Source organism: Rana temporaria, chromosome 1, assembly GCF_905171775.1.
Source record: "Rana temporaria chromosome 1, aRanTem1.1, whole genome shotgun sequence".
In the NCBI taxonomy this organism is placed as follows: Eukaryota; Metazoa; Chordata; class Amphibia; order Anura; family Ranidae; genus Rana; species Rana temporaria.
Window position 1 is genome coordinate 625,496,171 of NC_053489.1, and position 72,089 is coordinate 625,568,259.

At 43.6% G+C, this 72,089-nt stretch overlaps 4 long non-coding RNA genes across 4 annotated transcripts; all 4 read right to left on the bottom strand.

Moving 5' to 3' along the window:
- Positions 1–16,498: 16,498 nt before the first annotated feature.
- LOC120925041 lies at positions 16,499–16,983 on the bottom strand. Its single transcript, XR_005746528.1, has 3 exons — positions 16,893–16,983; positions 16,625–16,799; positions 16,499–16,540 (listed from the first exon to the last, which is right to left on the bottom strand). It is a non-coding gene; the product is annotated as an uncharacterized LOC120925041 (long non-coding RNA).
- Positions 16,984–17,972: 989 nt separating this feature from the next.
- Positions 17,973–18,457, bottom strand: LOC120925042. Its single transcript, XR_005746529.1, has 3 exons — positions 18,367–18,457; positions 18,099–18,273; positions 17,973–18,014 (listed from the first exon to the last, which is right to left on the bottom strand). It is a non-coding gene; the product is annotated as an uncharacterized LOC120925042 (long non-coding RNA).
- A 2,469-nt stretch (positions 18,458–20,926) lies between these two features.
- LOC120925043 lies at positions 20,927–21,411 on the bottom strand. Its single transcript, XR_005746530.1, has 3 exons — positions 21,321–21,411; positions 21,053–21,227; positions 20,927–20,968 (listed from the first exon to the last, which is right to left on the bottom strand). It is a non-coding gene; the product is annotated as an uncharacterized LOC120925043 (long non-coding RNA).
- Positions 21,412–22,415: 1,004 nt separating this feature from the next.
- On the bottom strand, positions 22,416–22,900 carry LOC120924407. Its single transcript, XR_005746367.1, has 3 exons — positions 22,810–22,900; positions 22,542–22,716; positions 22,416–22,457 (listed from the first exon to the last, which is right to left on the bottom strand). It is a non-coding gene; the product is annotated as an uncharacterized LOC120924407 (long non-coding RNA).
- Positions 22,901–72,089: the final 49,189 nt, after the last annotated feature.

A 72,089-nucleotide genomic window follows, 5' to 3' on the forward strand; every position in this document is an offset into this window, starting at 1 on the left:
CTCTAGCAAAGCGCGGTGACGTACAACACATACGACGAGACTAAAAAGGGGAAGTTCCATGCGGATGACGCCACCCTTGGGGCTGCTTTAGCTGATTTTGTGTTAGTAAAAGACGATTCACGATTTTCTGTCTGTTACAGCGTGATGAATGTGTTTACTCCATTATGAATGCTAGTTTTACCAGAACGAGCGCTCCCGTCTCATAACCTGCTTCTGAGCATGCACAGATTTTTCACGTCGTTAAAGCCCACACAACCAGATAGAACACCTTTGGGATAAATCAGAGCACAGACTACTAGCAAGGCCTTTTCCTCCAACATACATGCCTAACCTCACAAATGCACTTCTGGAAGAATGGTCAAACATTCCCATAGACACACTCCTAAGTCCTGACCTCAACCCGATGGAACACCTTTGGGATGAATTAGAGCGGAGACTGAGAGCCAGGCCTTCTAGTCCACACCGATGACTAACCTCACAAATGCGTTTCTGGAAGAATGGTCAAACATTCCCATAGACACTCCTAAACCTTATGGACAACCTTCCTAGAAGAGTCAACGAGAAAATAGATGCAGGTTCTCTATTTTCCTATCGGGATTCCCAGCTGTTTTCCTGACGGGAAAACTGCTAGGGAGCATACACACGGCCGGGATTCCCAGCCAAATGCTCTCCTGGCAGTTTTCCTGCCGGCAAAACCGGTCGTGTGTACAAGGCTTTAAACTTTGAACATGGGGAGAGGGAGAATTTAATTCCTTGGACGGTCAATCAGCTTTAAAGATACATTTTGTTACCAATTTATAGTTCATCGTTAGGTTTGCAAAGAGAGCATCCATGTTCTATAGATGGTGCGTCAGGAGGAAATAACATAAAAGTTGTTTCCTGAAATATAAATTTCTAGCCTAGAACTACTACAAGCCCGGGAGCACATGGGGCTCTCTATATACATCACAGTGGGCATCTTGCTCTGTTTACAGTGGATTGTTTACTTGCCGGTGGGGGACTCAGTAACCAGCCACTTTATAGTGCAGTAAAAGGAATTGCTTGGAATTACAGGTACACCGCTGGAGCCAAGAAATTTAATGAAAGCTAAGAAAGGACAATGACTCATCAGATCAGTAAAAATGTATCAACACTGTATATTTGGAGAAAAGGCCAAAGCTTTCTTCTAAAGCCCAAAGTATATACAGATCTCTATTATGTCATCTGTTATTATCTATAATATTATTTTATAAATTAATTCAATGAACTGTAAAACCTGTTCAGAACACTTTGCCATTATGCTTACCAATCCGTAACTGCTGCTCCTCTCTGCCAATCCCTTCACTGGCTTCCCTTACCCCACAGTGCAAAATTCAAATTTCTAACCACAATATACAAGGCCATTCACAACATCGCCCCCATCTACATCACCAACCTGATCTGCAGATATTGCCCAAATCGTCCCCTTCCCTGCTCCCAGGACCTCCTGCTCTCTAGCTCCCTTGTTACCTCCTCACATGCTCACCTTCAGGACTTCTCTAGAGCCTCTTCCATCCTCTGGAACTCCCTGTCCCAGTCTGTCCGATCAGCCCCTACCTTGTCCACCTTTAAGGCCCCATACACACAGTCGTTCCAAACCGGTGAGAATGGTGCGACGGACCGTTTTCATCGGTTCACCGCTGAAGTGGCCTGATGGTCTGATGTGCGTACACACCATCGTTCCAAAAACCGATCGGGTCAGAACGCGGTGACGTCAAACACACGACGTGCTGTATAAAACGAAGTTCAATGCTTCCAAGCATGCGTCGACTTGATTCTGAGCATGCGTGGGTTTTGAACCAATGCTTTTCTGTACTAACCATCGGTTTGGACCGATCGGGCAGCTGTCCATCGGTTCGGTTTTGAAGCATGTTTTAAAATTTTGGACCGAAGGAAAACAGACCGATGGGCTCTACACACGGTCGGTTTGGACCGATGAAACTTAACCTCGGTCCATTCTCATCGGTTTTGTCCGACCGTGTGTACGGGGCCTAAGGCCCCGTCAGACAAAACCGATGAGAATGGACCGAGGTTCAGTTTCATCGGTCCAAACCGACCGTGTGTATAGCCCATCGGTCTGTTTTCCTTCGGTCCAAAATTTTAAAACTTGCTTCAAAACCGAACCGATGGACCACTGCCCGATCGGTCCAAACCGATGGTTAGTACAGAAAAGCATCGGTTCAAAACCCGCGCATGCTCAGAATCAAGTCGACGCATGCTTGGAAGCATTGAACTTCGTTTTATTCAGCACTTCGTGTGTTTTACGTCACCGCGTTCTGACCCGATCGGTTTTTGGAACGATGGTGTGTACGCACATCAGACCATCAGGCCACTTCAGCGGTGAACCGATGAAAATGGTCCGTCGAACCATTCTCATCGGTTTGGAACGACCGTGTGTACAGGGCCTCAGAGATCCCTGACAACTCACTTATTCAGGGAAGCCTATCCCACATCCACAACAACTGTCCCCAAGCCATCCCATCAAATCATTCTCTGCATCTATTACCTTTTGTTCCACCCCCCCTCCCTTTAGAATGTAAGTTCTATGAGCAGGGCCCTCCTGTCCCTTCTGTATTGAACAGTACTGTAATTGTGCTTTCCTCCCTCTACATTGTAAAGTAATGCGTAAACTGTTGGCGCTATATAAATCATGTATAATAATAATTGTAGCACTACCCCCAGAGGAGCTGCTGGTTTGTTTTGGGTGGCATGTTACCTCTGTGACTCCGCCATCTAGGGTAGTTGATGAGAGCCGTAGTAATGGAATGTCCACACAGCAGGTGTCTTTTTCTTGTGCTTTTATTCACCCAACAAGGTAAAACAGTTGAACTTGGTGAAGAATAAAAGAATAGCAGAGATGACACTCGAACTTGGGGTTAAGTCTCTGCCACAGACCCTTCCAATGGTTGCAGAAAACAGTGGTCTGAAGTCCTCTTGACTGGACTTAGTTTAGTTTAGGTTACCGACTGATAGGCGACCAACGTCCAGCCTCTCAGTGTCCGGTTCCCTTGGTCCCCAATGGATAGTCAGGCCCCTATTGGGACAACAGCCTCTCTTGGCACTCCTCAGGCGGACTCTCCACCGAACAGCTTCCTCCAACAGGACAGACAGCCCAGGACCTCTTTAGGTGGGAACCTAGTCGATTACTGAGTCCCAAGCGGCGGATCAAATGCTCCGGGCCAACGTGGTCCCGAAGCCAGGATCTCTGCGTAGCACGTGCACCCCGGCCTGGAAGGCCATTTGCCAGGGCGCTGTGGAATGGCTACCCTGAAGGTGGGCACCACACGAGGAGAAGAAGACTCAGGAAAATGGCATCTGCCCCATAAATACCCCTCCCAGCATGCACAGCGAGGAAGCCTCCTCCTGATAGGCTGCCGGGGAAAAGTATCCAGACCTCGACCCTGCTGCTGCCACCTGCCGACCTGGGGTGAAACTGCACCCCAGGAACAACAGCATGAGCCCACAGCACAGCCAAGCTGGGACAGAAGCTCCGAATTTGAACTAATTAACATGGTCACTTAACTCTCTGACCCCCCTCTAAATTTCAATAGCACCGGTTCTGAAAAGTAACCAAGCGCTACACAATAATAATATGCTAAAGTAAGTAAATCTACTATGCTTAGCACTGTTATTTTGAGTTTTTAGTGATCCCTTCCACCAAGATTGAGAAGGATTTTCACACTGCTTCTGGATGGCAGCTGCCTGTCAATCAGTCAATGCTGCACAACCTCCTTCAATTCCATTAGGTTAAATCTTTTTGAATGTGGTTCTGGTTGACCTACAGTATGTAAATAATAAGAGAAATAGGGGGCACTAGACTCGGTATACTAAAATCCATAAATGACAGTGCTTCTATGGTTGTAAATGTGTTAAAACATCAAAAAACTCAACACAATAACAAAGCAGTTAAAGCGATGCAGTACCGAATCGCAAAAGGGGGCCTGGCCATTTACCTGCATTTTGGTCCGGGGCTTAAGTGGTTAAAGTATACCAAACATTAGTACTTTTGACTTTGTGTTCCCTAAATGTATGACTAGTATGTCAATCAGTAGACTACGGTTATATTATGTGACTTCATTATAATTTTGAATGTTATGTTGTTTTTTTTGTAAAACAATAAAAAATTTATTGAGAAAAGTCAACTCTGGCGGCTACCGTCTTCCATCCAGCACTGTGTTGCCTTTAACTCCACACTAATGTACAGTCAGTGTAAGGTAGGACAGGGCTACCTACACACAGTTGTGTGTTGTGAGGGGGGAAAATGTTCACTACTTGTGGGGATAGAGAACACTTCTTTGGGGTGAGGGGTAGAGGAAACAGCTGTGGGGAGGGGGGGCAGAGGAGACTACTGTGGGGGGATGCAGGGAACATTGCTATGGGGGCAGAGGACACTACTGTTGGGGGAGGAGGTGGCAGAGGACACTGCTATGAGGGGCATAGAGCATTACAGTGGGGGCGGACAGGTCACTATTATGGGGAGGCTGAGGACCCTACCGTAAATTACTGGGGGGGGGCGAATGACACAAAAGGGACAGAGGACACCACTATGGGGGGGCAAAGGATACTGCTGTGGGGGGGAGTGATTTGAGGCAGAGCAAAAGACACTACTGTGAAATGCTATGTGCTCTTCATGTCATCTTTTATTGGGGCTTGATTTTTTTTTTAAAGGGCAATGGTGACGACACACCAGCCCCCCCCCCCCCCCCACCCCAAGGATCTTTGATTTTCTCCATGTTGTCCAGGTTGATCTCACTCAATCTCTGAAAGATTACCTACCCCTGGTCTAAGGGACATGCTACAGCCACTGATCGGTGAAGTCTGACAGCACTGGGTGCCACTGTCAGAATAAAATTTCCTGGGGTGAGGTAGGGGCGGATAAACATATGTAGCTGTGTTTGATGGGCACAGTGAGGCTGCAATTGTTTTTTTGTTTTCGTTTGTTTGCGCCCCCCCCCCCCCCCCCAAAAAAAAATGTTGAGCACCAGCTGCCACTGCATACACTGGGGATCGAAAGTTTGGGCACCCCTGGTAAAAATTTGTGTTATTGTGCATAACGAAGCCAAAGAAAGATGGAAAAATCTCCAAAAGGCATCAAATTACAGATTAGACATTCTCAAAATATGTAAAAAAAAGTTAGATTTTATTTCCATCGTTTACACTTTCAAAATTTCAGAAAACAAAAAAATGGCGTCTGCAAAAGTTTGGGCACCCTGCAGAGTTAATATCTTGTACTCCCCCTTTGGCAAGTATCACAGCTTGTAAACGCTTTTTGTAGCCAGCCAAGAGTCTTTCAATTCTTGTTTGAGGTATCTTTGCCCATTCTTCCTTACAAAAGTCTTCCAGTTCTTTGAGATTTCTGGGCTGTCTGTCACGCACTGCTCTTTTAAGGTCTATCCATAGATTTTCAATTATGTTGAGGTCAGGAGATTGTGAAGGCCATGGCAAAACTTTCAGTTTACGCCTCTTGATGTAATCCCCCGTGGATTTTGAGGTGTGTTTAGGATCATTATCCATTTGTAGAAGCCATCCTCTCTTTAACTTCAGCTTTTTCACAGATGGCATCAAGTTACCATCCAAAATTTGCTGAAATTTTATTGAATCCATTTTTTCTTCTACTCGTGAAATGTTCCCTGTGCCACTGGCTGCAATACAACCCCAAAGCATGATTGATCCACCCCCATGCTTAACAGTTGGACAGAGGTTCTTTTCATTAAATTCTGTGCCCTTTCTTCTCCAAACTTACCTTTGCTCATTCCGGCCAAAAAGTTCTATTTTAACCTCATCGGTCCACAGAACTTGTTTCCAAAATGCATCAGGCTTGTCTATATGTTCATTTGCAAAGTTCAAACGATGATTTTTGTGGTGAGGACGTAGAAGAGGTTTTCTTCTGATGACTCTTCCATGAAGACCATATTTGTACAAGTATCTCTTTATAGTGGAATAGTGTACCACAACTCCAGTGTCTGCCAGATCTTTCTGGAGGGATCGTGCAGTCAAACGTGGGTTTTGAATTGCTTTTCTCACAATCCTGCAAGCTGTTCTGTCTGATATTTTTCTTGGTCTTCCAGATCTTGCTTTAACTTCCACTGTTCCTGATGACTGCCATTTCTTAATTACATTCCGAACAGAGGATATTGACATCTGAAAACGCTTTGCTATCTTCTTATAGCCTTCTCCAGCTTTGTGAGCGTCAACTATTTTCAGTTTCAGTTTTCTAGACCACTGCTTAGAAGAACCCATGGTGCTGATTGTTGGGGCAAGTTCAGATGAGTCTGGGCATTTAAAACCTTTGAGATTGACATCACCTGGTCTTCCCAGACGATGATTGAGAACAATCCATGACACTGGCAGGTCTCAGCTTTGCAAAGTGCATGCTATAAATTCTGCAGGGTGCCCAAACTTTTGCAGACGCCATTTTTTTGTTTTCTGTAATTTTGAAAGTGTAAATGATGGAAATAAAATCTAACTTTTTTTGACATATTATAAGAATGTCTAATCTGTAATTTAATGCCTTTTGGAGATTTTTCCATCTTTCCTTGGCTTCGTTATGCACATTAATACAAATTTTTACCTGGGATGCCCAAACTTTCGATCCCCACTGTATACTGACCACTATACTGACCTACCTGATTCCTGCACTACCTACACCCCCCCTACATGAACAGTGTAGATCAGTTGATTTTGCTCACCTCTCCATGGTCTCTATTATAATCCATAGGAGTGGGGCTCCCCCCAGCACCAAGTACTGTTCCCGACACCCAGCCGCTCCTCAGTATCCCCTGCCAAGAGCTTCTTCAATAGCTTTTGTACGCTCTGCACCACCCCTCCTCTCCACCGTTCTCACACACACATGGGCCACACATGGGACATGTAGCAGAATACATTTGGACCTAAATTTATGAAGAAATTTGATTTTGAATTCTTTTTTTTTATTGGATATGTTTTATGACAGAGCACTTTTTGCGATTCGGCACTGCGTCAGTTTAACTGACAATTGCGCGGTCGTGCGACGTGGCTCCCAAACAAAATTGACGTCTTTTTTTCCCCCCACAAATAGAGCTTTCTTTTGGTGGTATTTGATCAACTTTTTTTTTTTTATTTTTTTTTTACTTTTTGCTATAATGTATAATTGCTCCCAAAAAATCTATAAAAAACTTTTTTTTCCCTCAGTTTAGGCAATACGTATTCTTCTACATATTTTTGGTAAAAAAAAAACGCAATAAGCGTTTATTGATTGGTTTACGCAAAAGTTATAGCATCTACAAAATAGGGGATCGTTTTATTGTATTCTTATTTTTTTTCAAGTAATGGCGGCGATCTGCAATTTTTATTGTGACCGTGACATTGCGACGGACATATGGGACACTTTTGACACATTTTTGGGACTATTCATATTTATACAACGATTAGTGCTATAAAACTGCACTGATTACTGTATAAATGTGACTGGCAGGGAAGGGGTTAACACTTGGGGGCACTGAAGGGGTTAATATGTTCCTAGTGTGTGATTCTAACTGTTAGGGGGAGGGGACTCACAAGGGGAGGAGACCGATGTGTGTTCCTCTGTACTGAGAACACACATCTGTCTCCTCACCGCTGACAGAGATCCACGGTCCTCCCGTGATTGCGGGCAATCGCGGGTGCCCGGCGGACATTGCGGCCGCTGGGCACGTGCACCGGGTCCTGCGCGATGCCCCCTAGACATACACAACATAAACAAAAAAAGACTGAACATTTAACCACTTCCCTAAAGCCCAGGACGTCATATGACGTCCACCCAGGATGGGAGACCCCCTCTGTGGACGTCATATGACAATGGGCGGTAGGGAAGTGGTTAAATGTTCAGCCTTTTTTTGTTTATGTTGCAAAAAAAAAAAAAAAACAGTGGTGATCAAATACCACCGAAAGAAAGCTCTATTTGTGTGAAAAAAATATACATTTTGTTTGGGTACAGCGTTGCATGACCACGCAGTTACTAGTTAAAAGAGCGCAGTGATAAATAGCAAAAAATAAATAAAAAATGGCCTGGTCATGAAGGGAGTAAAACCTTCCAGAACTCAAGTTGTTAATTTTTAGAGTTGACTTTCAATCCCAGGAGCCAATGGGCATTTCTGGAATTTTGTTGACATAGTTACCAGAGCTTCTTTTACACAATGATGGGCATTTGGGGGAGGGGCTGGATAATCTCATCTCTGATTACATACAGAGCCCAGGGAAAGGACAGACACACCATTACTAATCATTTATAACAGAGGACTATGAGGGGGCAATGGGATGGAGCAGTTTTAATGGGGCAGTTTTCATAGTGCAGTTTCTCCCAGGGCTGCAAAGCATCGCACCATTTGCTGCAGAGCATCACGCCTTTCCCTGCAGAACATTGCTCCTTTCACCCAAGGCTGCAGAGCATTGCGCCTTTTGCTGCAGAGCATCACACCTTTCCCTGCAGAACATCGCTCCTTTCACCCAGGGCTGCAGAGCATCGCACCTTTCGCTGCAGAGCATCGTATCTTACCTGCAGAGCATCACGCCTTTCTCCCAGGGCTGCAGAGCATCGTGCCTTTCGCTGCAGAGCATTGTACCTTACCTGTAGAGCATCACGCCTTTCTCCCAGGGCTGCAAAGCATCTCACCATTCGCTGCGGAGCATCGCGCCTTTCCCTGCAGAACATCACACCTTTCTCCCAGGGCTGCAGAGCATTGCGCTTTTCTCTGCAGAGCATCGCACCTTTCTCCCAGGGCTGCAGAAAATTGTGCCTTTTCTTGCAGAGCATCACACCTTTCGCTATAGAGCATTGCACCTTTTGCTGCAGAGCATTGCGCCTTTCGCTGCAGAGCATCGTGCCTTTCCCTGCAGAACATCACTCCTTTCTCCCAGAGCTGCAGAGAATTGTGCCTTTTCTTGCAGAGAATCACACCTTTCACTATAGAGCATCACACCTTTCACTGCAGAGCATTCCGCCTTTCGCTGCACAGCATCGCTCTTTTCACCCAGGGCTGCAGAGCATCGTGCCTTTCGCTGCAGAGCATCGTACCTTATCTGCAGAGAATCCCGCCTTTCTCCCAGGGCTGTAGAACATTGCCCCTTTTTTTCCCCGATTGCCTCAGTCGCGTAAATACAATTACACTTAAAAGCATTTTCTTTTGTCTTTTGAAAAAAAAATAACATTTAACCCCCTGAGCGGTATTCCCGAGTGTGGCTCGGGTGAGATTTTTTTGCTGCGATCGGTAACCCCCGAGCCACACTCGGGTTTGCCTCGCTGGATGCAGGAAGAAGACACTTACCTTTTCCCTGCGATCCAGCGATGTATTTCCCCAGTGCACGGCGGCCGGATGTTCGCCCGAAGCACTGTGTTCCTCTGATTCCCTTCCCTGCGAGCGTCGTGACGCAGGGGGGCGGAACGGGGGGGGCACGGCGCAAAATTTAAACAGTATAAAGTGAAAACAATGTAAAACACACTGATACAATTGGTTTACAATTAAAAATAATATACAGTGACCTTTGATTGCCCCCCAGTGTCCCCCCAGTGCTTTCTCCAGTGCCCTTGTCTGCAGATTTACTGTACCTGTGTCTGTAAACTGCACAGCGACCTGCGACCTGCTTAAAAACAGCGGCAGCGATACGGAATCACTTGCGGAGGAATTGAGTGACAGCGACATGTGGGAAAGTTCGTCATCAGATGCAGAAAGTGATTTGAGCGATGATCCTGCGCCTGTGCCCAGCGATGTGCGGACTTGGTGCGCAATTGATTGCGGTACGGAGCACGTAGCGCCCCCAAGATTTCCATTTACAGGAGCACCTGGGATAAAAGTGGACGTTGAGGATGACAATCCCTTGGAATACCTCCAACTTTTTTTGACCGCTGAAGTGATCACCAAAATAGTTTTGGAGACAAATCGATTCCAGGAACAACAAGCTGCTACCCATCAGCGATTTTCAAGGCGCAGAAAATGGGAGCCTGTAACCAGCGACAACATCTGGAAGTTTCTTGGCCTCATCATTTTACAGGGAGGGGTGGGGAAACCCCTGCAAAAATGGTATTGGACAACCAATAAATTATTGGCCACACCTTTTTTTGGAACCGTCATGTCGGAGTACAGATCTTCATTGATCATGAAATATTTGCACTTTGAAAATAATCAGGACTTTGATGAGAGTTCTCATCCAGCTCCAAATCTGAAAAAAATTTGGGAGGTTTACCAGATTATTTTGCAGAATTTCCAGCGGACCTATATTCCTGAGCGAGACATTACTATTGATGAAAGTCTCATGGCCTACAAAGGTAGGCTCAGCTGGATACAGTTCATCGCATCAAAGCGCGCTCGCTTTGGCATAAAATAATGTATGCTGTGTGAATCCAGGCTGGATATATCTGGAACTCAGTCCTGTACACAGGGAAAGGGACCAAATTCTGCCAGCGATTCAGCGGTTATGGAATGGCAACCGCTTCGGTTCTTTCCTTGATAGAGCCCTTGCTGAACCAGAGCTACTGTATCACCACAGACAATTTTTATACCTCCCCAGAACTGTACGAGTTCCTTATCCTAAATGAGACGGACGCTTATGGGACCATAAGGCCTAACCGGCTTGACATGCCGTCAGCATTTTCCAACAAAAAGCTTGGGAAAGAAGTTTCCCTTATGAGCACAGTCCATAACACCTCGACCGTCATGGTACATACCAAAGGGACATATTTTGGAACAATGCCTCTGGAATTCCTTCACCCTGATGAAAAAAAAAAGTGACAGGTCTATGGTCCATGCGGACTTTGTGTGGAAGGTTGCAGAACTGATCTTTCTGAAGCACCAAAACGCCAATGGCAGTAAACCGATCTGGACGTCGGGCTGCTGGTGTTGTGAACCCTGAACGAGATGACTGGTCGTCACTTTATGGACCACATTTCACCCACTGAAAAAAAAACAGCACCCACAAGGATGTGTGTGGTTTGCTGCTCCAAGCGCGACGACAACGGAAGAAAAATCCGTAAAGAAACGTGTTTCTATTGTCCCGTCTGCCATGTTGGACTTTGCAAATATACTTAGGCTGCATTCACACCTGAGTGTTTTTCGCCTGAAGCGCGACGCTCAAAAACGCTAGAGGGGAAAAAATACATTATTCCCGCGAATCGGGCTGTTTGGGCGTTTTAGAGCGTTTCCATTTCCCATAGAAAGTAATGGAAACGCTCGATTCAAGCGACTAGCGCGACAACGAGCGTTTGCTACGGGCGTTTTGTCGCTTTAATCAATAGAACATTTCACCCAGGCAGAAGATAAAAAAAATCTACCAACATAGCAACAAGTGATGAAAAGATGATCATTTTTCCTATTGGCTAAAATAAAAAACGTCGAAGTACAAAAACGTCGGACGACGCTGTATGCAAACACGCAAATAAGCATGAATACGCGCGTCAAAACGCCAAAAAAAAACCCTGGAAAAAACGACCGAACGACCTACGCTCAGGTGTGAATGCAGCCTTAAAGCGGTTGTAAACCCGCATCAAAATTTATTTATTTTTCTCCTGCAAGGCAAAAGTCATAATGAGCTAATATGCACCGCATATTAGCTCATTATGAAATACTTACCTCGGAACGAGGTGTGTAAAACTTACCTGGTTCACGCCGAGCGAGAAATCATCTTGCTCCGGCGTGTCTTCCGGGTATCGCCGCTCCAGCGCTGTGATTGGCTGGAGCGGCGATGACGTCACTCCTGCGCATGCGCGCGGGAGATTTAAATTCGTCAAGGTCCGGCGGCTGCCGGTCCTTTAGCCGAGGATCCCCCCTGCGCATGCGCCGCTGCAGTCAGCGGCGCATTGCGAGGGGAATATCTCCTAAACCATACAGGTTTAGGAGATATTCTTTATACCTACAGGTAAGCCTTATTATAGGATTACCTGTAGGTAAAAGTAAAAAAAGTGGGTTTACAAACCTCTCCTACCCTTGACTAGAGAACTGATCTGGTAACGAGTGTAACTACTATAAAAAACTTGCATACGTGTTGTTTCTCCTATTTTACTATATCAGCAAACTTAATTTATGGTCACAGATCTCACATTCCAGTTCTCTAGAGAATGACTGGTGAATATCTTCCCCAAGCTTTATAGGACTGAAATGTATAATTGTGTAATCCTCTCATGCGTTTATGTTCTCTGCTTCTCTCGATCCTCGTCTTGTAAATCTTTCATTTCTCCATATTTGGGATTTTTGCTTTCTCCCCTCTGTTGCTCCTGTCTTTACCAGAGATGACAATTTTACAAAATAATTTGCAGGTACACTCTTCTGCTCAGACTGTTATCAGATCCGTTCTTTAGTGCACAACATGTACTCCTAAGACTATAGATTACTGTAATCGATAAGGTCCAGTGGTAAAAAAGGTCTTGCTGATCGTGGCCCAGTGTTGAAAACCTACCAGATTGAAATCTACTGGCACGACACACAAAATTTACTGGCACAGCCACGTTTTTACTGGCATTTCACAAAAGTTACTAAATTACATTTTTAGGTGCAAATTTCAGTATTTAGGCTACAAACAAGTACGCTAGGCAAATGGCAATGTGATTTAAGGTAGATATTAAGGTAAAAAAACATATTTTTGTTATTTTCGATATAATAAGGGCAAATTATTTAGTCACATCACCCCCTGTCTCCATCCCCCTCTGCCACCATCACCCCCTGCCTTCACCCCCCTCTGCGTCCACAATCTCACCCTGCCTCCAATCTCCCCCAGGCCCCCTGCCTCCAATCTCCCCCAGGCCCCCTGCCTCCATCGTCCCCTGCCTCCATACCCCTCTGCGGTGCCACCAACAACCCCTGTCTCCATCCCCCACCCTCTGCGGTGCCACCATCCACCAACACCCCCTGTTTCCAATCACCCCCTGCCACTAACACCCCCTGCCTCCATTGCCCCTTGCCTCCATTGCCTTCTGCGGTACCACTGCAGCCGCACTCACCCCCTGCCTCCAATCTCCATGTGCAGTTCCAAGCTGAACCAATCTCGGCTATTTTTACTGGTACATTCCCGCAACCGCGGACATTTACGAATGGGGGGGAAAAGTGCCCGTTTTTACAAACTGTCCGTAAAAATACAGACGGGTGGCAACACTGTCGTGGCCCAATGCAAAATAAAAGGAGCATACAATTAACCATCGGTTTTGTGCCAACTTATGACATTATCATGGGATCAGTGTCTTATCTCCTCCAAAAACAAGGAGCTGTTTTTTGCTCTGACTTCAGGGATCGTTTTGTACCCAGTGATGAATGGAATAGTTCTTAAAGTTATTGTAAAACTTTGTTTTTATGTTTCAATAGTTTTTATTTTAAGTTTTCAGATTTTACATAGTAAAACAGTAATACAAAATATATATAGTTCCGGAGCGGTAATTGCAACACCTCTCTTTAAGGCCACCATATACTTCCCATGATACAGCGCTGACATAGTACCCTCTGGGATGTAATATGTATTATCAGTGCTATTACAGACAAGTTCATCTAGTGGGGTCTATGTCTAAGTTATGTAAACATTTTTAGGATTCAGCCGGACGACCTGCAGAATATTGGCAGCCTAATCAGGTGTAGCCAAGAGGATAATTGTACCCAAAGAGAGGTAGTTCAAGAAGAAAAGAAAAGATGAAAGAAATAGTGTGAAATTTAGAAAGTGACCCTCGCACCCCAACACCCGACCCCCACCGGTATCCTACATCAATGCAGTCCCAGAATCCCCCGTTAGATATTGGATCCAAGGACTCCATATCTTTTCAAACTGTTGCATTTTATCAGCTTTGTTTTTTTTTTAAATAACAAACATATTATACTTACCTCCACTGTGTGGCCCCAATCTGCAACTTCTGGGGTCCCTTAGTGGCTCTCATAGCTCATCCCCACTTCAGATAACCCTCTAGGAGAGGGGGTTACCTTGCGGGCGCGCTCCCGAGTCATTAATTTGGCGTCCATAGCCACCGAATGTATGACTGAGCTCCACCCCCGGCACCTGCGTGGTTGGATTTTGATTGGTTTGATTGACAGCAGCGGGAGCCAATGGCGCTGGGACCCCGTGGAGAGAGGGACAGCGCTGAGTGAATTCCACGGGTTAGGAAAGTAAAATGGGGGGGGCAGGGCAGGATTTGCTCTCCCTGCCGCCCCAAGGCCAGGTTCCGCAATGTACCCCCCCCCCAAATCAACGGAGAATGGTAACCAGATGGCAGGGGCGGCACGGTTAGTTCAAATATTTTTTGTTTCTTTTTTTATTTATTTTTGTACTATTTATTTGTAGCTTGTCGTTTACTTTTTTTGTATACTTTTCTTTTTTATATATATATTCATAAGAAAAATAATATATATATAAAAAAGAAAAGTATACAAAAAAAGTAAACGACAAGCTACAAATAAATAATACAAAAAGAAATAAAAAAAGAAACAAAAAATATTTGAACTAACCGTGCCGCCCCTGCCATCTGGTTACCATTCTCCGTTGATTTGGGGGGGGGGGTACATTGCGGAACCTGGCCTTGGGGCGGCAGGGAGAGCAAATCCTGCCCTGCCCCCCCCATTTTACTTACCTAACCCGTGGAATTCACTCAGCGCTGTCCCTCTCTCCACGGGGTCCCAGCGCCATTGGCTTTACTTTTTAATTACTTTTTTATTTTATTAATTGAATTATTATTTCTTCTTTTTTTTTTCCTAACTTTATTGCTATCACACAGGAGAAAACAATTCCCTGTGTGATAGCAATTGGAGGTGACAGGTTCTCTTTATTGACCCTGTCACCTCCAAAACAGGAGTCCTAGCACTGTGCTAGAACTCCTGTCACAGCTGAGATGGGAAGAGCACAGCTCACCCCTCTCACTGTGTACATCGGGGGAGGGACAGGAGACGGACTCGGCGGCTAGGGGGAGAACAGAGTCCCAAAGACAGAGCCAGCAGAGAGAGGTATGTGGGGGGGGGGGGGATGAATGGCAGCACACATTTTACAAGTGATTTTGGCGACATCGCCACAATCACTTAACGAGCGAGCGGATTTCCCCACTTACCGCCCTTAACTGTATGTTCCGGCCGTCGGGGGACTCCATGCCGCTGCCGCCCCTCTGTGCCCTGCCGCCCCGAGGCCTGGCCTCGGTGGCCTTGTGGGAAATCCGGGCTTGGGGGGGGGGCGGTGACTGCCAGAAGTTTTTTCACCTTAATGTATAGGATGCATTAAGGTGAAAGAACACAAGGATTCACAACCCCTTTAACCACCTGCCGACTGCCCCTGCTGCATGCTCGGTGAGCGTGCCCGTGACTCGCAGACTCGGTGTCCCGCGATCTTCTCACGGAGAGGCAGAATGGGGAGATGTCATTGGGATCAGTGATCACTGTCATGTCACTTGTAGCCCAGCCCCCACACAGTTAGAATCACTCCATAGGACACACTTAACCCTTCATCGCCCCCTAGTGTTTAACCCCTTCACTGCCAATGTCATTTTCCCAGTAATCAGTGCATTTTTATAGCACTGGTCACTGTATTAATGACAATGGTCCCAAAATAGCGTCAAAAGTGTCCGATGTGCCCGCCATAATGTCGCAGTCACGATAAAAATCGCAGATCGCCACCATTACTAGTAAAGAAAATTGTAATAAAATGCCATAAATCTATCCCCTATTTTGTAGATGCTATAACTTTTGCGCAAACTAATCAATATACGCTTATTGCAAATTTTGTATCAATAATATGTAGAAGAATACATATTGGCATAAACTGAGGGAAAAAAATATTTTTATATATTTTTGGGGGAAATTTATTATAGCAAAAATTTAAAAAAATATATATATATATATATATATATATTTTTTAAATTAGAATACCCATGATTAAGTCACGTGATGAGTGACGATTAACTGTGAACTTTAAAAAAAAAAAGAAAAAGAAGCCAGCCAGTATATAAAGTAAAAAACATGACTGTAATACTAACCTCCTCTCCTTGCTGTCCCCCACAATTCCACCTTTAGAACATACTGTGAGTTTAGAAAAAAGGGGGGGACCACCCGAAGGTGTTTGGGACTTTAAATGAGAATACGTCTGTGATGTATCTCCATCCTTGTGTCTTGGACTTTATATGAGATTACATCCATACTATATCTCCATCCCGTATGCGGAAAATTGCAACAAAGGGAATTTGGGACTTTAAATGAAACAGTGGGCTGAATGGGGACAAAGTAATGAAACAAGCCATAGATGAAATGTTCATGTATTGAGAAAGTAGAATATTTGGTAGAAACAAATAACTTGTACAAAAGTACAGAACATACATTTCATACATAATACAATAATTGATATAAAAATACATTAAATAAATAACAGTCCATGACAACATATATAGCCACATAGAGGTTGGGCATAACCACGCAATAGGTGAAGTATAAAATGTAAATAGATCATAGAAGTACTGGTTGATCAGAATGGGTCCCATAAACGCATATAGCTACATCTTTGTAAGCCCGACGCGGCGTTTCGTGTATATGAAAAACACTCATCAGGGGCGGATGTAGTGGGATATCTGGAATACAGATTTGATTAGTGATCAAGGTATTAAAATTGGATCCACCAAAAAAGAGGTAGTAAGTCAATTCTGGTTACTTACATAGTATGTCAAAGTGGTAATGTAAATACAGTTAAGACCAAACATATGCCTGTCCCGGGACAGAGGTGGCAGACCAGCAGGCAAACAGCAGAGCGCATAAAGCATCCCTCCCAGACAGCACAGCGACCATGGGTAAAGTAAAATTGTAGTGTATCCTTATAGTACAGGTAGGTATCTGTAATGAATGAATGAATAGGTCCATCAAACAGTGACCCACATAGTAGGGGGATAAGGGCATAACAAATACATTAAAATTAACAAAGGATACCTGGAATGCGAGTAGGATGGCCACAGCTAGTGACAGCTGTAGGGCCTGCATAGAAAATGGCCACTGGCTGAAGAGCTGGGAAGGTGCTTAAATACGTCCAGCAAATGCACCAGACTACCCCCAACGTCACGTCAGCTGACCAGTGTGGGGGCGGGGCCCTCAATCAGACAGCACAATTGCCTGTACTGAAGTGATGCTGCACACACCCACTTGATCAGCTGTGATGGATACTAGCCATACAACAGGGCGACGCCCAATAAGGACATCACTCGGATGGCACGTAACGCCGATGCACTGACGGTAACCGCCCATACCCCCAAAGGGGGGGAAAGGGAAGCACAGTGGGTGCATCGCAATCCCGGGATGCAGACAAAAAAAAAAAAAAAAAAAAAAAAAAAAAGGTCTAAACAGTGCGTGATGTTTGCAAGCAGCTAAGTGGTGTGTTCAGCAACTGAATGGCAAATTAAACCATAATTAAAGTATGCCGTTTGTGTGGACAGATTATGCACACTTTGCACGGACAGCCCCATATAGGGCTGGCAGGGGAACACTGCCAGCTGCCGATCACTGTTTCCATCCCTGGTACTATAAGAAAAAAGGGGGGGACCACCCGAAGGTGTTTGGGACTTTAAATGAGAATACGTCTGTGATGTATCTCCATCCTTGTGTCTTGGACTTTATATGAGATTACATCCATACTATATCTCCATCCCGTATGCGGAAAATTGCAACAAAGGGAATTTGGGACTTTAAATGAAACAGTGGGCTGAATGGGGACAAAGTAATGAAACAAGCCATAGATGAAATGTTCATGTATTGAGAAAGTAGAATATTTGGTAGAAACAAATAACTTGTACAAAAGTACAGAACATACATTTCATACATAATACAATAATTGATATAAAAATACATTAAATAAATAACAGTCCATGACAACATATATAGCCACATAGAGGTTGGGCATAACCACGCAATAGGTGAAGTATAAAATGTAAATAGATCATAGAAGTACTGGTTGATCAGAATGGGTCCCATAAACGCATATAGCTACATCTTTGTAAGCCCGACGCGGCGTTTCGTGTATATGAAAAACACTCATCAGGGGCGGATGTAGTGGGATATCTGGAATACAGATTTGATTAGTGATCAAGGTATTAAAATTGGATCCACCAAAAAAGAGGTAGTAAGTCAATTCTGGTTACTTACATAGTATGTCAAAGTGGTAATGTAAATACAGTTAAGACCAAACATATGCCTGTCCCGGGACAGAGGTGGCAGACCAGCAGGCAAACAGCAGAGCGCATAAAGCATCCCTCCCAGACAGCACAGCGACCATGGGTAAAGTAAAATTGTAGTGTATCCTTATAGTACAGGTAGGTATCTGTAATGAATGAATGAATAGGTCCATCAAACAGTGACCCACATAGTAGGGGGATAAGGGCATAACAAATACATTAAAATTAACAAAGGATACCTGGAATGCGAGTAGGATGGCCACAGCTAGTGACAGCTGTAGGGCCTGCATAGAAAATGGCCACTGGCTGAAGAGCTGGGAAGGTGCTTAAATACGTCCAGCAAATGCACCAGACTACCCCCAACGTCACGTCAGCTGACCAGTGTGGGGGCGGGGCCCTCAATCAGACAGCACAATTGCCTGTACTGAAGTGATGCTGCACACACCCACTTGATCAGCTGTGATGGATACTAGCCATACAACAGGGCGACGCCCAATAAGGACATCACTCGGATGGCACGTAACGCCGATGCACTGACGGTAACCGCCCATACCCCCAAAGGGGGGGAAAGGGAAGCACAGTGGGTGCATCGCAATCCCGGGATGCAGACAAAAAAAAAAAAAAAAAAAAAAAAAAAAAGGTCTAAACAGTGCGTGATGTTTGCAAGCAGCTAAGTGGTGTGTTCAGCAACTGAATGGCAAATTAAACCATAATTAAAGTATGCCGTTTGTGTGGACAGATTATGCACACTTTGCACGGACAGCCCCATATAGGGCTGGCAGGGGAACACTGCCAGCTGCCGATCACTGTTTCCATCCCTGGTACTATAAGAAAAAAGGGGGGGACCACCCGAAGGTGTTTGGGACTTTAAATGAGAATACGTCTGTGATGTATCTCCATCCTTGTGTCTTGGACTTTATATGAGATTACATCCATACTATATCTCCATCCCGTATGCGGAAAATTGCAACAAAGGGAATTTGGGACTTTAAATGAAACAGTGGGCTGAATGGGGACAAAGTAATGAAACAAGCCATAGATGAAATGTTCATGTATTGAGAAAGTAGAATATTTGGTAGAAACAAATAACTTGTACAAAAGTACAGAACATACATTTCATACATAATACAATAATTGATATAAAAATACATTAAATAAATAACAGTCCATGACAACATATATAGCCACATAGAGGTTGGGCATAACCACGCAATAGGTGAAGTATAAAATGTAAATAGATCATAGAAGTACTGGTTGATCAGAATGGGTCCCATAAACGCATATAGCTACATCTTTGTAAGCCCGACGCGGCGTTTCGTGTATATGAAAAACACTCATCAGGGGCGGATGTAGTGGGATATCTGGAATACAGATTTGATTAGTGATCAAGGTATTAAAATTGGATCCACCAAAAAAGAGGTAGTAAGTCAATTCTGGTTACTTACATAGTATGTCAAAGTGGTAATGTAAATACAGTTAAGACCAAACATATGCCTGTCCCGGGACAGAGGTGGCAGACCAGCAGGCAAACAGCAGAGCGCATAAAGCATCCCTCCCAGACAGCACAGCGACCATGGGTAAAGTAAAATTGTAGTGTATCCTTATAGTACAGGTAGGTATCTGTAATGAATGAATGAATAGGTCCATCAAACAGTGACCCACATAGTAGGGGGATAAGGGCATAACAAATACATTAAAATTAACAAAGGATACCTGGAATGCGAGTGGGATGGCCACAGCTAGTGACAGCTGTAGGGCCTGCATAGAAAATGGCCACTGGCTGAAGAGCTGGGAAGGTGCTTAAATACGTCCAGCAAATGCACCAGACTACCCCCAACGTCACGTCAGCTGACCAGTGTGGGGGCGGGGCCCTCAATCAGACAGCACAATTGCCTGTACTGAAGTGATGCTGCACACACCCACTTGATCAGCTGTGATGGATACTAGCCATACAACAGGGCGACGCCCAATAAGGACATCACTCGGATGGCACGTAACGCCGATGCACTGACGGTAACCGCCCATACCCCCAAAGGGGGGGAAAGGGAAGCACAGTGGGTGCATCGCAATCCCGGGATGCAGACAAAAAAAAAAAAAAAAAAAAAAAAAAAAAAAAAAAGGTCTAAACAGGGGGGGATGTTTGCAAGCAGCTAAGGGGTGTGTTCAGCAACTGAATGGCAAATTAAACCATAATTAAAGTATGCCGTTTGTGTGGACAGATTATGCACACTTTGCACGGACAGCCCCATATAGGGCTGGCAGGGGAACACTGCCAGCTGCCGATCACTGTTTCCATCCCTGGTACTATAAGAAAAAAGGGGGGGACCACCCGAAGGTGTTTGGGACTTTAAATGAGAATACGTCTGTGATGTATCTCCATCCTTGTGTCTTGGACTTTATATGAGATTACATCCATACTATATCTCCATCCCGTATGCGGAAAATTGCAACAAAGGGAATTTGGGACTTTAAATGAAACAGTGGGCTGAATGGGGACAAAGTAATGAAACAAGCCATAGATGAAATGTTCATGTATTGAGAAAGTAGAATATTTGGTAGAAACAAATAACTTGTACAAAAGTACAGAACATACATTTCATACATAATACAATAATTGATATAAAAATACATTAAATAAATAACAGTCCATGACAACATATATAGCCACATAGAGGTTGGGCATAACCACGCAATAGGTGAAGTATAAAATGTAAATAGATCATAGAAGTACTGGTTGATCAGAATGGGTCCCATAAACGCATATAGCTACATCTTTGTAAGCCCGACGCGGCGTTTCGTGTATATGAAAAACACTCATCAGGGGCGGATGTAGTGGGATATCTGGAATACAGATTTGATTAGTGATCAAGGTATTAAAATTGGATCCACCAAAAAAGAGGTAGTAAGTCAATTCTGGTTACTTACATAGTATGTCAAAGTGGTAATGTAAATACAGTTAAGACCAAACATATGCCTGTCCCGGGACAGAGGTGGCAGACCAGCAGGCAAACAGCAGAGCGCATAAAGCATCCCTCCCAGACAGCACAGCGACCATGGGTAAAGTAAAATTGTAGTGTATCCTTATAGTACAGGTAGGTATCTGTAATGAATGAATGAATAGGTCCATCAAACAGTGACCCACATAGTAGGGGGATAAGGGCATAACAAATACATTAAAATTAACAAAGGATACCTGGAATGCGAGTAGGATGGCCACAGCTAGTGACAGCTGTAGGGCCTGCATAGAAAATGGCCACTGGCTGAAGAGCTGGGAAGGTGCTTAAATACGTCCAGCAAATGCACCAGACTACCCCCAACGTCACGTCAGCTGACCAGTGTGGGGGCGGGGCCCTCAATCAGACAGCACAATTGCCTGTACTGAAGTGATGCTGCACACACCCACTTGATCAGCTGTGATGGATACTAGCCATACAACAGGGCGACGCCCAATAAGGACATCACTCGGATGGCACGTAACGCCGATGCACTGACGGTAACCGCCCATACCCCCAAAGGGGGGGAAAGGGAAGCACAGTGGGTGCATCGCAATCCCGGGATGCAGACAAAAAAAAAAAAAAAAAAAAAAAAAAAAAAAAAAAAAAAAAAAAGGTCTAAACAGTGCGTGATGTTTGCAAGCAGCTAAGTGGTGTGTTCAGCAACTGAATGGCAAATTAAACCATAATTAAAGTATGCCGTTTGTGTGGACAGATTATGCACACTTTGCACGGACAGCCCCATATAGGGCTGGCAGGGGAACACTGCCAGCTGCCGATCACTGTTTCCATCCCTGGTACTATAAGAAAAAAGGGGGGGACCACCCGAAGGTGTTTGGGACTTTAAATGAGAATACGTCTGTGATGTATCTCCATCCTTGTGTCTTGGACTTTATATGAGATTACATCCATACTATATCTCCATCCCGTATGCGGAAAATTGCAACAAAGGGAATTTGGGACTTTAAATGAAACAGTGGGCTGAATGGGGACAAAGTAATGAAACAAGCCATAGATGAAATGTTCATGTATTGAGAAAGTAGAATATTTGGTAGAAACAAATAACTTGTACAAAAGTACAGAACATACATTTCATACATAATACAATAATTGATATAAAAATACATTAAATAAATAACAGTCCATGACAACATATATAGCCACATAGAGGTTGGGCATAACCACGCAATAGGTGAAGTATAAAATGTAAATAGATCATAGAAGTACTGGTTGATCAGAATGGGTCCCATAAACGCATATAGCTACATCTTTGTAAGCCCGACGCGGCGTTTCGTGTATATGAAAAACACTCATCAGGGGCGGATGTAGTGGGATATCTGGAATACAGATTTGATTAGTGATCAAGGTATTAAAATTGGATCCACCAAAAAAGAGGTAGTAAGTCAATTCTGGTTACTTACATAGTATGTCAAAGTGGTAATGTAAATACAGTTAAGACCAAACATATGCCTGTCCCGGGACAGAGGTGGCAGACCAGCAGGCAAACAGCAGAGCGCATAAAGCATCCCTCCCAGACAGCACAGCGACCATGGGTAAAGTAAAATTGTAGTGTATCCTTATAGTACAGGTAGGTATCTGTAATGAATGAATGAATAGGTCCATCAAACAGTGACCCACATAGTAGGGGGATAAGGGCATAACAAATACATTAAAATTAACAAAGGATACCTGGAATGCGAGTAGGATGGCCACAGCTAGTGACAGCTGTAGGGCCTGCATAGAAAATGGCCACTGGCTGAAGAGCTGGGAAGGTGCTTAAATACGTCCAGCAAATGCACCAGACTACCCCCAACGTCACGTCAGCTGACCAGTGTGGGGGCGGGGCCCTCAATCAGACAGCACAATTGCCTGTACTGAAGTGATGCTGCACACACCCACTTGATCAGCTGTGATGGATACTAGCCATACAACAGGGCGACGCCCAATAAGGACATCACTCGGATGGCACGTAACGCCGATGCACTGACGGTAACCGCCCATACCCCCAAAGGGGGGGAAAGGGAAGCACAGTGGGTGCATCGCAATCCCGGGATGCAGACAAAAAAAAAAAAAAAAAAAAAAAAAAAAAAAAAAAAGGTCTAAACAGTGCGTGATGTTTGCAAGCAGCTAAGTGGTGTGTTCAGCAACTGAATGGCAAATTAAACCATAATTAAAGTATGCCGTTTGTGTGGACAGATTATGCACACTTTGCACGGACAGCCCCATATAGGGCTGGCAGGGGAACACTGCCAGCTGCCGATCACTGTTTCCATCCCTGGTACTATAAGAAAAAAGGGGGGGACCACCCGAAGGTGTTTGGGACTTTAAATGAGAATACGTCTGTGATGTATCTCCATCCTTGTGTCTTGGACTTTATATGAGATTACATCCATACTATATCTCCATCCCGTATTCTACTTTCTCAATACATGAACATTTCATCTATGGCTTGTTTCATTACTTTGTCCCCATTCAGCCCACTGTTTCATTTAAAGTCCCAAATTCCCTTTGTTGCAATTTACTGTGAGTTTAGGGTGCCACGGTGAGGTGAGGAGTCTCCAGAAAGGTGCACTGGGGAACAGAAGGCTGATCCTTGAGTTCAAATTTCCTAAAAGAAAAGAAGCTGTCACTGATATTTTTTATTCTAAAAATTCCATTTGATTGGCTGGAATGCTGATCCTTTCGCTTGGATTTTGATTTGTAACTTGTTCCAGGTCAGTGATCCATATAATACTGGAACCAGAATATCAGTATACAGTCAGGTGACTTGCCTTTTCAGAAACTTGCTCTATTTCTCTGTGGAAAGGACCTATATGCAAAGGTCAACAGAAACTCGTGAAGTTGCTGCTACAAGCTGCCTCTAGTGCTGGTTTGAAGGCCTAGGTGTTTAATCACATGATCTCTGGGAATTCATCCATTTGAAATCAAATCATTCTCTTCACAAAAGGTCAAATGTTAACAAAAATGCTAGGTTAGAATGTGTAAATAAAGAATGCCAAAATACTTACCTTTCCTGGAGAAAAAGCTGATCTAGGCTTCTTTGTTCAATTTCTCTGTTAACCTCCCTGGCGGTATGATTCTGTCTGGAATTACGTACCAAAAGCGGTACAATTATTTTGCAAGGAAATTTGGCGTTTTATACTGTAGGCCTGTAATTTTTATAAATAATTCACTTAAATCTGACCAAGCAAGAGTCTTGTAGGCATCCCGGGTATGATTTTTTTTTTAAAACAAAATTATAAATTATAATATAATAAATAATTATAACAAATAATAATATAATTATAATAAAAATTATTCAATAATGTAATCAACTCAAAATCACTGAAATGTGCTCAGTTGCAGAATTGTCGCTGTCATTATTTTTTTTTTTTTATGACGAATTTCCCCACAAAGTGATTATAATTTATTATCGCTGTTTTCTAGATGATCTAAAACCATTTTTGACATAAAGGGACACTTTTGGACAATCTACAGTTTTTAGGCAGAAATTACATTTTTTATTTTTATAAAAGTACATGCAGGTCACTGGGCAGACCACTAGGGACAAGGGGTGTGTGTATTTTTTACATACAGTACTGTAATCTATAAGATTACAGTATACTGTATGTAAAGTGTTTGTTTACTTTTTTGAATTTGGCGCCGTTCTCCGTTCCCGTGCGTCGTAACGTCGCAGGGAACGGAGATCGGCGGCACACGGGGACACTGTGAATCGAGCGAGGAGGTCCCGCTCGCTCACACAGCGGGGTGGCATCGCTGGATCCAGGGACAAGGTAAGTAACTTGCCTGTGGATCCAGCGAAAGGTAAGCCGCGCCGCTGCACACTCTGCACGTCCACCCCGAGCGTGACTTGGGGATACCGATCCTAGCATAAAAAATCAACCCCGAGTCACGCTCGGGTTTACCGCCAGGGAAGTTAAAGATGAAAATTGGTCTGACCGGACTCTTCAGCAAAGCTTATGTGACCAAAATCCGTGTTGCCAACCGCCAGTATTTTTACTGGCAGCCAGTAAAAAACAGGCAATTTTCTCCTGCCAGTAAATTCCAGTAAAAGTAAAAGGTTGCCAGTAAAAAATATGGCTGTGATGCTTGTCTTGGTCCAGAGCCGGCTGAGACCATCTGAGTGCCTGCTAAAGTAGGGTGACCAGACATCCCCAGTTTCAGGGGACAGTCCCCTGATTGAGGACACTGTCCCCGGACCAAGTCTGTCCCTGGTTTTGTCCCCAGATTGGATTTAATAGGGGGCAGGGGCAATTTCAAAGACAATAAGTGCAGAATTAAAATACAAAAATTAGAATTGCACACCCCCACTCCGCCGTGCCTACTAGCATAGGGGGGTTGTATTTTTCCCATTATCTGTGCCCCTTTCTGATGATCATGTGCTGATTGGAGTGGAGAAAAAATGTCTTCAGTTTCGGGCGCATGCCCATTCAGCTTCGCTCGCATGTTCTTCTGCCTTGGCTCAAATCCTGGCCAGCCACCTGCCTATCTCCTTGCCTTCCCTGACGGAGTGATCTTCCTCTGCTCCCCATCCAGTAGTAGCCGGGGCCTGAAGAGTAAGACTTGAGAGGCTGTGAGGCGGGCGGTGACGGGCAGAGAGTCGCTGATTGTTGCCATTACTAGTAAAGAAAAAATATGTCCCCGGATTTCCTTTTTCAAAATCTGGTCACCTTATGCTAAAGTGTGATTGGGCATATGCAGGAGCATATTGTGTGATGTGCAATGGAGCCAAACAGAGCTGCAAGAGCCTTGTGTGCGGGTCTGAGGTATGGGAGCAAGGCAGGCTGGGACCGGGACTGTCAGTGCTGTTTAGACTGGAGCGGTCAGAAGAGACCACCTGGCATGGAGAGAGATTGTCACTGTGCCCAAAAAATTCGAACATGCTGCATTGTCACAACGCCCAAAAAATTCGGGCATTTTTTAACAACGTTTTAAACAATGTCATTTTTCGGGTTGTAAAAAATTATTGTGTGTGGGCTTAAACGACGTGAAAAAACTGCGCATGCTCAGAAGCAAGTTAGGAGACGGGATCGCTCATTCTGGTAAAACTACCAGTCGTAATGGAGTAAGTACATTCATCTGCAAAAGGTGATGATGTCTGCGCAGTGAATGATTACAACTGTGGGCAGGGGAGAGAGGAAGGTGAGGGGAAGGTGAGGGGGGGGGGAGAGGGGGGGGGGGAATTAAGGTTAAAGGGGGGAGGGGGGGGGGGGTTGAAGTCAGGTGGGTCTCTGGAGCAGTAATGAAATCACAAAAATGGTAGAGGTGGAGTTGCAAAGTGGTGATTAAATCAACATAAACTAGACAAAACTGTGCATATCACTGAAGAGGACTGAGAAAAAACTACAGTACATATATCTGACAGTCCCAAGTTAGATGAAAAAAAAGAACCAAAATCAAATTCCAAAAAGTGCTGTTGCAAGAAAGCATACTGAGTAAATAATCAAAAATAAAGTTCCAAAGCCAATGATGAATGAAGATGTGCGGGAAAATCAAATCCAAATGAATGAAGATGTGCGGGAAAATCAAATCCAAACAAGTGCGCCCACACCGTTAGTGATCCAAGCAGCTTACCTCCTGGTTATCATTCAACAACCCCAACAAATGGGTGCTCTGGCGTTTCATTTGGTGGGGATCTTCCTGGTGAGTCTCAGTAGTTGGTCATGTATGGAAAATATATAATAATAAAGATAATGTGGCGTGATGCTGGTATCACATAAATAAAACAAAGGGGGAGCTCTGTATAAGGTGGATGGAAACTCACACAACTTACACGCTTAGTGTCCCAGTGCTTGGGACACTAAGCACTGGCAGCAGCACCTGACGAACGGTAAACGAGCGCGGCGCTCGTAGGATATGTAACCGATACCAGACTGCTACATGTGAGTCTTTTAAGATTGTTTTATGCTTTAATTAAATAGTTTTTATATAGAATCACGCGATGTGCCCCCTTTCTTCTCCTTCCTCCACCCCCTCTGCCTTCGCATGAGCCATCTGCTCCGCGGACATCTAGGGAAGAAAAGTTGTGCAGAAGAATTTAGGGAGACGAGCTTGGCGCTCGTGGAGACAAGCACTCCATTTCTACACAGCCTGCGATGTCCCCGATTTCCTTGCTGGCTGGAAGCGTCCATTCTTCACCCCTCTTCCTTTCGGGACCGCTAACTCCGGGTCTGTGACTGGCATGCGCGCGGGAGCCGACAGTCACGGCATGACCCCAGCTTGAAACGGCACAGTGTGTCCTTTCAAGAGAGCTCATGCGCCGAATACATTGGCACATGCACAGAAGACGGCATTGTTTGGGGACATTGCAAATATCTCCTAAACCCTGTAGGTTTAGGAGATATTTCTAGCACCTACTGGTAAGCCTTAATGTAGGCTTACCTGTAGGTGAAAGTGTTCTGTAAAGAGGAACTATTGTCTTTGTTTAAAAAAAAAGTCAGCAGCTGACAATACTGTAGCTTTTGGCTTTTAACAAATAGGCACTTACCAGTCCAGGAGTCCAGTGCTGTGTTCTCCCTGGCTGTTTCTTCACTGGTTTTTAGGTATTGCCATCTTGGCTGTGGGAAGCCATTGTGCATGCACAAGACCTGCTGCGCTTTCAAGTGGGTGACATCTCCCAGGAGGTTGTCGGTGAGGAAGGAGGGGGCCGAATTTCTGCGAATTTTACCTAGGCGAGAAAGCAGAAATAGAAATGAGTACCTTTTAGAAAAAAAGTACCTGCTCCCAGCAAAAAAAAAAACTTCCGAAAATGGCAGAGTAGGAAGGGAAGAGGGGGATGAGCGGAACTCAACTATCTCAAGGCTTTGCAGTTGACTATGGCTATTTGAGTTGGGAATCCCGGAGTGACAAAAGCACAAGTTTGGATTGGAATGTTCCCAGAATACTGTTATTGGTAGGTAGCTGTAAATGAGAAAAGCCATGATGGGCAGTTGGCAGTGGCGGTGCATCGATAGGAGGCACAGGAGCTGCCTGCATTGCATGAATCTATGTATTGTCGCCGCTGCCGCCCACTTTTCAGATGGCCGGCCTCCTGGTGAGCACCAGCCATCTGAATAACAGCAGTTGATTGGCTTTAGAAGTGTCTATCAGAGCCAGCTGATAGGCTTCCCGATTACAGCCTGAGGGCTGTAATCGGCTTCCAAATAGTTAACTAGGGGACGCACAGGGTGTGCGTTTCCTGGTTAACACTGACACGCATCTCAGCCAATTAGGTTCACCGGGACTGGTTACCGGTAATCTGATTGGCTGAAGCGTCATCGAGGGCGGGAGAAGACATCGAGGGACAGTGGAGGGAGGATGGCTGACCCAAGAAAGTTAAGTGCCGGGCGGGGGGCAATCTGGCAGCATTTTACAGGGCAAACTGGCGGATTATGAGGGGGCAAACTGGCAGCAATTGATGGGCACAGTGGCGACAATTGATGGGCACAATGGCTGCATTTGATGGCATGACTCAGTGGTGACAATTGATGGTCACAGTGGCGACAATTGATGGCACAGTGGCTGCATTTGATGGCATGGCACAGTGGCTGCGATTGATGGCATGGCACAGTGGCTGCGATTGATGGCATGGCACAGTGGCTGCATTTGATGGCATTGCACAGTGGCAACAATTGATGGCACAGTGGCGACAATTGATGGCACAGGGGGGACAAATGATGGGAACAGTGGCTGCAATTGATGGGCACAATGGCAGCAATTGATGGGCACAGTAGCTGCGTTTGATGGGCACAGTGAGGCTGCAATTGTTTTATTTTTTTTGTTTGTTTCCTCCCCCAAAAAAAATCTGAGCACCAGCGGCCACTGGCAGTTGGATTGTGTCATCTGCACCAATTTCTATGCTAAAACTTGGAATTTGTTTGCAATGTATCCCTGACCAGTATATTTGTATTTGGCTTTCTTTTTCAATCTATTTCAAATACATCTTCATATAGCACATTGACCCTTCACCTCTTAGATATGAAAGATGTGTCCTTTTTGGGTACCTTGGCTTGTTGCACAATTACAGATGTCACTCTGACACAGGCACTTCATGTTGGGTTTTGTGCGTCACAGAATACCTAAGGCGTGTAATTGGGACATATCAAACCTTATTGCGCTAACATCTTATTGAATTTGTTCAGTTCAGAAAACCTGCAGCCAAATGCAGCTTCCTGGATTTCTGCATCTTCCAATAATAGGAACTAATTGCTAGATTTCAAATGACAAGTGTTAGAATCCAATTAGGACTTGATATATGAAGATTTCAGGTTCATGTGCTAATGTCATTTTAATGGATACAAACGCACAGATGTCTAGAATGTAACAAGCCATCCTTTCTTTAGAGAAAATTGAAAGAAAAGAACCACAGTCTGTAATCTCTTACAGATACGATATATAAAGTACCGTTTTCACCACACCAATGTTGTCATAACTTGCCACCAAATTTGGAAGCTTCCTAAGGTTCTCTGAAATTTACATCAGATACTGGTTATTCACATTCTGTTATCTTTCTGGATCTTCAGTATGATCTCTCCCAGGGGCATTATTAGTATCACTCACTCAGGACACATGCTCCGCATCTTCTATTGGGTTCCCTGGATCCCGACGCTTTGACTGCCCACACACAATGGGGCAGATCCACATACATCTGCGTGGGCGCAGCGTATGTGAGATACGCTACCCCGCTGTAACTTACTTTGCTATTCTTTAAATCCTGAAAGAATTTGCGCTGTAAGTTACGGTGGCGTAGGGTATCTCTCGCGGCGTAAGGACGCGGAATTCAAATGCGGCGAGTAGGGGGCGTGTTTCATTTAAATGAAGCACGTCCCCGCGCCGAACAAACTGCGCATGCCCCGTCCGTCAAAACTCCCAGAGTGCATTGCTCCAAATGACGTCGCAAGGAATGGCGTCCAGCCCCATTCACGGACGACTTACGCAAACAACGTAAAATTTTCAAAATTATACGCGGGAACGACGGCCATACTTAACATTGAGTACGCCACCAAATAGCAGCTTTAACTATACGCCGGAAAAAGCTGAACAGAAACAACGTAAAAGAATGCGACGGCCGCTCGTACGTTTGTGGATCGTCGGAAATAGCTAATCTGCATACTCGATGCGGATTACGACGGGAACGCCACCTAGCGGACGTCGAAAAATTGCATCTAAGATCCGAAGGCGTACGAAGACGTACGCCTGTCGGATCTAACCCAGATGCCGTTGTATCTTGTTTTGAGGATTCAAAACAAAGATACGACACGGGAATTTTGAAATTACGCCGGCGTATCAATAGATACGCTGGCGTACTTTCTTTGTGGATCTACCCCATAGCCTGTAATCCACTATCAGTAGACAGGAGAGGTCACAGGCAAAGGGCAAAGAGCCAATCAGAATGGCTATGTGCCTTGTGATTGCTGTGATGTCCCTTTACAGTGATCACAGATGTAAACACCTACTTTTTCCTCGTCTGCTGGTGCTTTTGTTAGGCACACAATTAACCCTTTGTTTGTTAGACACACAGTTAAATCTTTGATTTCTCCTAGGTGTTAAACCCTTCCCAGCTAGTGTCATTAATACAGTGACAATTTACAGTATTAGCACTGATCACTGTATCAGTCAGTGGCGGCCCATCCATTAGGGGTGCAGGGGCGCCGCCCCCCTAATCCATGCGTCCGAACCCTAATCTCCATGCAGTGCCCTGGATGCATGGATTTAATTTTTTTAAGAACGTGATTAGAGCCAGAGGCTCTAATTGGCTTCAAAAAGGGTGGGTTCGGGGCACAGAGCACTGCATCCCAAGCCCACCCACTTGTGAGACATTAGCAAATGAATATTCGCTAATGTCTTCTTTCTTCTCCTCCCAATCAGAATGCGGTCCGGAGACCCGATTGCCCAGGAGTTTTAGGAAGGGTCTCAGGACCTGCCTCCTGTTCGGCCGTGAGGAGAAGCAATGGCCCTGGCAGCAACTGTGCCTTCTAGCAGCCCCGGACTCAGCAGAGCATCACCACCTCGCTTTCCTCCCTGCACCTCTACCGCAGAAAGGTAAGGCCATGGATGACTTGAGAGAAGATCCCGGCCTATCAAGTGGTGGGGGGGGGGTTGTGTAGTGGATCGCCGCTTTGATCCATTGAGAGTCATGCGAGGGGGTTACAGTGAGAGAGAGAGTTTGTGTAGTGGATTGCCACTTTGATCCATTGATTTATCAAGAGCCGCTTGGGGGGGTTATTTAGGGAGTGAGGAGGCTAGGTCTGCTTGTCCCCCCCAAAAAATGTTGACCACCAGCTGCCACTGGTATTAGTGTCACTAATGATGTCAGTGTCGTTTAGATAGTGTACCTCCCACCCATCTACACTATCACAAGTTGCTGATCACCACCATTACCAGTATAGTGTCATAGGTGCACAAATTCCAGTATATATACACCATAGTTTGTAGACATTTTAACATTCGCACAAACTAATTAATATACACTTATTGGTATTTTTTTCACCGAAGCAGAATACATTTTGGCGTACATTTAGAAAGAATTTTTTTTATTAGATATGTTTTTTAACAGAAAGCAGAATTTTTTTTTTTTCAAAATATTCCGTAATTTTTCGCTTATATTGCAAAAAAAATAAAACCTAGAAGTGATCAAATACCACCAAAAAAGAAAGCTCTATTTGTGTGAAAAAAAAATTGAAAAATTTAATTTGCGTCCAGTGTTGCATGACTACGCAATTTCAAGTTAAAGTAGCACAGTGCTGAATAGCAAAAAAATGCTTGGGTCCTGAAGAAGCTCAAGTGATTAGCGGTGACCATCAGGAATAAATAAACAGGAATATAGGTGCAGATGTGTTCACTCCACCACCATCAAATCTTTTGGAAAAACTCACATTTCATGTTGGACCTTAAATTTAGACTGAGCCTGCATTTGTTGGTGTGCTTTTGGGGCTGGGACCAGGGCTGGTAGCCTCTGAACAGATAAGGGAGACCGTATGTTTCCAGTGGCCCCACCAGGGGTAAGCGCCACATAGGCAGGCAAGGTGTCCAAGGCCGTGTACACACGGTCAGTCCAAACCGATGAAAACGGACTGAAGTACCTTTTCATCGGTCCAAACCGATCGTGTGTGGGCCCCATCGGTCAGTTATCCGTCGGTCAAAATTTTTAGAACTTGCCTTAAGATTGAACCGATGGACGCCTAACCGATAGGTCAAAACCGATGGTTAGTATGCAAAAGCATTGATTAAAAACCTGTGCATGCTCAGAATCAAGTCGACGCATGCTTGGAAGCATTGAACTTAATTTTTCTCTGCACGTCGTTGTGTTTTACGTCACCGCGTTGGACTCGATCGTTTTTTTAACTGATGGTGTGTAGGCACATCAGACCATCAGTCCGCTTCATCGATTAACCGATGAGAACGGTCCTTCGGACCGTTCTCATCAGATGGACCGACCGTGTGTACGCGGCCTTAGGGATTCCCCAGTGTGTTATCTATAATGTCACTGGCTATGCCCGGTCTACAGGCTTTCATGAACAAATCTGCATGATACTTTTAGCACTTCACTAATTGGAAGTGGATGGACTAGGAATTTACCTACCCTCATGGAGAAAGCAAGTCCTATATAAGTCTCTCCAACTCCTTCACCACCTTCTGGGTCATAACTCACCAGAGCATAAGCCATGTGTCAGCCTAGAGATAAAACCAGTTACTTGTTTTATTTTGGTTGTCCACCAATCTAGTGCTGAGGGGTATGCAGTCCTCATGTACAACTTTGAATAAGCAATCCTGCATTGTAAACGATGACACCGAGTGCCTGCCCACAACCTGGAGCATTGGGGGAAAGAGGCGTGTGCCAGCTGATGGGCGTACGAGGACTAATGCTGCGTACACACGACCATTTTTATTGGTCTAGAAAAAACAAAGTTTTTTTCAACGTGATTCTTGTCAAGCCTGCCTTACCTACACACAATCGTGAAAAAAAAAATGCTTGAGCAAAGCGCGGTGACGTACTACACGTACGATGTCACTATAAAGGGAAAGTTCCATTCGGATGGCGCCACCCTTGGGGCTGCTTTTGCTGATTTTGTGTTAGTAAAAGTTTGGTGGGAGATGATTTGCGCTTTTCAGTCTTTGTGCTTTTCAGTCTTTGTGCTTTTCAGTCTGTTACAGCGTGACAAATGTGCTATCTCCATTACAAACGCTAGTTTTACCAGAACGAGCGCTCCCTTTTTATAACTTGCTTCTGAGCATGCACGTTTTTTTCACGACGTGAAAAACGACAACGTGAAAAACGACACAAAAAAATAGAGCATGTTCTAAATTTTTAATGCCCATTTTTCACGTCATGAAAAACGGTCGTGTGTACACGGCATTAGGTAATTAAAGTGCTTTACAGTGGCACCCTAGACAAAAACAAGCCTAAAAACAAAGAAAATAAAAAACAAAACATATAAATAACCCAATTGAAAAAAAAAAAAATTCCCCATGTAAAAAAAAAAATAATTTATATATATATATATATATATATATATATATATATATATATATATATATATATATATAAATTATTTTTTTTTTTACATGGGGAATTTTTTTTTTTTTCAATTGGGTTATTTATATGTTTTGTTTTTTATTTTCTTGTATATATACACACACACACACACACACATACACAATAAAAAAATCATTCACATAAAAATGAAATGTGTAAATCATGAAAAATCTAAGTTAATAATTATTTTGTGGGCTTATTTATTTTAAATGGTGTTATTTTTAGCACTGTTGTTTTTTTTATTATAATCGAGTATCTATAAGATATTTGTGCAGGTGGTTGGGATTTAGTTTTACCAGTGCGAAATCCTTTTTGGCTTATATAAAATCAGTCTTAAACCCTTGCAGTTAGGGGAGTCTTATTACAAGGGCAGTTCAGCTTTAAGAGCAATACAGCAAGACAAAAACTTGATTACAAGGAGTGCAGTAAATTGTATTCACCTTTATAATGTAAACTTTCAATTGCTTTGACCCAGATTACAGTCTGACAACTTCATATCCACTTTTCATTTCTAAATGAACCCTACAGTGCTATAGAAAAGAGTAATCTTTTCTTCAAGGAACGTGATGGCTTCACAACAATTATTTGTCAAAATCCCCACTGCACCAAGGACAGGCACGTTTCTTATGAAAGAATAATTACACCCCACAGTAAAAAGAGAAAGGTACAGTTGTCTTATTAAATATATAGTTGTCTTGTTGAATCTTCCACATTCACAAGATGCACCTTGCATACTTCAAAGATATTTTTCTTTACGAATTGTTTCTGCTGAGAACAGACCTGAGGCAGTTACGCTTTACATTACTGCTATACAGGTTGGAAGACAGTTGGGCCTGTGAACAAAGTTCATATGTCAGAATTTTTTTTTTTTTTTTCAAAAAGTCTCCTAATGTCTAGAACACCTTATTCTGGTTCATAGCTTTGTCCAACTAAAATAATTAACACCATCATAACATTTATGGAAAAATATTAATTGACAGGGAAGGATTAGGAGATGCTGATGTTGTCAACTCCAGACACCTGTCTGCCTGTTGTAATGTAAATGAGTCCAGGCTAACTTCTAAGGTTCTCTTAATTGTGGCTTTTGCTAATTGACCCTGTATTGTATGAAGGAGTCCTGTGATCATTTGTATTGTAGTTTAGGAGACAGCCAGGCTAGGAACCTCAGAGGTCATGTCTCTAAGTCATTTTGGCTGCTTAAGGGATTAGTTAATGAACTCACCTGTTGTCTGCTAAGGGATGTATTGACACTCAGAATAATGTGGGTGGACCCGGGTCATATTTCATGTGGTTACTGCAGTATCCTAAATTGTATATAAAGAGCCTGTATTCCTTCCAATAAAGTTCATATTCCTGTTTGACCCTCAACACGGAGCTTTGTCTCGTATTTGAGGGGAGAATTATTCTTATGAGTCTTGTTCGCCTGACTGGAGTGTCAGTAGCTGCCTTGTGTTTGAGAATGGAATATCCTAAGCGACTTTAACCCCTTTCATACTTGGGGTGTCATTGCAGTCGCAATCCTGATTCATTTGTTGTGGTCCCAGGCTCCCAGGATGAGTGATAAAGCACAGAAACAATGGAGGGGGGGGGGCAGCGTAGGGGGGCACCACTCTGCCGGCACTGTAAAAGCAATGAGCTTGTTGTAAATCCTTCCCACTCTTCATGTAGCATGTTCATAGAGGTAAAGGTAAAGTGGTTAAAGTGGTCGTAAAGCTGAGTCTCACTGGCTTTGCTGGGGCACAGGGAGCCGTTGGCTCCCAGTGTTGTCAATCTAAGCCAGTGACAAGGAAGCAGGGGGTGGGGCCAGCTTCCCATGGTGACACTGGACAGAGGGGAGGGGCCGGGAGCTCTGTGGGGGGACCTGAAAAGCCCAAAAATGTCAAGCAAAAAAATGTTTTTCTAGATTTGAATAGAAGTAGGATTAGAACACCTAATGGGTCTTTACTGCTATTCAGGGCTCTGATTTACCCTCACTTCCTGTCCTTCTGCTAACAATTTCATTAGATAGGAAGTATGGAGTAGTCTGCAACAGGGACACAAAATCAGCACTGTACTACACCAAAAACATTCAGTATAGTACAGATGCACCATCCATAGACGCAAATAAAACAGGTCTACCATGACAGAAGAGAAATGCCTTAGCATGTGTCAAACCTGCTGATGTACAAAATATAAAAATATTTTTTTTCTTAAAATGGTCATACACTAATAGAACTTTGTTAATTTTTTTTTTTATTTTAAGAATGTTCATTCAATTTTCTAATTGTTAGTGGCGTCAAACCAACCTTTTTTTGTTTTTATCGCAGCAATGAGAAAATTTGGAGCAGGATAATATATTCTTCTACAAGAAAACAACATTTAAAGCCTCGTACACACGATTGTTTTTTCCATCGGAATAAACTACGACAAGCTTAGAAAAATTAAGTTCAATGCTTCCGAGCATGCGTCAAATTGTTTCTGAGCATGCATGTTTTTTTCTCCGTCGGAATTCCATACAGACTAACGGAATTTCCAAAGGAAAAAGTCAGATGGAGCATACACACGGTCAGAATATCCGATGAAAAAATTCCGTCTGACTTTTTCCATTGGAAATTCCGACCTTGTGTAGGCAGCATTACAGTTTCTTTGGCTTTAATTCAGGAAAGTTCATTCACTCCAAAATTGTTTGTTTAAAGCAAGCATTAATGTTCTTTCAAAAATTTACAGCCAACTATTTCTTATCCTATCTTGTGGAGATTTTTTAAACTGCATCCCCTAGGTTTTCCCCTCCCCAAAAGAATTAGCTTTCTCCCCTTTCATCGACATCCTATCGTCATTCCTGTTTCAAACTCTTTCCTACTCCCCACAACCCCCCTTTTTTTTGTTTGTGTTAATTGTTTTGTTCTTATTTGCCTTTTGCCACTCGTGTATGTATGTGTGGTGGCAATGTGATGGAGTTGATAAAATGATTATTTTGTGTTTATGTTATTTTTATCCTAACCATTCAAATATTGCATTATTTCTTATATTGTTTTATTTCTTGAGATGTACCCATATGAATGATGATTGCTTATGTCACTCTGTCTATAAAGCTGTGATTTTCAATAAAGCTCCCTCTCTTGCTGTTGGGATGGTAAAGGTTGCAGACTGAATTGTCCCTCTTCTCTGCATGCTTTACTATTATGAAATTTGGCTCAGAGGCAGAATGGGTTATGCCCTGGATTTGTGCCAGGGGGACATCCATATTAATTCACGCCCAACATGGACTTTGGTTTTTTTGACCAGACGCTGCCGAGATGTGGATGGAGTGCTCCTATGCGGAAAACAGAGATTGATTGTCTTTATAATACGGTAAGGGATGTGTGTTATACTCCTTGCTTGTATTGTTCTGCATAGCAGCTCTCCCTTCGCTCACGGTTCATTTGCTGCTTCTAGGTCATGCAAAGACGGGCTATTTCTTGGCCAAAGTCGCTTTAAAGAGAACCTGTCGCCCTATTCTGCCGGCTGATATTTTATGTTTTGTTGTTTTCTATGTTGACTTGAATGTGGCTATTTCAGTGGATGTCTGTAGGACATCAGGGTTCCTGAGCTAGAGGCGCAATAATTAGGCGTGTTTCAGGGTAGATATGTATATATGTGTATGGAATCACTGGGTTAAGTGACGTTGGCAATATAGACATATAGATATGTCTGGTCTGAAAAGAGATGTCTCGGGAAATATGGGTATAGACACAGAATTTCGATAGTCTGTTTCTTTTAGTAAAGACTCGGACTAAGCGAGGTGTCAAAATAGTCTGGGTTGAAGGAGAGGTGTTTGGTAATGATGTAGCACAGTAATTCCTACCCAGGTTACGTTATACATATGTGTATAGAGACAAAACATTTATGTATATTTTTTTAGTTATATATATATATGATACGAACCAAGAAGGTTCGGGGTTAGGGGTTAAAAAATAACGCCCTACAGACAGAGGGGCTGAAGTAGCGTGTCATATTCTAACTGTGTGTGTTGTTTACTGTTTGTCCATGTCTTAAAGAGTCACTAAAGGAATTTTTTTATCTAAATAGCTTCCTTTACCTTACTGCAGTACTGGTTGCATGTCCTCATTGTTTGTTTTTGCTTTGAAGTAGCTGTAATTCTGCTGTGATCTCCACACTTCCTGGTTGTCTGGCTCCTTATAACCATCATACTGGGAGCTTTTTCACGGTGGTCTAAGCTGTCATTACTGTGTGTCTAAAACTTCCCAGAACCAATCAGATTCATTTTAAAAACAAAACACTGCCCTAGATTTGTTTGTTTTTGTTCTGTGGGTCTCTTTACTTCACATAAACATGAAGCCAGTTTAAAAGTGAAAGTGAAACTAGAGGCACATTATATGATTGATTTTTATCTACTTTTAATAATTTTTAAAAGGAATCAGATAACTTTTATGTCTCTATACCCTGTAAACAGTCATTTCAGCAAAACATTTTTTTTCCTTTAGTGACCCTTTAAGTGTATTGTGCGTCTTGCCAGTTAATTTTGCCTATACAGGGACATACAGTATGCAGTTTCTGCCTTTGAAAGACTCAAAATCCCCCCCCCCCCCTTTCTCCTGCTGTCTGTAGATTCCAGGATGGCAGATTAACCCTGTGTTTGCTGGCAAGTTTGAGACCCTTAAGAAAAAAAAAAGGGAAATGTTTTTTAAAAAATAAGACAGACAAATTGCAACTGTTTCTTTGTTTTATATATATATATATATATATATATATATATATATATATATATATATATATATATATATATATATATATATATATGAGTTTATCTGTTTCACATCACAGCAACTGATCATGTTGATGCATAAGAATGACGTTTTTAGTAACTCACAATGCTTATCTTTGAAGCTTATTTTTTTTAAGCTGAGCTTAATTTAGATATTGAATGATGACCAGCCTACACTGATTTTTGTCGTTTTATCAGTCAGATTGTGTAATCTATGGAACCATGCCTGGAGTTCTCACTGAGTTCCAGCCCAACTTGGTGTTCTTCCTTTGTATGCCGCTTCCCTCTTGCCACTTATGCCCCAGCCATCTCAGCTGAGAAAGCCTCACATGAGCAGTTCACTGTGGCTGACTAATGCTTACTTTGAGCTACCTACCCTGATGGTGAAATGTGACCCACGACATGATAAATATATGGCTTGTTGCCTTTTATACTGTTATACTGTGATAATGTGGTGCCCGGGGCTGTTAATGCGGCTATTGCCACCATCAAGACCAAGCCTAATGTTCAGTTTATGGACTGGTGCCCTACTGCTTTCACTGTTGGTATTACCTATTACCTATCAAGCACCGACTGTTGTACCGGGTGGTGATCTGGCCAAGGTTTAAACTGCTGTGTGTATGCTGAGCAACACCACTGCTATTGCGGAAGCATGGGCTCTGCCCGAATTCTGTTCTATGCTGGAGGTCCCTCCCCTTGCAAACAGGCCTTGCTCCAGCCTGAACCATCCCACCCCAACCCCATGTGCCCAGTATTGAACTACCCCCTCTACCCCCTGTGGCCCTTGCCCATACCAGATTTTGTGTTCTGTAACCCACCAACCCTGCTACTCTCCTTAATTTTGTCCAAGGGGTGTATCATGCCATGTCTCTGGACAAAACAGAAAGAAGAGAATGGCGCAGACCTACCTGCTCCTACCCTGGATGAACATGATTGCTTTGAACTCATGAAGGTGGAATCCGCTCATCTACCCTCGGTCTTGTGTTCCCCGACCCCAATGCCTTAACTCACCTTGTATGTTGATGGCTCCAGATTCAGATATGGGGTAACTGAGGTGATAGAGAGTGATCAAGGTCCAAGGTATCACATTAGCGTTTCACACACCTTACCACCCTCAGAGTAGTGGGAAAGTGGCCCCAAGGGGGAAGCATTCGTTATCCCCTTTTGAAATCTTGTTTGGAACAGATTAGGATTACCCACAACAGTTGCAATTACAGTCTGATACTTTGAGAAATTATGTGACCGCTCTTGCAAAATAATTAACTAATATCCATGTACAAGTATTTTCTTCCATTCCAGATCCTGATTTAGATACAGGTATTCACCGCATACTTCCTGGTGATTGGGTGATGGTTAAGAAGTTACTTCGAAAATATTCTGTGGAGATGAGATATGATGGACCATGCCACCCGCATCAGAATGAAACTATATATCTTTTTTCTTATATTCGATTACTGTACTATAGTCTCCTTCCCTCCATTACACTGGCAGGGTAACATGTTCAGGAACCATATATATATATATATATGTGATATAGGTGATGATTGTGACCACTGGGAATCTGTGGGTTGGAATACAGGTGATGACTGGGGATATAGGCCAGAGAGTGCTCTGAACAAGTAAGATAAATATGGAGAGTCATTACTTAGCATCTGAATCCAACGGGAAGCATAGAAGTGCCCCAGCTGGTAGTTTTGACCCCCACATGTATATATAGATGCCATAGGGGTCCCGGATAAGTTCCAAGTAGCTGCAGGTTTTGAGTCCCATAATCACTGTGATATATTCCATAGGGTAATTAATTAATTATTGATTATACATCAGACAGGAGGCTCATATCTTATGCATTATCTTTCTTTAATAATGCCCATAGCAGAAATACAGTAAACATTTATTGTAACTTAAAAAATTCAAAGAACTACCCTTCCCAGCAGTCCATGGGCCAGTGTAGCCCCTCCCAGACCGTAGCCTATATAAGGGACTGTCTGAGGTAACCTATTCCTCTTTCTTTTTGCTCATAGCCAGAACTCAGATAAGTACATTACTCTATGTTTATAATTTTTATGTAGGCTTGCTTGTTATTTGGTTATCAGCAGCCTTTTTAATTTGTGTAGATCCTAATGTCACATCGTCTTTCCACAGGGTGCTGGGGATCCCCCCCCCCTCCCACCCCGGCTTTTATTACAGCTACGGAGGTTTTTCCCTCCTCCGCTATTCCCTTCAACTTCCACCTGTATCTGTATATACCCTCTGATCCCCTCAGACCTTCATCTGTGTGTTGTTCTATCAACCTTCTGTCTTATGAAGCACAACTGATATTTCTAAAAATGATAAACGTTTAGTCCTTTGTATGCCGCTTCCCTCTTGCCACTTATGCCCCAGCCATCTCAGCTGAGAAAGCCTCACATGAGCAGTTCACTGTGGCTGACTAATGCTTACTTTGAGCTACCTACCCTGATGGTGAAATGTGACCCACGACATGATAAATATATGGCTTGTTGCCTTTTATACTGTTATACTGTGATAATGTGGTGCCCGGGGCTGTTAATGCGGCTATTGCCACCATCAAGACCAAGCCTAATGTTCAGTTTATGGACTGGTGCCCTACTGCTTTCACTGTTGGTATTACCTATTACCTATCAAGCACCGACTGTTGTACCGGGTGGTGATCTGGCCAAGGTTTAAACTGCTGTGTGTATGCTGAGCAACACCACTGCTATTGCGGAAGCATGGGCTCTGCCCGAATTCTGTTCTATGCTGGAGGTCCCTCCCCTTGCAAACAGGCCTTGCTCCAGCCTGAACCATCCCACCCCAACCCCATGTGCCCAGTATTGAACTACCCCCTCTACCCCCTGTGGCCCTTGCCCATACCAGATTTTGTGTTCTGTAACCCACCAACCCTGCTACTCTCCTTAATTTTGTCCAAGGGGTGTATCATGCCATGTCTCTGGACAAAACAGAAAGAAGAGAATGGCGCAGACCTACCTGCTCCTACCCTGGATGAACATGATTGCTTTGAACTCATGAAGGTGGAATCCGCTCATCTACCCTCGGTCTTGTGTTCCCCGACCCCAATGCCTTAACTCACCTTGTATGTTGATGGCTCCAGATTCAGATATGGGGTAACTGAGGTGATAGAGAGTGATCAAGGTCCAAGGTATCACATTAGCGTTTCACACACCTTACCACCCTCAGAGTAGTGGGAAAGTGGCCCCAAGGGGGAAGTATTCGTTATCCCCTTTTGAAATCTTGTTTGGAACAGATTAGGATTACCCACAACAGTTGCAATTACAGTCTGATACTTTGAGAAATTATGTGACCGCTCTTGCAAAATAATTAACTAATATCCATGTACAAGTATTTTCTTCCATTCCAGATCCTGATTTAGATACAGGTATTCACCGCATACTTCCTGGTGATTGGGTGATGGTTAAGAAGTTACTTCGAAAATATTCTGTGGAGATGAGATATGATGGACCATGCCACCCGCATCAGAATGAAACTATATATCTTTTTTCTTATATTCGATTACTGTACTATAGTCTCCTTCCCTCCATTACACTGGCAGGGTAACATGTTCAGGAACCATATATATATATATATATATATATATGTGATATAGGTGATGATTGTGACCACTGGGAATCTGTGGGTTGGAATACAGGTGATGACTGGGGATATAGGCCAGAGAGTGCTCTGAACAAGTAAGATAAATATGGAGAGTCATTACTTAGCATCTGAATCCAACGGGAAGCATAGAAGTGCCCCAGCTGGTAGTTTTGACCCCCACATGTATATATAGATGCCATAGGGGTCCCGGATAAGTTCCAAGTAGCTGCAGGTTTTGAGTCCCATAATCACTGTGATATATTCCATAGGGTAATTAATTAATTATTGATTATACATCAGACAGGAGGCTCATATCTTATGCATTATCTTTCTTTAATAATGCCCATAGCAGAAATACAGTAAACATTTATTGTAACTTAAAAAATTCAAAGAACTACCCTTCCCAGCAGTCCATGGGTCAGTGTAGCCCCTCCCAGACCGTAGCCTATATAAGGGACTGTCTGAGGTAACCTATTCCTCTTTCTTTCTGCTCATAGCCAGAACTCAGATAAGTACATTACTCTATGTTTATAATTTTTATGTAGGCTTGCTTGTTATTTGGTTATCAGCAGCCTTTTTAATTTGTGTAGATCCTAATGTCACATCGTCTTTCCACAGGGTGCTGGGGATCCCCCCCCCCCTCCCACCCCGGCTTTTATTACAGCTACGGAGGTTTTTCCCTCCTCCGCTATTCCCTTCAACTTCCACCTGTATCTGTATATACCCTCTGATCCCCTCAGACCTTCATCTGTGTGTTGTTCTATCAACCTTCTGTCTTATGAAGCACAACTGATATTTCTAAAAATGATAAACGTTTAGTTTTTGCTGTATGCTTTTCCCACTTTGCTATCTGTGCCAACCGTTTTGTAGAGAACGCGGTTTCCTCTGATGTGTACATCTTACAGTCATTGGGCTTCTTTATTTGTTTATTTTACAATATACCGCTGCTTTGCTTCTTTTGTTTCCCCCCGGTGTGCTCTGCACACTGCTCGTTTTCTGACTGGAGGTAGGACGGCGCCATTTTAACATCTCGGCGCCTTTTTTCCTACCTCCCTTCTTCTCCTTCTCCTCAGAGCGTCTCATCTCTGAGGGGGGCGTGGTGGTGAGGATCTCCCTGCACCAATCGCGCTATTGTCGCGAATCGACGGCGCCATTGCTGCGGACCTGTCCTGGGGACCCCATCCTCCGTGTGCTAGACCGTCTCTCCCCATCGCCGCCACGCCAGAGTGCGGGCGGCTGTATGGTTGGAACTCTGTGTAGATCTCACTGATCTATGCGAATCACGTTAGGCCGTAGTCTCGCGAGACTACGGCCCCCGAGCCTCACGTCTAGCTCCCCTTGTGGTGGGGAATATCTCCCCTCATCTAACTTCTGTCACTCACACCTAGCTGGTGGGGAATTCCTCCCCTCCCCTGCTTCTGTCACTCCTTCACCTTCAGTTACATTAACATCAGTTCTTGTTCTGGGAATTTATTCCCCTGTAGTCTATTCTACATATAATGAATATATTAATACATGTAAATAAATAATACATTTAAATAATTATACGAATGAATAAATTATTGACTTATTAATATAAATAAATCAATGAACATAAATGTCTATAAATAAATAATTTATACAATCTATATGATTGAATAAATAAATAAATAAAATATATAAATATATATAATAAACAAATTTTAAAATATAAACTATTAAACTATACTTTATATATACTTGAATAAATAAATACATATATATATATAAATAAATAAATAAATTATAACAATAATTGAATGAATTATAGAAATTACTATACAAGTTATAGTACATAACTTCCGTATCTTCCTGTGCTGCACGGCCGTGCTGTCCGCAGACAGCTGACTCTTCTCCTGTGGCTGGCGACAGATCCTTTACTCCCTACTGGTGCCACTGAAGTGGTGGACGCAGCCCTGGAAAGCCCTACCTACCTCAGTGCTGCACTGGTTCCTGAGCTGGTCGGTAGGTCCGTCCAGACTACCAGGGCATCGGTTGTTCCAACCCACATGCACCCCTATGTCCAGATCTCCCGGCAAGGATATAACGCCCCTGAGTAGGGCATGGCGTCCCGTATGCGCCGTCACATTAATGTGGCCTCCGTCTCCCCGGCAGGGGAAGTAATTAACATGCCCCAGGCAGTACCCTCCCAGGACTGCCAACCCATTGACTCCCCGACAGGGGAAGTAAATAACATACCCCAGGCAGTACCCTCCCAGGACTGCCGACCCTCTGACTCCCCGGCAGGGGAAGTACATAACATGCCCCAGGCAGTACCTTCCCAGGACTGCCGACCCACGGACTCCCCGGCAGGGGAAGTAAATAACATGCCCCAGGCAGTACCCTCCCAGGCCTGCCGACCCACTGCCTTCCCAGACTCCAATCGACCCCCGAGCCTCGGGGAGATGCACATGCAGAGGCAGCGATCCGCTAGACGGACTGAGCCAGACTCCTCGTGGACTCTTCCAGAGTCGTCCGCGGAGTACGAGGCGGCTAACACCTTTGAGTCTGAGGATGAAAATGATGATGATTATGTGAGCAGTGGGCACATGGCGCTCCATGACGACGCCAACCCTAGGTCCCAGGGTAAAACCTTATTGGACTCTTGTGGAGTACCATTTTTCGATCAGGAGGTGATTGGCCACCCACACTCCGGTGACTGGGCACCTCTACCTGAGGTGATCCAATAGATCGAATGCTGGACCCGGAGATCGATCGGTACGCTAACCGGACAAGTTGAGGGTGGAATACTCACCCTTCCATTACCAAATACGGTGGTGCTCACTCCAGAGGTGGATCCCATAATCATTCAGTATTCCAGGAAGGGAATAGAGAGGGCCTTTGGGACCTCACAGTACTGGGTCTTAGATCTCTGGACCTATCACCTAACCCTACGCCTTAGTGAGCAGGCTACCGCCTCTGTAAGCCGGTTGACCTAGCACAATGGGATCACGCTAATTGATGATATCTTTAAGACGGTAGGACAAATGGAGTTATATTACCAGGCGTATACCTGGTTCACCATCCCATTCGGTTTTTCAAACCTAAACACCGTCCTAATGGACAACAGGTTGCTAGACCTTGGACCAAACAGCCGATAGTAGAGATGGACCCGCTCTCTTTGAACTTCCTCTACAACATCTTCCCGATCAGGAAGAAGAAAGGCGGTTTTTCGTCCGGTGGGAGCTTGAGAAATCTCACCAACTTACTGCCTTGTGGAACAAGGGTGAGGTTGAACATCTACTTGAACGACCTACTTCTAATGGCTGGTTCCCCTCGCCTAGCGAGCGAACACGCCTCCTGGATGGTCGGATCGCTTTGCGATCTGGGACTCCTCATAGATCACGAACACCTATTATCTCCCCATTTCAGGAGATAGAGTTTTTGGGGTTCTTGGTGGACACCAACCGAGCGATCCTTCGGCTACCCATACCCAATTAGCCGCCATCCGCAAAGACATCAGTACCATGCTGGGCAGCAGCGGGTGTCCTTACGCGGACTGACTCGCTTAGTCGGCCTGTTCCCGGTGTCAATCCAGGCCACTCTCCAGCCCCTCTTCACTGTCGAACCCTCCATCTTCGCTAGGGGCTTCGCTATACAAACTAAGTGAAGCCATGGTGGACCTACGGTAGTGGTTACGTCATGCCGTCAAACGGAACGGCGAGACATTTTCAACTCCTCACCGGATTTCGTCATAGGGTCGGATACCAGCCGCCTCGGCTGGGGTGCTCGGTGCAGTCCCTCGTCCTCCGGTAGGACGTGGTCCGCAGAGAACCCTCGGCTGCACATCAACACGTACACCCCTGACGGCCTTTTTTGCCATCGGAAGTCTGTTGCCACGCACGTCCATCTGCTGTGTGCTATTGCGTTCGGACAACGTACCCGCAGTCCGGTACGTCGATCGCTTGGTGGGCCCCTGATCCAGAATCCTAGCGGATCTAGTAAGACTTCGGGCACTTCTGCCTGGAATGCAACATCGTCCCGATTGCGGGATATGCCACAGACTATCCCTATAGGGTGGCAGATTGGATTCTCGTTACCTGACCGATTCCAACGATTGGCGACCGCACCGGTCAGGGTCCCTGATCCTCGCTCACTTCGCGGATCCTTCCCTATGGACCTGTTCGTTCCCCGTATCAGCCACCAGTTTCCGCGCTCTTACAACCGGAGGCCGGATCCGGAGGCGCACCATGTGGACGCCCTCCACCAAACGTGGTCACAGGGGACACATTACGCATTCCCCTGTTCCCGGTGACCCTCAGGGTCCTCCTTCACTTAGCGAGCCGGAGGGCATCAGTCGTGCGGTTCACTCCGTGGTGGCCGACGCAACCAAGTTTCCCCTCCTTCTGAGGATGACGGTGGAACTCCCCAGGTTGTTTCCTCATTCCCCCACCTCCTCGCTGGTCCGAACGGGGATCTGCACCCTCTACTCACGAAGCACATCCTACCTCTCCTCACATGGTTAATATCGGGGTTCCGGTCGCAGACTACGACCTTTCGGAAACAGCTAGGGATTCCCTGCCTTGGACTGGGCCCCGGGACTAGATCGGCATCTCGATCTACCTGGGGACTCAGGGTTACTTGGTGTGATCAACGACGGGTCGACCCCGTTCAAGCGCCAGGGTCTGTAATAGCCAATTATCGGGCGGACTCTTTGGATCCGTTGGTGTGTCAATTTTGAAGGCGTTAAGTTTAAATCGCCCAATGTACCAGCACACTTGGGATTTTTCCAAGGTCATGATCATGTTCTCGGGCTGGGGGACGTTGACACTCTGTTTTGAGGTTACTGTCTTTCGAGCTTACTGTCTTCTTGTGTCTGATTTCCATCATCGTGGGTCAGACGTCAAGGCTTTGGACATATCCAGGCGTCATTCCTCGCCTCAGAGACTCAAGTCTTTTTCCGTCGTGCGCTGGACCAGACGGTACTTCGATCGGTTTTCTACCCGTTCTTCCCCGCACATCCACAACTGTATGTGGTCCGCTGTCTACAGACTTATATGTCCTTGACAGCCTCGCTGCGATCTTCGCAAGTCTTTCAACTCCTTGTTTCCTACGTTAATCCTCTCTTCCCGGTTTCCTCTGTGACTTACTATAGCGGCGGACTGTTGTCAGCGACCGCTTTTCCGCCAATCCCGCTTTGAACAGGAGGTACACATATCTATGTCAGTGTTGTGGATTATTTTGATTGTTTTTGGTCATATGCATTGTTATAGCTTTGAACTTGCATAAGATATGAGCCTCCTGTCTGATGTATAATTCGAGATTTTCCTAGCTTGTGACGGAAAATATTAATTATATGAAGACAGGAGGCGAGTATCTTCCCTCCCAACCCAACCCTGTCACGAGGTTGTCTCTCTCTCGTTCTAGACTGATGAACCACGCACCCTGCAAGTCGGAGGCTGGTACGCCCCGGGAGTTCGTTTTCACTATCCCCGTTGGGATTGCTGTCCGTTTCGATCCATGGGTTTAGTTCACCGCAGATGGAGGTTCCTACTGCGTTCCAGATCCGGAGTCGGGATGCCGTTGACTGAATCCGTTGGTCCATGTTCCTGAGGACAACTGACCGGTCGGCTCCGAATGGTTTGGGTTTCCTATAGTCCCCGTTGGGATGAAGCTGGTCCGGATGAAGTTGGTCCGTGTTGGCCTTGTCCTTTCGTTTCCTCCAGATTCGGATGTTGTGTTCCGGTCGGAAGGTTCCCGGCAGCCGCGGAGATGTCTAATTGGACTTTCGGTTCCTGTTTACACTAATTCGCATGAAGAAAGAGGAATAGGTTACCTCAGACAGTCCCTTATATAGGCTACGGTCTGGGAGGGGCTACACTGGCCCAGGGACTGCTGGGAAGGGTAGTTCTTTGAATTTTTTAAGTTACAATAAATGTTTACTGTATTTCTGCTATGGGCATTATTAAAGAAAGATAATGCATAAGATACTCGCCTCCTGTCTTCATATAATTAATATTTTCCGTCACAAGCTAGGAAAATCTCGAATTAAGATTGTGTAAAGAACTGTTTAAAATTCAGATAATGGTAAACAACATGGTATTTAGTGTTTAACAGAAAATCCTACAGATTTGGTTGCAGGAAATAATAAGTTAAGGATTGAGCAATTTTTTACAAAAGATTCGAAACTTGGATTTGGTTATTAAATAAAGATAGTAGATTGTTCTAATTTACTTAAAGTGGATGTAAACCCAAAAAATGTATTTATTTTTTGTTGATGTCACAATGTAGAGAATAAGATTTCCTATCATCTGTGCCCAGTCTTGCCACACAGAGTCAATCCAGCTCTGAGCAATCCTCTTTTTATTGTTCAGGGAAATAAAACAGACTTCCAGATAAAAACCAAAGTCCTTGCTTGAGTGACAGGTTATTTACATATCTCGTGCACTGCTTGCAGACATACACAGCTTCTTTAAAAAGTGCTCAATTCACATCCCCCTCCCCTCTTCCATCCAGATCTATGCATATTCTGATGGCTGTTGCATTTTCTCATGGCACTTAACTGTGACTCACCCCATATTTTGAAAACATTTAATCAAAACACAGGGGAGGGGATGTGAATTGTGCACTTTTTTTTCAGAAGCAAGGACTTTGGTTTTTATCTGGAAGTCTGTTGTATTTCACTGAACAATAAAAGATGATTGCTCAGAGCTGGATTAACTCGGTGTGGCAAGACTGGGAACAGATGATAGGAAATCGTATACTGTACATTGTGACATAAAAACATTTTTTTGGGTTTACATCCACTTTAAGGTTACCCAGGAAAAATATTAAAATATGAAAGTCTTGTTCAATCTAAAAAATTATAAAAATTGTAAAGAAAAACAAAACAAACAAGTTTTTGTAATTTGATGTTTCTGATGAAAGTGGAGACTTTGGTTGGGGGAGGAGTTTCTCTGGAAAATGGCCAATTCACAGTTCATTAGGCTGGAACTAAGATTTTCTTCTAAACAATTTTTTGTCACTACTGTAATCAAGAAACGTCATATTATAATGTAATGTACATGTTTTTTGGCAGATGTACAAACCAAATATGTTTAAAAAATAGTAAAAAAGGTTAAAAATTAGAAAAACTATAAATTTGGTTGTTATCGAATTGTTCAATGAATGGGGATACAAAGCATTGGAAGATTAGGTCTGGCAGTAGCAGATGTTTCTTTGGGGATCATTACATGTAAAGGCATGTGTTCCCAGCAGAGAGATGCAGATCAGGTTACACAGCCTGAGACGCCATGACAATTTTCACTTCTGTGAATCTAAGAGCAACATTTCTGTGTTAAACCCTTTCAGAAACCTGGAAGTAGGATTTCCTGGATGAGAAATAAATATATTTAGAGGGTAATACGGTACTTACTAAAGTAATAGTTTTAAAACATTTTTGAGCCTAAATAACTTTTCTTGAGAGTTCATTGAAGTTTTTGATCTGTCTGAATAAATGGTAATGAATTATAAAGGCTTACTATAGGGCAAATCTTTTCTAATAATAAAAGATAACTTGTATACAATCATTTGAAGATCTAAAGAAAGCCCTTATTAATTTAGTATTTTTGATTAATATAGAGATCTCTCTCTCATGCATTTACATTGTACAAGTGTATATGGATGAGGATTGGTATTTAAAAAAAAAAATGTGGGTTTTGCACCATTAGGCCCGCGTACACACGATCGGTCAAACCGATGAAAACAGTCTGATGGACCGTTTTCATCGGTCCAAAACGATCGTGTGTGGGCGCCATCGGTTATTTAACCATCGGTTAAAAAAAAGCCAACTTATTTTAAATTTAACCGATGGATTCCTAACCGATAGAAAAAAAATAATCGTTAGTAGGCACGACCATCGGTTAAAAATCCACGCATGCTCAGACTAAATTAGGGGACGGGAGCGCTCGTTCTGGTAAAACTAGCGTTCGTTATGGAGATAGCACATTCATCACGTTGTAACAGACAGAAAAGGGCGAAATGTCTTTTACTAACACAAAATCATCTAAAGTAGCCCCAAGGGTGGCGCCATTGGATTTGAACTTCCCCTTTATAGTGCCGTCGTACGTGGGTTACGTGTCCACATTCTGACGCGATCGTTGTTTTAACCGATGGTGTGTAGGCGCGACTGACCATCAGTCAGCTTCATCGGTTAACCGATGGAAAAATCCATCAGACCGTTCTCATCGGATGGACCGATCGTGTGTACGCGGCCTTTATTTTGAAGAACATCTTATGGTACTTTAAGAGCCCATTCACACCTCCGCGACAAACCGCCTGACGCCGGGCTCTCGTGCCGCTGGAGGGGAGAATTTCCATTGCTGTCTATGGAGATGGTTCACATCTCATAGACGCCGTACGCCTGTCGCCTGAAAAAAAGTCCCGGACCCTTTTTTTTAGGCGGCATTGGCGTTCCGCCATAGAAAGCAATGGGAAGGCTTTGTCAAAAAAAAAAAAAAAAAAAAGTTACACACTCGCGGCAAAATACGCCGCGTACGCGGCGTATCTTGTCGCGGAGGTGTGAATGCAGCCTAAAGGTGTTATTTTGAGGAAGGTGGGAGGTGTCAATATACACAGCTTTGACTGAGCTTTGTCTAGTGACAACTGGATGTTAAAAAGAAAGGTCAGTTAAAGTAAATATAGATACATTATGAATAAATGATGCAGTGTGATAGAACCACAGTTGTGAATTCAAAAGTCACTTTTTCAAGCTTTTAGTTGACAAATGTATTTATTTGGAAGGAATATTGTGCTTTTATAAATGGATCCATATATTAGCACAGTGGAACTTCCTGTATGTTTGTCTACACTGAAGGATGAACTAAGACTGCCATGTGTTTGTTTAACAGTCATAGTGTGACAGAGCATATGTGGTTCATTCAATCATACTGTATGATTGGTTCTGAAAAATAGTATAATTCAACATGAATACGTTTCTTTCAAAAATATAATATTTAGGAAAGCCCAATATAAATTAATGTTCTTTTGCAAAATTAAAACAGTTATAATTGAAAGTATAGTAAGAGGAAAAAATACAGTAATCTGGTAAGATTGTTGCTTTTACAAAATGTAATTTAGTCATGGGATAAAGAGGGTTCAAATAAGAATGTAGATTGGATTAATTATATATACTATAACCAACAGAGGTTTGTTAACTATACCAGGGATGCACTCCAAGGTTTAGCTGAACAACTAGAGGCCATTTGACAGATGACTTTGTAAAATCGTATGGCCCTAGACATGATCTTAGCTGAGAAGGGGGGTGTATGTAAAATGTTACCTGGGAACAGTATTTTGGGTGACAACGCATTTGTACTAGATGGGTATAGCAATTTTGTTTCTGCTTATATTGGTTGCGATAATGATTTGTTGTATTCTGCCCTGCATAAAGAAGCTGTTAGGAAAGACAGCTGAAGAGGTAACTCCTACTTTTTTGAATTTGGGTGATATTAGAGATTCAATGAAGGAGGAAGAAGAGCGACCGTATCCTCCATTACAGTCCTTACCTGTTAAAAACACATACAACATTCTCAAATGATGAGGAAAAGAATAGTGTTTGACCGCCTCCTGACTGTTTCATTGGTAAGAACTACGGATAAGCCCTGTCTGGTCGCTAAGCCAAATACAAAAAAGATCCTGATAAGGGGTCAAACACAGGGACAAAACACATAGGGACAGTACTGATAAAATAGTAATTTTAAGGGGGGACTGTGATGGAGTTGATAAATTATTATTTTGTGTTTATGTTATTTTTCTCCTAACCATTCAAATAGTGCTTTCTTTCGTATATTGTTTTATTTCTTTTATTTCTTGAAATATATAATATGTGTGTGTGTGTGCATGTTCCAGTATTCTGTGACAAAGACACTGTTGTATTCCTTGAAAACAGTCATTATAGAGTTAAATCTCAGCCTGGAGTGAAGACGAGAGACAGATGGTTTAACTACTACTCCAAACTAGCTGCTACCCCTCCTCCCTCTTTCCACCGAGCAAAAGAAAGATGGCCCCCATCAGTGTGGAATGTAAGCCATGTGGTGAAGAAACAGACGTCACAAGAGAAGACCATATGTGGATTAGCGAATCAGACTTACCCATATGAATGATGATTGCTTATGTCACTCTGTCTATAAAGCTGTGATTTTCAATAAAGCTCCCTCTATTGCTGTTGGGATGGTAAAGGTTGCAGACTGAATTTTCCCTCTTCTCTGCATGCTTTACTATTATGACATTTGGCTCAGAGGCAGAATGGGTTATGCCCTAAAGTTGTGCCAGGGGGACATCCATATCAGCAGGAGGGTGGGCTTCAATGCCCTCACTCAGTACATACTGTACGTGTAACTGGGCAGCTGTTATTTCTGTGCTCTTAAAGACAGCTCTTGGTCCCCACTAATGATTGCTAGCTGGCAGGGTCAGCTTTTCATCATGTGGCCACTGCGGCAACCAATCACATTGGTCACATGATCATCTATCCTTCCCACCCCCTGAGTACAGACCTTATCAAAGGGATGCCAGGGCTGAAGTCCCAACACTCCTTCCTCTTATACTAGTTAGTCCAAGTACCTTGGATTTGGGTGTAACCCCTGCCTTGTTTTAACTCCAGGATGGAGACGTCTCTTTTGTTTCGTTCTTATCTGGGTGACTTATTTTATATTCAGAATACATACTGTATATGTATATTGGTCATTTTACAAGGGATGTACCAAAAGTAATGCAAAAGGGGCATAACTTTTTGATTGATTTACATAGGCCATTCAAAGTTGGCAGAGTTGCTCCTCCTCTATAATTTCTCTATTTCATTGCAGATAAATAATGGACACCAAGCGCAAGCAATGTGCTCTCATTGAGTTCTTGATGAAGGAGGGGTGTCGGCTGTCTGATAGCCACAGAAGGCTATATAATGTTTATGGAGATGAAACTATTGACAAGAGACATTAGTCATTGGTGACTTGTGTCAATGGTGTCATCCCTGTAAACATTCTGTAGCCTTCTATGGATCTCAGAAAGCCTGCATCCCTGCTTCCTCAAGAACTCCATGATGGCATGTTGCTTCTGCTTGGAATTCCTTATTTACCTGTAATGAAAAAGAAGAAGAGTTACCACAGAGAAAGAGTTAAGCCCTGTACACACGATCGGATATATGATGGAATCTAATCCGATGGAGTTTTTCATCGGATATCCGATGAAGCTGACTTTCATCAGTCTTGCCTACACACCATCGGTCAAAAATCCGATCGTGTCCAACGCGGTGATGTAAAACACTACAACATGCTGAGAAAAATTAAGTTCACTGCGTCCGAGCATGCGTCGACTTGATTCTGAGCATGCGTGGATTTTTGACCGATGGACTTAAATTTTTAAAACGTTCTATTTTTTTCACCGATGGAGCCCACACACAATCAGTTTCTTTGATGAAAACGGTCCATCGGTCTGTTTTCATCAGACAAACCAATCATGTGTACAGGGCTTTACTCTACAAACTTGTGAAATGTAAATGAAAAGAAGTAAGTTAATAAAAAAATGTATGCCCATTTTTGCATTACTTTTGGTACAGCCAATCTGGTATGTGCCTGGGCTGGTCTATTGTTACTGTAATGTAAACAACTGGTAAAACTTTATGTATACATGAATTTTCACTTGTGGTGTGTATGTTAAAAATGCAATAAAAAAAATAAATTCAATTAACAAAAAAGTCAAACCTCCAGCAAAGGCCAAGAAAATATTTCTAAGACTCTTCAGCAAGCTTTTGGCATAACATCTTCTCCTTCCCACCAACATTTATCTTATAGAGTTTGAGAGCATCATTATTTATAGTTAGTTTTGGAATGATTTCCCCAGGACTCTGAGTCCTCTGAATAACCAATGTGTTTATTTATAAATTGTAGAACTTTATTACAGCATTTCTGTGTATAATTTACGACCAAAAGTCTATATTTCTTCACATAGCACCATCAGAAGCTAAAAAACGTCCCAACTGATCTCCAAAGGATCAGCGACACTTTATAAATTATTACCTTGTATGAAAAGGAGAGCAAAGGTTGTATTTCATCCTGCCAGGCAAATTGCTTCTCATCATACTATAGATTATTTAAATTGATACCTTTTACGAGAGTAAGAACAACTCTCTTATATTATTCTTCCAATATTCTTACTTTATTGCTAAGATATTAAATATATGTTCCAGGACAAGAGGAGCCTCTAGGGTTTTCTGCATTTTGAGACAATGGCTTGACTGTTGTTCTCAGTGGGATTTTGAACAAAGATAGCGAAGAAAGAATTATAGTTTGTTTTTGATGTTTTTTAAGCAGTGTATAAATATATATTCTGATAACAGAGGGATAAAGTGCAATTGCTTTTTGTCATTTTCAATTTTCAAGATTTTGTTGATGGGGTTGATTTCCATTAATGGGACACTAGCCAAAAAAAGAAGAAACTGTTTAAACAATTGTTATAATAGCCACTACCTACATATGAAATGTGCTTATTTCTTGACAGCTTCACCTATGTAATAAGGTCATTCCAGTGTGAGAAAGTGATGAGAAATCTCCCCAGTAGCATCAAAGATACCTATAAAATCTCACAGTAGTTCCAATCCTTTCACACTATGCAAAAGTAAAAAAAAAAAAAAAAAATGAAGTTCAGAGTCTCATATTATTCAGTTAAAGCTAAATTCCAGCCTTTACTTAAGTCTTGCAAAAACTCCTTTTCTTTATTTAAATGGCTTACTCTGATTTCACTGCAAACAGTGAACTCTTGCATTCGAAGTTACAACAAGTCTGATAGAGATTTCCTAATGTTCTTGCTGGAGGGTATCCAGCATCATCTACATATTTCCACCCCAGCCTGACTATCCCTGGCCCACCTCTTTCATTGATTGGATTTCAGCTCTTTTAATCATGGAGTCTGAGCAGCACTTGTGGGTGTTACCCATGGAGGTCTGCATGCAACTGCAATCTGCCTAGGAATACCCCCTCCTCCAGAATGACATCTACCCATCAAGGAATTTTGATATTTGCATAGCTCCTCTGCAGAACCAGCCCACTGCTTTAATCAGGGCTTTTAAAAGCAGTACTGAGGCAAGGTACTGTACCATTTCTAGGAAGCTGTCCCTTCCCACTAGGGATGAGCCCACGTTTGTTCGTTTGTTCTAAAACAAACTAAACATATTCATTTGCGGGAAATTCGAGCAACGTAAAATGCCCCATAATACACTGTGAGATTGCAGTGCATTGCTGTATGATGATTGGCCAAAGTGTAGCACCCTGGGGTTTAGTCAGGGAGTTTCTCACAAATTTACTTGCCAAGAGTAGTTATCTTGGTTGATTGATAGAGATCTATTGATTTCCCCTTAAGTTTGGCCTTGTTGCACTTTTCTCTTCTACCACTAGGTGGTCGGGTACTTGGTGGTACTAGATATGAGAAGGGCAACCCAAGGTCAGGTTATGAGTATATGGGGTATCTCAGCCAATGGGCAGGGTTTTTCTTGAATCACTTGGCCTGCTGGTAGAACCCATACATTCGGGTGAAGTCAGGTGATCTATGTTCTGTGCCACCTGGATGGCTGTCTGGGTGAACGTGTGTCATACACAATGGGCTGCTAGGCTGGAGATTGGGCCTTTCCTGAGGGCATCTAGCTGCTAGGCTGTGTGAGTGCCCATCTAGAAGTAAAGAGAGCAGCACAGGGTTGGGATTATGGCTTGCAGTCGAAACAGAAGTGACGGTTCTGCTGGCCAGAGAACCTGTCAGGCCGCGTACACACGGTCGGTCCAAACCGATGAAAACGAACTGAAGTTCAGTTTCATCGGTCCAAACCGACCGTGTGTACGGCCCATCGGTCTGTTGTCCTTCGGTCCAAAAAAAGAACTTGCTTTAAAATCGAACCGATGGACGGCTGACCGATAGGTCAAAACTGATGGTTAGTATGCAAAAGCATCGGTTCAAAACCCGCGCATGCTCAGAATCAAGTCGACGCATGCTTGGAAGCATTGAACTTCCGTTTTTTTCAGCACGTTGTGTGTTTTACGTCACCGCGCTCTGACCCGATCGGTTTTGAAAACGATGTTGTGTACACACATCAGACCATCAGTCTGCTTCAGCGGTGAACCAATGAAAACGGTCCGTCGGACCATTCTCATCGGATGGATCGACCGTGTGTACGCGGCCTTAGTGGTCGGAGGTAGAAATTAAGCTGTCACCACAAAGGGACCATCCACCTTTACCAGGGACCACAGTGAGTAACTGAAACAAGTACTGGAACCGCATTCTCACCGAACGGGCACGGTGGAGAATCGGGAAACTTCAGGCGGTGATCAAGTTAGGGACCCAACCCACGGAGGAGACTCTTGCAGAGCAGCATTGTGAGTCAAGCCAGTGACCTTGCTGGTTAGCAGGGGTGAAGCTTGAGAAGTATCTGGAGTGCCAAGCTAGGGACCCAGCAGGAAAGCATTGGTGACGCTTGAGGGAATACCACCGCAAACCTTGGAGGAGCTCAACGGATTCAGAGTCGGTGAATAAGAGGGTCTAGTGAGATACCGGGAGCTCAGTTTTGAAGAACTACAAGAGGCTGTTGTAGTGAAGCTGAAGGAATTGTTACATTTGAGTTAGAAACTGTTAAAGACTGTTGCCATAGGAGACAGCGATCCTGCATGTGCAGATGTGGAGCCTTGCTGGGGCATTTACCTGAATGGCTGTCTTCCTATTGAAGTCTCAGAGTCTGCCAATTAAATCTACTGTACAACTACTTAAAGGGTGTCCTGGCCCTAACCCTCTTTCCCCCAAAAATACAAAAGGGACTGTCAAAAGAAATAAAACCTTGTTTACATCCAAGAAGTGTCTGACGCCCAATTACTTTCACCACCTTTGCACCCACTATGCCTCACAACCCACTACATATTGAAGGATGTCAGATATCTTTGGCCTTGGAGGTTCTTATTATACTGGACAAGGCCAGAGACCTTGATACAAACACATGCACCTGACCTGCCCACAGGGAATTGGGTACATTGTATCAGGAAAGTCCCGACAGATTGGTTATACAGAAGTTGATCTGTAGGTTGACTTCTGTACAACCAGCCTTTCCGTACATGCATCCAAATTTGTCCAGTCCCTGTTGAACCAGCTGTATTTCAGTCCATGTATGGCAGCCTTGGGAAGACATCACTGGGTATAAAATAAGGTATGCAATGAAACCAGAAAGGCTTGATTCTAAAATTTCATTAGCATGTGATGAGGGTGGAACTACAGCAAATACAAGTTCAGTGTTAAAGCGTTTGTTAACCTAACATTTAATATTCCTGATATGTGGCTGCTGTACCATGTACTTGGATGAGAAAGTATCCTGTTCTCTTTGTATTGCTTCCTTTATGTCAAATCCCTGGTGTTCCTGACAGTCCCTCTGCTTTCCTATTACAAACTGACCACACCAAGCAGAAGAGCAAACAATGGTCAGTTCTCTATGCTGAGAACAGTGTTCTTTCTTCCAATGATCAAACTTGCCCTGGCATGACCCTGCTGCACAGCCATTCACTGGCGAGCTCAGTGTGCTGCTGCTTCTCCTCCTCCAGATCTTATGAGGCTGAGAGCAGAGGGAATGTGATCACTTATAAAAAATTGGAAAAAAACGTTTTTATAATGTTTTTTATATCTATACAACAATGTTTTGCCTTTCATTTATATTTTAAACTGAAAGGGTTGTTTTACAAGGTGATCATTTACATTCACTTTAAGGACCTCTGTTGAAGTGCACCTTGTTCCTTCCCCCCGCTGCTATGGCAGCCGGTTTTTGTTCTGCATCACAACAGTGTTCAGAAGCTATGATGAGAATTATAACAATGTTAGACAATGTTATATTGCACAACACTAATGGTATATTGTATTTGTTCTGTTCTATTTCCGTGCAGATGAAAGATCTATTGATTTGCATATGATGCAGTAAAAGCAACCTTACAAGCAAACCAATAAATAAAAAATGGTATATAGTTTGTTCCTATTTATTCACTTATTAAAGCGGATGTCCGCTGAAAAAAAAATATTAAAAGTCAGCAGTTACAAATACTGCAGCTGCTGACTTTTAATATTAGGACACTTACCTGTCCTGGAGTCCAGCGCCGTCCGCAGCAGAGGACGAGCGATCGCTCGTCACTCTGCTGCCCCCCGCCATCCTCGGTGAGGGAACCAAGAAGTGAAGCGCTCCGGCTTCACTGCTCGGTTCCCTATGGCGCATGCGCGAGTCGCGCTGCGCCTGCTGACTGTCTCCCGCTGTGCTCTGGGAGCCGAGTGTTCCCAGAACACAATGGGGGGACAGAAGGTGATGTCCTGCCCGCAGTCTGCCCGCCTAGATTAAGGCTTACCTGTAGGTGCAACAAATATCTCCTAAACCTACACGGTTTAGGAGATATTTGCAAAAGAAAGGACGGATTGATCTGGTGAGTCTGTACAGACCACCGGATCAATCCGCTGGTCCCGATTCAAGCGGATAGATTTCTTAGCATGCTAAGAAATTTATATCCGCTTGAAATGGACCGGCCGGACGAATCTCCGCGGATAAATATCCGCTAGGCCATACAGACGACCGGATTTGTCCACTGGAACTGATCCGCGGATCAATCCCAGCGGATAGATCCGGTCGTGTGTACGGGGCCTAAGTGTATTTAAATCTGCTAGTGCATCTAACACTCCCGTCCCCCAGACTGACAATGCTGCTGTCCAAAAGTGTCTCTATTGCTTCCTTACCAAGAGTGTGGGCACTCTATTACAGGAGGTGTGTTACTAGCAGGATCACCAGGTGAAAACAGAGGAAGAATAGACTAAAAAAAGAAAACAAATTTGGCGTACTTTCAAATTTGCCGCGTCGTATCTTTAGTTTTAATCCTCAAACCAAGATACGACGGCTTCTGGCTTCGATCCGACAGGCGTACGGCTTCGTACGCCTTCGGATCCTTGGTGCAATACTTCAGTGCCCGCTGGGTGGAGTTTGCGTCGTTTTCCGCGTCGGGTATGCAAATTAGCTTTTTCGGCGATCCACAAAGGTACGCGCGGCCGTCGCATTCTCTTACGTCGTCGCTAGTCGGCTTTTCCCGGCGTATAGTTAAAGCTGCTATTTTGCGGCATATAGATAGACTTGCCATGTTAAAGTATGGCCGTCCTTCCCGCGTCGAATTTAGATTTTTTTTTTTGCGTAAGTCGTCCGTGAATAGGAAAGGACGTAACTCACGTCTAAGTTCAAAACATGACGTCGGTGCGACGTCATTTCGCGCAAAGCACGGCGGGAAATTTCAAAACGGAGCATGCACAGTTCAATCAGTGCGGGGACGCGCTTCATTTAAATGAATCACGCCCCCCTACCCGCCCAATTTGAAATACACGCCGAGAAATACACTACGCCGCCGTAACTTACGGCGCAAAATCTTTGAGGATTTAAAAATACGCCAGGTAAGCTACGGCAGCGTAGCGTAGCGCTGATACGCTGCGACTGGGCAATTGTATGTGAATCTGGCCCCTAGTGTTTCGTAAAAAAATTATATAATGTGCAACTTTATTGTGGAGAATACCTTATTTACAGAGCCGCTGGGCACTGACATGACCCACCGGAGATCTTCTCCTCTCCTCCCGGCTGACATCAGCAGCCCCTCCCTCTGCAGTGCTCGGAGCGGGGCTGACGTCAGCGAGGATCTCAGCTCCTTCCTTTGCAGTATTTGGAGCGGGGAAGAAGAGCTCCGGCGGGTCACGTGAGTGCTCAGTGGCGTTGTAAATTAGGTATTTTCCACAATAAAATTACAAAAGGAGACACACTGCACATTATATAATCTTTTTACAAAACAGTTTACATTATTTTACAAGGACTTTAACCACTTAAGCCCCGGACCATTTTGTTGCTAAATGACCGGGCCACTTTTAGCGATTCGGCACTGCGTCTCTTTAACTGACAATTGCGCGGTCATGCGACGTGGCTCCCAAACAAAATTGACGTCCTTTTTTTCCACAAATAGAGCTTTCTTTTTGTTGGTATTTGATCACCTCTGCGGTTTTTATTTTTTGCGCTATAAACAAAAATAGCGAAAATTTAGAATTTTTTACTTTTTGCTATAATAAATATCCCCAAAAATGATATAAACAAACATTTTTTTCCTCAGTTTAGGCCGATACGTATTCCTCTACATATTTTTGGTAAAAAAATCGCAATAAGCGTTTATTGATTGGTTTGCGCAAAAGTTATAGCGTCTACAAAATAGGGGATAGTTTTATGGCATTTTTATTAATAATTTTTTTTAATAGTGATGGTGGTGATTTTTATCATGACTGTGACATTATGGCGGACACATTTGACACATTTTTGGGGCCAGTGTCATTTTTACAGCGATCAGTGCTATAAAAATGCACTGATTACTGTGAAAATGACACTGGCAGTGAAGGGGTTAACCACTAGGTGGTGCTGTAGGGGTTAAGTGTGCCCTAGTGAGTGTTTCTTACTGTAGGGGGGTGAGCTGTGTGTGACATGACACTGATCTCCGCTCCGATTACACGGAGCGGAGATCAGTGTCATTTGTTATACTTACTAGATTACACGGAGCGGAGATCAGTGTCATTTGTTATACTTACTAGATTACACGGAGCGGAGATCAGTGTCATTTGTTATACTTACTAGATTACACGGAGCGGAGATCAGTGTCATTTGTTATACTTACTAGATTACACGGAGTGGAGATCAGTGTCATTTGTTATACTCACTAGATTACGCGGAGATCAGTGTCATTTGTTATGCTCACTAGATTACACGGAGCGGAGATCAGTGTCATTTGTTATACTTACTAGATTACACGGAGCGGAGATCAGTGTCATTTGTTATACTTACTAGATTACACGGAGCGGAGATCAGTGTCATTTGTTATACTTACTAGATTACACGGAGTGGAGATCAGTGTCATTTGTTATACTCACTAGATTACATGGAGCGGAGATCAGTGTCATTTGTTATACTCACTAGATTACACAGAGTGGAGATCAGTGTCATTTGTTATACTCACTAGATTACATGGAGCAGAGATCAGTGTCATTTGTTATACTCACTAGATTACACGGAGTGGAGATCAGTGTCATTTGTTATGCTCACTAGATTACATGGAGCGGAGATCAGTGTCATTTGTTATACTTACTAGATTACACGGAGTGGAGATCAGTGTCATTTGTTATGCTCACTAGATTACATGGAGCGGAGATCAGTGTCATTTGTTATACTTACTAGATTACACGGAGCGGAGATCAGTGTAATTTTTTATACTCACTAGATTACATGGAGCAGAGATCAGTGTCATTGTCACTAGGCAGAGTGGGGAGATGCTTGTTTACATTAGCATCTCCCTGCACTATCTCTCCGTGAGGCGATCGCGGGTATCCCCGCGACGATTGGTTCGGGTTCACGGAGCGCGCAGCGCACACTGACGATGGTGCGCACGTGCACAATGGCGCTTCCTTAAAGGGGACATATATATATACATCCTTCTGCCCAGGAGTGCCATTGCGTCGACGTATAAGTGCGTGCGGCGGTCGGGAAGCGGTTAGCCAAGGTTTCTTTTTGGGATTAAAGAATGTCATAATGCTGACAGGGGTGGAGAAGACAGGGGACACAGGAACTTTTTTTAACACATTTTATTGTTTTATTCCAGGTTTTTTAGAACATAGAGAGGGGTAAATGACCAAGCACTGTGCTGTCTATCAAGCTTTAATGGATCAGGATATTTTTTAGGGTTACAACCACTTTAGGACCGTCATGATGACATGACTGTATTTGAATAAATGTAGATTCTTGTACATACCGTAAATGGCCTGGATTCACGTATGGGCGCGCATAGTTACAGCGGCGCAGCGTTTCGTATTTACGATACGCCGCCGTAACTTACAGGAGCAAGTGCTGTATTGACAAAGCACTTGCTCCATAAGTCGCGGCGGCGTATCGTAAAAGGGGCCGGCGCATGCGCCGTCCGTGTACATATCCCAGTGTGCATTGCTTCCAAGTACGGCGCAACGACGTATTGGTTTCGACGTGAACGTAAATTACGTCCAGCCCTATTCGCGAACGACTTACGCAAACGACGTAAAAAATTCAAATTTCAAAGCGGGAACGACGTCCATACTTAACATTGGCTGCGCCTCCTAATAGCAGGAACAACGTTACGCAGAAAAAGCCTTAATGCAAACGACGTAAAAAACGAACGCCGGGCGCACGTACGTTTGTGAATCGGCGTAAGTAGTCAATTTGCATACTCTACGCTGAAAACTACGGGAGCGCCACCTAGCGGCCAGCGTGAGAATGCACCCTAAGATACGACGGCGTAAGAGACTTATGCCAGTGGTATCTTAGGCTAATGTCGGCGTATCTAGCTTTCTGAATACAGAAAGTAGATACGCCGGCGCAGCTTAGCAATTACGCGGCGTATCTATGGATACGCCGGTGTAATTGTTCTCTGAATCTACCCCACCGTAAATAAGTCATCCCCTAAAAATAAGCCCCAGTGTGTTTTTGTAGCCAAAATTAATATACAACCAGGTCTTATTTTCGGGGAAACACCGTAGATGAAGCATCAGGTACATTGAATTATAAACAAGCTTTGTAAAAATGTAATATGTTACAGTAGAACAGTGTAGTAAAGGCCAAAGATGTGGAGCCTATAGAGCATATATAAAATCAAGAAATGCAGGGTGTTTCCTACTTTCAAAATAATTAAAATAGTCAGTTTGGTTTTGTATGGGTAATGTCTTCACTTCTTCACATTTTCCAGTTTTATACTTGTCCCTAAAGAAAGAAAACATGAGCTATCTTGGTGCAGTTGTACATTTAACTTACTGTGCAATCTGTTAATAGTTATAAATTATTAAATACCCTTTGTGTAATTATTAAGAATAAAATGTCATTCCCCCCACAATAATGATCAAAGAGACTATTTATAATTCAGTCTTTGTGCTACTTTTATCTCACCATAATCATACGATTAAATATGCATTTTGTGGCAAATGGCAATAACTAGTGTTTCTAAAGGTAAGAAATCTTGCTGACTATGTCAAGATGAATCGTTGGAAATGTATCAAGTTCTAGTGGTCTAAGAAGAACTGCGGCTTGAAATTACATTTTAAATGCCTCTTGTGTAGAAAATTGCTGGGATCAGAAGTTCCTTTGAAAATGCATTAAATACACAAGGATAAAACCTGAAGATATGTGTCTTACAATCTGTCTCGAGATAGCAGTAAAATAGACCACTTTTTGACCCATATGATAAAAAAATATGACATGATACATATCATTCTTGCATATTTTATGGTTTAAAGCTGAACTCCGGACAGCAATAAAAAAATGAACTAAAAAAAGGATGCAGTTATGTATTCCTTAACCACTTGACAACTGGGCACTTAAACACCCTTAATAACCAGACCAATTTTCAGCTTTCGGTGCTCTCACATTTTGAATGACAATAACTCAGCCATACAACACTGTAACCAAATGACATTTTGTCCTTTTTTTCCCCACAAATAGAGCTTTCTTTTGGTGGTATTTAATCACCTCTGCGTTTTTTATTTTTTTCGCTATAAATGAAAAAAGAACGAAAATTTGGTAAAAAAATTAATTTTTCTTCATTTATATTAATAAATTTAGCAAAAAAAATATTTTTCTTCATAAATTTGGCCTAAAATGTATACTGCTACATATCTTTGGTAACAACAAACAAAATGTTGGATATTATTTAGTCTGGGTGAAAGTTATAGGGTCCACAAGCTATGGTGCCAATATCTGAAAATGTATCAATTTGATCACACCTGAAGTACTGACGGCCTATCTCATTTCTTGAGACCCTAACATGCCAGAAAAGTACAAATACCCCCTAAATGACCCCTTTTTGGAAAAAAGACATTCCAAGGTATTTAGAAAGAGGCATGGTGAGTTTTTTGAAGTTGTCATTTTTTCCCACAATTCTATGCAAAAATCAAGATTTTTTTTATTTTTATTTTTTTTCACAAAATGTTCATATTCACAGGTTATTTCTCACACACAGCATATGCATACCACAAATTACACCCCAAAACACATTCTGCTATTCCTCCCGAGTATGGCGATACCACATGTGTGCGACTTTTACACAGCATGGCCACATACAGAGGCCCAACATGCAGGGAGCACCATCAGGCGTTCTGGAACACCCAGACCAGTTCTGACATTCCTCTCCTACATGTAAAAATCATCATTTATTTGCTAGAAAATTACATAGAACCCCAAAACATTATATATATGCTTTTTTAGCAAAGACCCTAGAGAATACAATGGCGGTCGTTGCAACTTTTTATCGTGCATGGTATTTGCACAGCATTTTTTTGGGAAATAAAACAGTTTTGTGCGTTAAAAAAAAAAACATTAAAGTTAGCCCAATGTTTTTGCATAATATGAAAGATAAAGTTACACCGAGTCAATAGATACCCAACATGTCACCCTTCAAAATTGCACATGCTTGTGGAATGGCGCCAAACTTCGCTACTTAAAAATCCCCATAGGTGACGCTTTAAATATTTTTACTGGTTACATCTTTTTAGTTGGAGAAGAGGTCTATTGCTCTCGCTCTAACGTTCGTAGCGATACCTCACATGTGTAGTTTGAACACCGTTTTCATATGTGGGCGGGACTTACGTGTGCGGTCGCTTCTGTATACGAGCACATGGGAACAGGGGCGCTTTAATTTTTTATTTTATTTTTTATTGTTCATTTTACTTTATTTATTTTAGTTTGACATGTTTTTCCCCAAAAATAAATGTTTTGATCACTTTTATTCCTATTACAAGGAATGTAAACATCCCTTGTAATAGGAATATAGCATGACAGGTCCTCTTTACAGTGAGATATGGGGTCAATAAGATCCCACATCTCACCTCTAGGCTTCGATGGCACTCCTGGGCAAAAACGATCCTGACTTCGATCGTAGCGGAGTCGGAAGCACCAGAGGGCGAAGGGAGGGGGGACGTCCACTTTCGCCTCCCGTAAGAATGATCAAGAGATGGAACAGCCGCCATGATCATTCTTATGGTGTAGGGAATCGCTGGCTGAAAAAGATGATATCTGAATGATGCCTGTAGCTGCAGGCATCATTCAGATATTCCTGCACAAAGTCAAGGACGTTATATGACGTCCGGCGGGCGGGAAGTGGTTAAAACGCATTTTTTTCCCCAGAGTATTTTCCGGGTATTGCAGAGTATTGGTGCGGGGGTATTGCAGAGTATTGGTGCGTGGGTATTGCAGAGTATTGGTCCGTGGGTATTGCAGAGTATTGCGCAGGGGTATTGCAGAGTATTGCGCATGGGTACTGCAGAGTATTGCGCGTGGGTATTGCAGAGTATTGCACGTGGGTATTGCAGAGTATTGCGCGTGGGTATTGCAGAGTATTGCGCATGGGTATTGCAGAGTATTGCGCGGGGGGTATTGCAGAGTATTGCGCGTGGGTATTGCAGAGTATTGCGCGTGGGTATTGCAGAGTATTGCGCAGGGGTATTGCAGAGTACTGGCAGGGAAGGAAGAGTATTGCTGGGGGTATTGCACAGTATTGGGGCGGGGGTTGCAGGGATGGCTGAGCAGGGATGGATGGATCTGTGACTGCAATAGTCACAGATCCATCCACAGCGCTGCTGACACCCGTGCTCCCCCTCTCACACTGTACCGATCGGTACAGAGAGAGGAGGGAGGAACCAGCGTCATCAAATGACGCCGGTTTGTTTACATGTGATCGCTCCGTCATTGGACGGAGCGATCACGTGGTTAACGGCCGCTATCAGCGGCAATTTACCGCGATCCGTGATGCGCCGGGTCCTCTGGACCCGGCGGTCACGGACATTCCCGTGTGCGTGCCCCAGGGCGCGCGTGGGAGCGCAACTCCGGGAGGAAAGTTACGTCGGTCGTATGCAGCCTATTTTCAGGCGTATCTCAGATTGTGGGCACGGCGCATAGATACGGCGGCGCATAGATAGACTTACGTGGCGTATCTCGAGATACGTCGGCGTAAGTGGTTTGTGAATCCGGGCCATAGTGTATAGGCGGCATGGATGGGCACTGATAGGTGGCACGGATGGGCACTATCGTATGCGTTGTACTAATGGATGCCAATCAGTGCCAAACAATGCCTGCCAATCAGTGATGCCCATTGCGGCACTCATTGGCATCCATTTTTTGTGTCATTGTCATCCCTGGTGGTCTAGGGTGGCATACCTTTTTTTTTTTTGCATCCCTGGTGGTCCAGTGGACATCCCTGGTGGTCCACTGGGCATCCCTGGTGGTCCAGTGGGCATCCTCGGGGGGCTGTGCTGATAATCGATCAGCACAAACCCCCCCTGTCACAGGAGCAGCCGATCGGCTCTCCTCTACTCGCGTCTGACAGACGCGAGTGAGGAAAAGTCGATTACCGGATTTTCCTGTTTACATCGTGATCAGCCGTGATTGGACACGGCTGATCACGTGGTAAAGAGTCTCCGTGAGAGACTCTTTACCTTGACCGGTGTTGCGGGGTGTCAGACTGACACCCTGCAACAACGATCGCCGCTATGCGTGCCCCCGGGGGCGCGCAGCAGCTCAAAATCCTGAGGACGTCATATGACGTCCACTCAGGATTCTACTTTGCCGACGTCAATTTGTCATTGGCGGGTGGCAAGTGGTTAAAAAGTATTCATTCCCCTTGAAATTTTTCACACTTTGTCATGTTAAAACAAAAAATTTAAATGTATTTTATTGGCACATAATTGAAAAGTGAAAGGTACATGGTTTTCAAACATTTTTACAAATAAACATCTGAAAAGTGTGGCGTACATTTGTATTCAGCCCCGTTTAGGCTGGATTCACACCTATGCATTTTTTGTGCTTTTTGCTTTTTGCAGATTTGCACTACAGATTGTGTTCCATAGGAAACCATGTTAAATGGACTGTAGAGCAAATCAGCAAAATGCAAAAAGCACTGAAACTGCATAGGTGTGAATCCAGCCTAAGGCCCCGTACACACGACTGAGTTTCTCAGCAGAATTCAGCCAGCAACTCGATGGGAGCCGTATTCTGCTGAGGAAACCGGTCGTGTAGTACACAGGCCTAGTACTTTGAGTGAACCGAACGGATTGAGTGAATCCTCCCAGCAGATTAAAGCTTGGGTTTACCCAAAAATACATTTTTAACATTACATTCAGCCGAGTTGTCCTAATGACAATCGGCTGTTTTTTTGTTTTTTTTCTCGTACATACCTTATTTCACCGCCGCTTCCGGGTATGTCTTCTCCAGGACTGGGCATTCCTATCTGATTGACAGGCTTCCGACCGTCGCATACTACGTGTCACGAGTTGCCGAAAGAAGCCGAATGTCGGTGCGGCTCTATACGGAGCCTGCGCACCGACGTTCGGCTTCTAAGGACCGTATAATAAGGTATATGTAAATAAGGTATGTACAGAAAAAAAAAACAGCCGATTGTCATTAGGACAACTCGGCTGAATGTAATGTTAAAAATTGATTTTTTGGGTGAACCTCCACTTTAAGTAAGGGTCACCGGGTGACAGTTGAAGTGTACCTGTCAATGTCCCGATCACCAGATCCCCGATGGTTCGTTCAAGCCCTGTTGGACAACCTGCCACTGGGTTCTCCTCAAGCCAACCCCCCATTGAATGGCACACAGCCTGGGATCTCCTCAGTAGAGCTGGGGACCCAGTAAGTCACTGGGGCCCCTCTCAGCAACATGGAACTCCGCGTAGCGTGCAACCCCGGCCTGGTAGGCCATCGCCGGGGTCCGTTGGATGCGCACACCCTGAAGATGGGTGCCGCACCTGAAACCTGGAACCCGCGAAGAACAACACAAAATGGCGTCTGCCACAGATATACTCTTCCCCAGCATGCACCGCAAGGGAAAACTCCTCGAATTGTCTGCTGGGGAAAAGGGGCTCTGCCAGAACCACTCTAGCGCCACCTGTCGCCCAGGGGTGGAATCAGCACTCCTGGAGCGCAGACTGACCTACAGGACAGTTCAGGAATGACAACAGCCCAGAATTTAGCAAATTGTGAATGGGAGCAAAATAACTCTACCATTCCCCACTAACTTTAGCGTAGTGCCCATACTGAAAGTAAGGGGGCGCTACATGTGTTAAAGGTCTTTTTCATTATTGTCAAACCTCTTGAGAAGAAGCTTATTATTTTCTGATCATCTTTATTTAATTGAGACAAAGTCACTGAGATCAAATTCAACATTATGCAATGAGGGAGCATTCTGCAGATCCCTTTTCAAAATGTCAAAGGCATCTGTCCGGGTTCGACCCCATTGATCAAACAATGGTTTCACTTGATCATTACATTTCTGTACAAATTCTCTGCAATGATTTACTTCACTCAAAAATGTATGTAATGCATTGTGATTTGTAGGAATTAGAATTGCGGAAATGGTTCTATCTTTTTCTTGCAACAATTGTCTCTGTCCATGAGTAATTTGCATATGAAGGAATCCTACCTGACTTTTCATCAGCTGAACTGTCTCTGTGTTCAGTTTCACCCCTGCCATTTGTAACACAGTAAATAACTCAAAAGAGTGATATGTTCCTCTATACTTTGTGTAGTCTGCAAAAATGTGTCCACATGCTGGAAAATACATTCTGGTCCAGAGAATTTTGATAATATTTTCTCTAAACACTTGTGCACTATACCATCACTAATGTCCAATCCAGGGATTATTCTAGTGAATGCATAGCTTTCTTTATTAAAGCTGAAGGCAAGTTTATATTGACAGCTTTAGCCAGGGCTGGACAAAAATTTGGCCCTGGACTTCATCCAGACTGGCCCACTTTGACAGGTCTCTCCCATGAGGGCCGCACAACTCCTGCACCTCCCCCGACCACCCAAGCCCCCTCTACCCCTTCACTAGCCACTAGCCATTCTACTTTATTAGAGTAGAACGGCTGGTACTGGTACTCTTATAGGCAGTACCAGTGGGGAAGCTAGACATTATTTCACCCAGGACAAAGAATCAGTTTGGTGCCCCCCCTTATGGGACAAGATTAGGCAGAAGTGATAAACTCCCATGCCATAGCTGTTGAGTCAGCTGTCTGTGCCCTCCCCCATACTCCTCTGTCGTCCCCCCTGCTCCTCTGGTCCTCCTTCTGCTTCTGTTCCCCTTAGTTGAGCGCTGCGGGGAGGGAGAGGAGGTGAGCGCTGTGGGAAGGGAGAGACAGAGGAGCGGAGGGGGGCGGCAGTCTGCTGTCACTGAAGTGGCCCACTGAGCCATCGGCCCACCGGGAAACTCCCTGTAGTCCCAATGGCCAGTCAATCCCTGGCTTTAGCTAATGAAAAAGAAGAAACAATTGGGATTTTAAGTGAGGTCATGGCCAATAGGGAACATACCTCCGTCCCGGACAGGTGAAAAAAATTAAAGTATAAAGGAACAGGAGAATGGAGTACTATAAACAAGTAGGGACTTTACATGGAGTGCGCAGTTTAGGGAAAAACAGCCATCAATATAATTGTAAATGTAAATATTTTAATTAGGTATAGGTAAACAGTAATTACATTAAATTAATAATGATTGGTAATATAATAGACCATAAATATATAAAAAGACAATATTTGATGATGTTTGTAAAATTCCCATAAATTAAATTAATCAACACATACATATAGAGTATTGAAGTACAGATATCACATAGACACGACTACACATTTGGAAAAAGCCTCCAACCTCCCTGAGCGGCAAGGTATAGTTTGAAAGAGATCCTAGGGTGATAGCAACTCAGTCTAAGTGCCACAGGGTAAAATTAGATGTCACATATGGAATTATCAAGGACAAATGGATGCTGCCGCCGCTTAAAATTAGCTCTACGCGTTTCGTGGTTTTGGTGTTACCACTCGTCAGGAGCAAACGCGTGATGCATATCTAAAATAAAATACAAAAATGTAAAAAAGTAAGGGTCCATAATAAATTAACATATGGCAGAGGAATTGCTATGTATATCAATTAAGATGAAAAACGATCCTATAGTAAACTTACAGACAGGCGTGCTGTGTATAAGGACATGTAGTGGCCCATGGAACCAGGAGGTCCACCGGTAGTGTCAGGCAAGGGAACTGAGGGGGCATGTGCCAGCAACGGGCAACCCCACACAGCCCCCTGGGTGCATGAGAGCCTATCCATAATAGCTGGGAACCAAAACAGAATGAAAGATGGCAACTGTGGTATGTGGGCTTCTATAAGAGATAATGGTAATAGTAATATAAATAAAATTGTATGCAACTCCATAATCCACAGAATATAGTAAATTCATGTTGGGAATATAGAGATACAATTGTGTAAAATAGTATAATATAGCATAACATAAATAAGCTCCAATAACTAGGTGTTGTAAATGTCCAGGTAGAGTATCTTTACCTTGTGCAGGAACATGGGAATAAGTTGCTTGGAAGTGGTTGTTCAGGGACTATGGACCAAGCGTGGGGCCAGCACAGGGTGGACTAATGTAGGCACGGTCCGAGCACCCCCGCCCCCCCATTAGCTTTAGGTAATGGTACTGAAAAATGGCTGTTAAAGATTTCCAGTACAGAAAATACTTTGGCCTTGGCATCCAGGTGTGACATTAAATTTAAATCAGGAACAACAGGTTTGTTATTTGTAATGCATTTATTCAGTGACCATCAACTGATAACGATTACAAATTATCAGCATTCTTGATAGAATTATTTACCACTGATCGTGCTTTCTTTAATATTCCTTACTGTAAAAACTCTTGTATAATGACAGAAACTGGACCTATTGATTCTTGTGGCAATTTATATTGAATTTAGATTTGGAATTTAGGGCCAGACCCTCAAAAGGGATACGCCGGCGTAACTGCTGTTACGCCGTCGTATCCCTGTTTCTAACTATGGAACTGATCCACAGAATCAGTTTTCCATAGTTAGGCAGAAGATCCGGCATGTGTAAGGGACTTACACTGTCGGATCTTAGGATGCAGTACCGCATCCGCCGCTGGGGGCATTTCGTGTCGAAATGCCGCCTCGGGTATGCAAATTAGCACTTATGGAGATCCATGAAGCTTTTCAGCTTCGTTTTTTCTCTGTAAGTTTTAGTTTGCAAATGCAAAATTAGGGCTGCTTTTACAAAGTGTAAACTGTTTACACCATGTAAAAGCAGACCCTTCTGTCCAGCGACGCGATTTTTTTTTTGTTTTGAAAAAAAATTTTTTCGCCGTATCTTTCTTTTTTCCCGACGCAACTTTATTGACCCGTCGCGATCCACAAAGCTCGGCGTAACATAATTTCGCGATATGCACGTTGGGAAAATGACGTCACGAGCATGCGCAGTACGGCCGGCGCGGGAGCGCGCCTAATTTAAATGGGAATCGCCCCCATGAAAAGAGGAACGCCTTACGCCGGCGGAATTTAAGTTACACAGCCAAAAAATTCTAGGTAAGTGCTTTGTGGATCGGCACTTAGGTAGAAATTTTAAGGCAGTGTAACTTAAATGGAAAAATTTACGTTACGCCGGATCTTTGTGGATTACCCCCTTAGATTTTAGGGTCTCTACCTTCAATATCTACTTCAATATCTTTAAGCGAGCCTGTTTCATTTTTGGTCTGACTTTAAAGATTTTTATGTGATTGAACCAATTGTTCCAATACGAAATTGGTTCCTGTATGTGGCCAATTATAATCTGAAGAAATGTCAATAATTACTGTACAAATACTTCTAACATTACTGTACATGGAAGTATAAATTAACAGATTTGGGCCTAGATTAATCTTTCCATACAGTAAAATCAATAATCTAATTTAGTTTACTAATCACATCTATGCCAAGAATATTCTCTGCACCTTAACAACACCAGATGCCAATGTTAGTTTTCAGAAGTCCTGGAATTTCAAATGTCACATTATAAACTTTAGTTGCAACTGCATTTTCTTTTTCACTAAAACCGGTTAAAGAGAAAGTAAACCCTATGAAAAAAATAAATAAAAAATTCACCCTGCAAGATAAAGGCATAATGAGCTAGTATGTATAGCATACTAGCTCATTATGAATAACATACCTGAGATCAAAGCCCCCATAGTAGTCCTCGTTTCCCTTCTCCCTCGCTG